The sequence below is a fragment of the Ochlerotatus camptorhynchus genome, unplaced genomic scaffold (genome assembly GCF_037179485.1).
Source record: "Ochlerotatus camptorhynchus isolate MF236.1 unplaced genomic scaffold, CSIRO-AGI_Acam_v1.1 ptg000062l, whole genome shotgun sequence".
Classification (NCBI taxonomy): Eukaryota; Metazoa; Arthropoda; class Insecta; order Diptera; family Culicidae; genus Ochlerotatus; species Ochlerotatus camptorhynchus.
In genome coordinates, this window is record NW_027040552.1 from 6,760,837 (window position 1) to 6,832,925 (window position 72,089).

General features: G+C 40.9%; 1 pseudogene; it reads left to right on the forward strand.

The window, feature by feature from the left end:
• Nucleotides 1–11,090: 11,090 nt before the first annotated feature.
• LOC135717584 (uncharacterized) lies at nucleotides 11,091–46,124 on the forward strand (annotated as a pseudogene).
• Nucleotides 46,125–72,089: the final 25,965 nt, after the last annotated feature.

Genomic DNA, 72,089 nt, shown 5'->3' on the forward strand with positions numbered 1-72,089 from the left:
CCCCAGGCAGTGGCGTAGCGTCACTGGATGACACGGGGGTGGGGGCTTGGTCACTGATAATGACAATAAAATAAATAAACTTGAATAAGTAATCTCTCTAAAAGGGTCTGATCACACCATAGGTGGATAAATTCGGTTTTTTTTTTATTCCATTGGAAGTTAGGCATTTATTGGGAGTGGAATAGCCGAATAATAGGGGAATTTACGTATTCTCGTCAATCTAAGCAGCGTCTGCACTTCTACTAGCATTTTCTCAGCGTCACGCACATATACGATGTGTCTGTTTGTTTACATTCATCTGCTGCTTGCTTCTCTATCCATTCCAATCGACAGAATTTTTCAAAACGTTTTGAAAGCGTTTTTACAAGGCTCCAAACTTCTCAGGTGAGTGTGACTATTGTCGGCAGCCTCTTTTTCTTCGGCAACCTTCCCATTAGAACTGCGTGTTAACCAGCTGTTCTATTATCGGCAACTCGAAATCAACCCCATTTTGTAGTGCGTATGCTTTATTTGAAGAAAAATGTAGCATTAATGGATTGCTCGATCATTCAAATATAATCAGATTGAAGCTGAAAGGCTAAACAATCGTTTGGACACATTCAGGGAAGTGCGTTGATGGGAAAACATAGTGAAATTAACGTTTAAATTTTGGTTGCCGAAAACAGTCAATGGGTGCCGAAGCCAACATTTACCCTATGTGTGTAGTGTTCGCACCGGTAAATGATGTTCTGTGTATGATATGGTTAAATCCATGTAATGATTCGTCAACTGTTAAAAGAAGTACTTAGATACTACGATCGTTCGGTTTTGTATTGTTTTTATACCAGTAACATACAATCAAATGGACAGGATTACTGGATATATTGGATTCATATGGTGAGACCTTTCCATTATTATTATTTTATATGGGTCAGCCTAAGGGTTTTAAAGGATCTGTAGACTGGACAAGGGTTCGTGGATTTGCCAGTCCCTTGTCACGTGTTGATAGATGTTCATCTTGTCATTTGTCTTCCACAGGTCTTCAATGAAGTTGATTCACCCTGCGGCAACAAACCATCAGGCAGAACTTTACAACCGGTGAAGTATCTGCTGTCCTAGGTAATCCTTGCACTGGTGGCGGGTTCTATTGACATCACATCAATATTTGATTTTTTTTTCTGATTTGAGATTTTTCTGAATTTTAACCTGAACATGTTTGCCAGATGCACAAGCCATTTCAAATTTAAGTATTTTTTTTTCAATTTTTCCCTGATTATGTTTACCAGGGGTGCAAAACAATTTATATATATAACATTTTTATTCAATTTTTTGCAGGCCATTTAAAATTTTGTATTTTTTTTTCAGATTTTCATAGATTTTACTTTTTTTTTTAATTTTTCTCTGTACATGCATATTAGGGGCACAAGCCATTTTAAATATAATATTTTCATTTGTTTCCAGAACGTGTTTATTATTTATTGAATTTCAACCATACTTTTGTTTGTTTCAAACTAAACTCATTATTCTCAGTGAGAGTATCTGAGTCTCTCTTTTTTTTCAATTCAAATCTTCAATAAAGAAATCAAATCCAATCATACAGATGCAAATCCTTACGGTTTTCGGTCTCACCCGCAATTCCCCTTCCATAACATTTTTATAGGGAACCACAGGAGATTATTAAATTTAATGAATTAACCGTTTGACTTGTATGTATGAATCTATGTCCTAAATAAATGTGAGACACACGGACAACGCAAGAGCACAGAGCTTTCTCCGGTTCAATGCAGTCTGCTTCATTTATACAATATTTTAGATTTTCCAAAATTCTTAGCCACGCATATTTGCTGATCTCTTCTTCCGTAGCAAGCAGCATTCCAAATAAATCAGAAGAGATAGCCGAAGTGGCCACTTGCCAAACCTCATTTTTAATTAAAAACATCAATTTTCCGGTCTCACTGCAAACAAGGATTCTATAGTGAAGGATTCTCAACCATACCACTTACATTCAAAGGTAGAATACACACAACAAGTCATAGCTAAAGTAGACACGCAAAAAAGATGGGGGAAGGACGACGGGAATCCTCTCATCTATGTCTGTATTATCCTTCGGGAGTCACAAACCGAAACCGAGACGTCGAGGTTTTTTGTTTGTTTTGATTTTCAGTAGGAAATTGCGCTACTCACGATATCGACATTAATGGTATCATCAGGAGTTTCATCCATCGGCGGAGTACATTTCTATTTTTCGGAAATATTTTCCGAGTGTCTACGTGTATGCTGACGTTTTCTCATTGTCGAATTGCCGTACTTTCCGTTCGGCTGGTATAATGGGAGCTCTTATCATAACCATCATCATCATCGTCAACGAATGTGACTGTGTCGTCCCTTTCTATTAAAAATAAAAAATGAGACGCTACTCAACATTTTCTATACACAAACCGATGGAAAATGTTTACCCAACGCAGAGTAAATTGTGTGGGAGGGTAACCGTAGAAAAATGTCGGTGAAAGGGCCACCAGACCGACCGACCGACAACCAGCATTTCTGCACAAGGAATAAATTCACTTTCTATTATGTGATAACTTGGGAATGGGAGCAGCCCGACCGGGATAACGTTATTGCAAAATAAACACATATACTTTCATGTGTCGAGCCGGAAAATACTGTGTGGTAAGGTGGTTTTTATAGGATGGAATCGCTACTGTGTGCCCAATTATTTGCTTTCATATTTTAGTTGAGGTTTATTTTGCTATTTATCTATTGCTGTGGTGACTAGAATGCTGGAATTGGGTTCATATTCCACAACTCTGCAAGCTAAATTTACTTCAATGGGTTGTAAAGGAATTCATCACAACCATAGAATTTCAATGGCCTTTAGTTTAAGTTGCAATTAGTGAATTAGTGTAAATTGAAACAAAAGCAATACAAGCATTGGAACAGCAGACGAAATACATTTTCTTGTGAATTTGTATCATCGAAACCCCTCGTTAGTGCTGAGTTACAACTGTTCTTTATGATTTCCTAAATTGCCTTTCCATTCTAAAATGTATGCTTTCACATTACTTCAAACCGGAACCATGAAAAAAGAGCAATCACACATCCCCCATTTATCACCCATCAAAGACTGTACCACATATGTCGAATCAGCTCTTTAAAAAAAATGACTGATATGTGATGCGTGACATATCCACACGCGTCACCAGTCGACCTCGGAGAATTGCAAATTTTACTAAAACCGAAAGAAAAGCTAAAACGTTTCCGCTTGTTGTTTACATGTTGTGACAGTTCAGGGAATCCACCGTTGTTGAAACGAAATCGCATCCACACGGCCATAACACTCGTCCTAGGAGACAATCGGATAGCTTCAGCTTTGAGTCGCTTCCTGTTGTCCCTTCTCCGATTTATGGTTGAACGGTTGATTGACTCGGAATATAGATGGATGATGGACAGAGGGGGAGGAAACCGTTTCGCACGCTTCATTGAGCCGTTGATTGATTATTATCAGGCAATGATCTGGGAAAGGGATGCTGACACATTGGATAAGGAGAGATCTGGTGTTGGATCAGTCTAAGATGGGCAATTAGTAGCCATATCAATTGTCTTTATTTTTTGCATTTTTATTTATGAATTGTGCCATAATATTCACACTAGAGGAACAGAGCGATCAATACCACACAAAAAGTAAACTCTGGGAGCCCTGATCCAAACTAAGTGACTTGATGGAATATCTATATGTTAACCATAAGTGAACCCTACACGATTGCTTTTATTGACAATAATCGTATTGACAATACATTATATATTGACGTCAATACATCAATATTGACAATATTTCTGTATTCATACCATCAATATTATTACGTGTGGGATTCGCTACACAGCAAAAAATTACATCAAAGTGGATGCACTTCAATCGTGTCAAAAATATGGTGTAATACCTATTACTAACCAAAAAGGACAAAATTATCATTAATACAATGCATGAACTGAAATTACGCTGCTTTTACTGCATTTGTTTATTTTTGTGGCCATAAAAAATACATGAGATTTTCGACATGATTGAAATGTATCCTCTTGGATGCAATATACAAATTTATTTTTTGCTGTGTATAAACCAATCTTCTTCTTCCTTGCACGCATCAGAATCATAAGGAATGCGAGAACGTAGTCGGGCTAACCGGTGGAAACTAACGATTTTAAATTCACTACTTGACAAGCCTATTGGTCCCAAGCAAATCGATTAATGTGCCCCATTCTAGTTGTTAGTCTAGTACTACACTATGTTTGTTTTGTATCGCTATGAAAGTTTGACAGATAAAATGGGGGGTTCGTGGATTTTCCTATGTTTCGAGGGGTACATCGATTAGCTTACTTTACCTTACCAATCAGGCTAAGGCCTTGTTGTCCTCTGCTGTCCGAAGAAGTCGTCTCCACTCTACTCGATCCATGGCCACAGTTCGCCAGCCTCGTAGTCTGCGAAGGGTCCGCAGGTCACCTTCTACTTGGTCGATCCACCTTGCCCGCTGCGCGCCTCTTCTTCTTGTTCCTGTTGGGTCGCTTTCTAGAACCATTTTCACTGGGTCGTCGTGCGGCATTCTTACGACGTGCCCAGCCCACCGTAGTCGCCCAATTTTTGCAATGTGGACGATGGATGGTTCTCCCAGCAGCTGGTGCAATTCGTGGTTCATTCGCCTCCTCCACGTTCCGTCATCCATCTGCACTCCACCGTAGATGGTACGCAACACCTTCCGTTCGAAAACACCAAGGGCGCGTTGGTCCTCCACGAGCATAGTCCAGGTCTCGTGGCCGTAAAGGACCACCGGTCTAATCAGCGTCTTGTAGACAGTCAACTTCGTGCGGCGGCGAATTTTATTCGACCGGAGCGTCCTCCGGAGTCCAAAGTAGGCACGATTCCCTGCCATAATGCGTCTTTGAATTTCTCTGCTGGTATCATTTTCGGCGGTCACCAGTGAGCCCAAATACACGAACTCATCGACCACCTCGATTTCGTCACCGTCAATCTGAACTCGGGGTGGGAGGCTAACATTGTCTTCCCTAGAACCTCTTGCTTTCATATATTTTGTCTTTGATGCGTTGATGGCAAGTCCAATCCGTCTAGCTTCAGCCTTCAGTCTGATGTACGTTTCCGCCATCATCTCAAAGTTCCGTGCCATAATGTCAATGTCATCGGCGAAACCAAGGAGCTGGATGGACTTCCTGAATATCGTGCCACTCGTGTCTATCCCAGCTCTTCTGATCACACCTTCTAACGCGATGTTGAACAGCAGACACGAAAGTCCATCACCCTGCCGTAACCCCCTTCGAGATTCAAAGGGACTCGAGAGTGTCCCCGATACTCGAACAACGCACGTCACTCGATCCATCGTCGCCTTGACCAATCGCGTCAGTTTATCCGGAAATCCGTACTCGTGCATAATCTGCCATAGCTGATCTCGATCGATTGTGTCGTATGCGGATTTGAAATCGATGAACAAATGATGTGTGGGCACGTTGTATTCGCGGCATTTCTGCAGAACCTGCCGAATCGCGAAAATTTGGTCCGTGGTAGCGCGGGCACCCATGAATCCCGCCTGGTATTGCCCCACGAACTCTCTTGCATATGGTGACAGACGGCGGCATAGAATTTGGGAGAGTACCTTGTAGGCGGCGCTCAGCAGTGTGATCGCGCGGTAGTTGCAGCAATCCAACTTGTCGCCCTTTTTGTAGATTGGGCATACGACACCTTCCATCCACTCCTCCGGTAATATCTCCTCCTCCCAAATCTTGGCAATTACCCAGTGCAGCGCTCTAGCCAGTGCTTCACCACCGTATTTCAATAGCTCACTTGGTAGTTGATCTACACCAGTTGCTTTGTTGTTCTTCAGCCGACCGATCTCCTCCTCAACTTCTTGAAGATCAGGGGCCGGTAGCCTGTCGTCTTCTGCGCGTGCTCCAAGGTCTGTTGCCGTGCCACCTTCGTTTTCTGCTGCTTCACCGTTGAGGTGCTCGTCATAGTACTGCTTCCACCTCTCAATCACCTCACACTCGTTCGTGAGAAGGTTACCGTCCAAGTCCTTGCACATATCGGCTTGCGGCACGTAGCCTTTGCGCGAACTATTTAGCTTCTCGTAGAACTTCCGTGTGTCGTTTACGCGGTACAGATTTTCCATCGCCTCGCGATCTCGATCTTCCTGCTGACGCTTCTTCCTTCGGAAAACCGAGTTTTGTCTGTTCCGCGCTTGTCTGTATCGCTCCACATTCAATCTCGTGCGGTGTTGCAGCATTCTCGCCCGTGCTGCATTCTTCTCCTCTACTAACAGTTTGCATTCGCCGTCAAACCAGTCATTTCTTCGGTCCGGTATTGCAGTACCTAGTGCCGCTGCAGCAGTACTACCTATGGCTGAACGGATGTCCCTCCAGCCATCTTCAAGAGAAGCTGCGCCAAGCTGCTCTTCCGTGGGTAGTGCAACTTCCAGCTGCTGCGCGTAGTCCTGGGCAGCTCCGGTGTCCCGTAGTTGCTCAATGTTGGGTCGTGGCGTTCGGCTTCGACGTGTGTTATGCACCGTCGAGAGTTTTGAGCGCATGCATACTGCAACTAGGTAGTGGTCCGAATCTATGTTCGCACTGCGGTACGTGCGGACGTTGATAATGTCGGAGAAGAATTTCCCGTCGATTAGAACGTGATCGATTTGGTTTTCTGTGTGTTGGTCAGGTGATCTCCAGGTGGCTTTGTGGATATCCTTGCGGGGGAAAAAGGTACTTCGAACTACCATACCCCGGGAGGCTGCAAAGTTCACGCATCGTTGGCCGTTGTCGTTCGATACGGCATGCAGGCTGTTTGGCCCGATTGCCGGTCTATACATTGCCTCCCGTCCTACCTGAGCGTTCATGTCGCCGATGACGATTTTGACGTCCCGTTGCGAACAGCCGTCGTACACCTGCTCCAGCTGCGCATAGAACGCTTCTTTCTCGTCGTCGGGTCTCCCTTCGTGTGGGCAGTGCACGTTGATGATGCTGTAGTTGAAGAAACGGCCCTTAATCCTCAACTTGCACATCCTCGCGTTGATCGGCTGCCAACCAATCACGCGTTGGCGCATCTTACCCAGCACTACAAAGCCGGTTCCCAGCTCGTTGGTGGTGCCACAGCTCTGGTAGAAAGTAGCCGCTCGATGCCCGCTTTTCCATACCTTTTGTCCCGTCCAGCAAAGTTCCTGCAGTGCTACGACTTCGAAGTTGCGTGGTTGAAGTTCGTCATAGATTAACCTATCGCAACCCGGGAAGGCGAGCGATTTGCAGTTCCATGTTCCGAGTTTCCAATCGTAGTCCTTATTTCGTCGCGTAGGTCTGTGCCGATTGTTCCGATCCGTATTTCTTTCTTCGGTATTTGCAACTTTGTTTTTTTCCAGGGCGGCTTGTTGGGCCTGCCCCAACCCCCTGTCTCGCCGGGGGACCATCGTGCACAGCTCTGTTTAGAGTCCCACGCTGGCACTAGGACGGTGATCAGCCGCTCCTAACATGGAGAACAGACGCCGTTTTGAGCCGCACCTCCATGGTGAGCAGACGCTCAGGTTTGGTGAAGCATTTCCTCTATCACCGTACTGTGGTTACCGCGCCAGTGTTCGCGTCGCACCTCTTCACTTTGCTATTGCCGGACTGGCAACATTGCCCAGGCTACGCCAACCAGCTGTGTCCATGTTTCAGCTGGTAGTCTTTTGTTATCATATGACTCGAGGAGGCGTGAAGTAGGAACTTGTGAGGACCAGGGCTAGGTATTCCGCTCCTTCCAGGTTGTCAACTCACCATTTTGTAGCCCATCGATTAGCTTAAGACCGAAGATATTACCAGAGCTGAGCCAAAAAGTTGAGCATGTTTCTTCGGGACCTACTAGCAACAATCAATACGAAACTAACGATTTTAAATTGGCTCACCACTTTAGTAGCCTATTGGTCCCAAGCAAACGATTAACGTACCCTATTCTAGTTGAAATTCTATTACTACACTATGTTTGTTTTGATTCGCTATGAAAGTTTGACAGATAACATCAGGGGTGTGTAGATTCATGCAGAACATGCAGGGGTGAGTGAAATAGCTTGGGACTGCTTGGGACCGTTGTTCTGGTACTGAGTGAGCCAAAAATAATAATGATTTTCTTCGGGACCCAGTGGTCTTAGAGTTACCTCTATGCTACTAGTCTTAGAGTTACCTCTATGGTGGAATCCTTATACAGGGTGTTCAATAAGTTCGTAGACACTTTACACAGTAGACACATGACCGGGAATCGAACCCAGCCGCCTCTATCATGACCTTGCTTTGTATTTGTAGGTAATTGTAGGTAATTTTCAGAAATTTCTCTTCATCCCAAAATAAGCTCTGACTAAAGTCATGTACTCTCAACTAAAAATCCTGCAAAGCTCACACTACCCCATAGAGACTCAAAATGTCAATAAATCTTGCCGAAGATCATTCATCGCTATCCTCAACAACACAAACGTCGTACACACGTCGTTAAAACTGATTGCCCTCTCGTATCACTTGATTCCACAGATCCTGTGCAGTTTTTGGTTTCTTACGGTGGTGTGTATGACGATAACGATAATATCAACCGTGTGTTCCCCGTTAGTGGAGGGGGAGGGCAAACATACGTTTTTGATGACGCTAACGGCTTTCACCGGCAGACGTCAACGACGGCAGCAAAACCACAATATCGCAGCTTATCATCCCCGGCATCGGAGCTCGCATCGCCCATATGAGAAGTGGGAGAGGAAAATCTGCGGAAAAAGACATTCAAAATAATGTTGTTGCTTTCCGTCTCGTAAAGTATGCCGTCAAGTGGAGTAAGTAAATCCCCCTTTCCATGTGGGTGCGCCTAAATGTAGGCATCGGGGTAGTTAATATGACAGCCTCGTTGAGGGAGATAAGCTAGAAATCTTACAGTGAAGTGGTTTCACTTAAATCATCTCCTTGTGGCAAGCACTGGAGATCGTTATTGTCAGTTCCATTCCGCTAGTTTTTGCATACGTGAAGTACGTTGTCACACGTGGGGCGGTTTTGACAGCTTGAGTGCGCCCTCCATTGCGCCTAATGGTTTACTTCGAGATCCCTTTTGCGCATTTTTCCTAGGTTCAAGTGGGTGATTGAATTTTACGATTATTATCGCTCGAGTGTGCACCTGGCAGCAGGCTGGGGTTCTGACTCTATTCCTTCCCGGTTAATTGAGTTGGGTTCATTTCGAGCAGCTCCGAAGATCAAAAGCTCGGACCTCGCAAATAAATGATGAGTACCGTCTCAATCACAATAATAAACAAAAATCACGCTCCACGAGAGCTGTTCAGCGACAGACATCAAAGCGATTAGATGGAAAAAACCCTGCCGAAAAAAATTCCAATAATCGTCCGACTTTGGCAAGCCTTCAAAGAGCTGCTTGGTTTGCTGCTCCTCAAACACACAAACAACAACGACCAGCAGCAGCAGCAGCAGAAGCGTGACATGGTTTGGTTATTTTCCTGTCCTGGAGATTGGTCGTTTTGTTATTCGATGCCACCGAGCGAGAGGAATTTTTGATCTTTTGCTACTGGATTCCTCTTCTTTTTTTAAGGTTCGTTGATGGTTGTACTTTAAACATATGTACACGTGACGACCTCTTTCTTGTTCACAGGGACTGGAAACCAAATTGGCAGTGAATTCAACAGAGCGTTAACACGTGTGTGTGCACTTGCAGCCCAATAATCCACGTGTTATGTTTTGGCGGCTGCGGAACGGAACAGGGGCAAATGGTATTTTGAATGGCAATTTGCAATTCAACGTTGGATTTTTGTATCTTCTGGAGTTCTTTTCTCATGCTAAATTTACATTCATTTGATTTTAAATCTGATTTTAAAATCGATGACCGATAGCCTGGGATGCAATTGCAATTATTAGTTTTTTGTTATTTATGTTTAAAGCACTATTTTGAATTGTTTACCTATCTGGATTTATTTTTAGCGTGAACATTTTTCTTCGGAAAAAATGTAAGTGGCACCTAAAGAATTCACATCTTGCACCTTAAATGATCATAATTACCAGCTTGGTCAGGAGCAATAAACTATTGAAAACGAGTGACCAACCCCGGTTCATGAGTTGATGAGTCGATAGGTAGGGTCCAGGTGTAAAAGCTACCTCCTTGGCGTCGGTAGCATTGGTGCTCAGCACGAAAAACAAGATCGACGGAAATCAAATCAAGGAAAAAAAAGAGGACACTAACACTTTTTAGGTGGTCTTATTTTCCCTCTGGTAGTTCCGTCAAGCTTCATGGCGGGCATTAAGATCGCCATCAACGATGAATCGGGAGCTAGTGCAAGTGATGGCGGTCAGTTCATTCTTGAATTTTCTTGCTAATCGATTGTTGGCGGCACACTGCCGAGGGCAGTAAATAGCGATGAACCGGAAATTTCCAGTTGGCTAATCCACCTCCACACTAAGAGCCTCGATAATAGAAGTGCGGATGTGAGGCAGGGTGTAGAACTTAATTCCTTGCCGCAACACCACCCCTCTCCCTGGAGCTGGTGCGATCAAGCCGGATAATGTTGCGGTTAGGCAACCAGAAGCTGTCGCCGGACTTTATGTGGGTCTAGGTTAGAAGGTCCACGTCGATGCTGTGCTTGTTCAGGAAGTCATCGAGCACAATCTTGTTTGCTTTTACAAAGTAAGCATTCCAGGTGACGATAGTTAGCGAGAAACCGTACTGGATGATGAACTTACAGAGAACTTGGATCTGCTCGGGCATATTGCGACACTTACGAAGAGCACCGGTCATGATGACGAAAATTTCCATCAGTTCATCTGCTGAGAACAGATCGGTGTTGTTGTTTTGAACTGTAGGTTGTCTCCATAATCCAGGGGGGTTGGGAGTTGAGTGAAGATGATTGTCCAGGAGAATCACCGGAAGCTTCATGATGGGGGAGTGGGTTGCACCCGCGAATTCGCTTTCCTTTACTGATGATCACGAAGAGGCGGAAAATCCTCCGTCCTGAAGGCCGGGGTTTTGTCCTTCTTGTGTCCTGGTTGATTGTTGGTTGCCACCTGCTTTCGGATGCGTTTAAAGTCCTCGCATTTGGAGCACTGTCGGAACCGTGATGAGCACCACCACGATGGCCGCTACGGTATGGCTCTCAACATACGATGATGATGGTGATGGCCCACCTCTTACCCCTCCAAAGGTTTGAGCTGGACGATTTATCTTTAAGATAATTAAATATGACAATTTAATCAGGTTTGCAGACAAAATCGAACTGGTTACAGTTACAGATATAAATTCCCTCTAGAGTTTATAGTTGCTTCACAGCGATAAAAATGTGGAAAAGCTCAGCCGTCCATCTCTTAGTTCGCCTTTTTGTCCACCTAAAATATTTTTAAGTATTACAAGCAATCAAGAGTTAATGAACAATATTTATTTATTTATTTATTTGTCGTCAATCAGTGTAGACCGTTTTACAATTGTTGTCTTAAGTGCTATTTTTACAATTTTGTCTTTGTTTATATTTTTTATAATATGTCTTAAGAAAAAGTTAAAACATTACTTCTAGTTGACGTTATGAGACGAATTAAAATATTGCTTCAATTTAGTTTTTGCCATTGTAAAGTCAATGTTATCGCAGTGGTTACTATATGTATCCATCATTTGGTTCAAGGGTCCAAATTTGGCATAATTCGTACGATGACGATTTGTAGCAAATATATTCCTGTTTCGTAAATGCCTAGATGGTGTATATAAATTTAAGGATGACAATAGTTCTATTGAATCAATTCGATGTGATACGATATCGTTTACGAAAGAAATCATAGCAAATTCACGACGTTCTTTTAATGTTTGGATATTTATGAGCATACACCGAGCTGTGTAAGATGGCAGAGGAAATACAGTCCAACCTAACCTGCGGAGTGCATACAATAGAAACTGCTTTTGAACGGACTCTATTCTTTCTTCGTGTGTGATTGAAAAAGGTGACCAAACTATGCTGCAATATTCTAATATCGACCTTACATAAGCAATGTACAATGTTTTTATCGTATACGGATCGTGAAAGTTATAGCAGAAACGTTTTATGAAACCAAGCATGTTGTTAGCTCTGTTAATAATTGTGTTATAATGATCGGTGAAAGTAAGTTTTGAGTCTAAAATAACACCTAGATCCCTGACTCTATCACACTTTTCTACGATCTGGTTTCCTAAAGTGACTGTTATATCGGGTAGCTTTTGTTTTCTACTAATGGTAATGGAGTTACATTTTTTTATATTTAATTGTAGCAGGCTTTTTTGACACCAAGTATGGAATATTTGAATTTCTTCTTTGAATGTGATGATGTCTTTGGCATCTTTTATTTCTAAAAAAAAGTTTGATGTCGTCAGCATATATTAAAACTTTCAATTTCTTAATAATGAAAGATATGTCATTGACGAAGAGAATAAATAAAAGTGGTCCTAAATGGGAGCCTTGAGGAACTCCTGAAGTGACATCAACGGGATTTGATATCTTTCCTTTGTATTTTACTATTTGATGACGGTCAGTTAAATATGATTCAAGCCACTTGAGGAGTGCGTAATGAATTCCCATTTTTTGAAGTTTAAAAAGAAGCATGGGTATGTCAATTCGATCAAACGCTTTGCTGAAATCTGTATACAACACTTCTACATGGTTTCCGTTATCCATTGCATTCAAGGAATAGTTAATTAATTCGAGCAAATTCGTAGTTGTTGAACGGCCTTTAAAGAAGCCATGTTGCATAGTAGTTATTCTGTTTTTAATTTGAAGAAAGAGTTTTTCATTAACAATCGCCTCGAAAAGTTTCGGAATGCAAGAGATAATAGCTATACCACGATAATTACGTATGTCGGATTTTTTACCCGATTTAAAGATAGGCACTAAAAACGAGTTTTTCCATATTTTAGGGAAGTTTCCGGATTCCAGTGACATATTGAAAATCCAAAATAATGGAGCAGTAAGTTCAATTGCTAAAGTTTTCATAAAAACTGGCGGAACACCGTCAGGGCCAGGACCTTTAGATGCATCTAAATTGTTTAAACCCTTTAAGATATCATGAACCTTGATTTGACTTACGCTGATGTCACTTGAAAATTCTGGATATGATTCAAAATATTCACGGTCACGGTCCTCTTCTGAAAACGTAGTATATATTTCTTGGAAGAAATTTGCAAACAAATTGCATATATCATCCGAGTTCTCACCTATCCTATCGTCCAAATGCATCTTTGAGGGAAAATTATCAGATTTTAATTTGGTTTTCACATAATTGAAGAAGTTTCTAGGACAAGATTTTATTTCAAGTTCAGTTTTTAAATTATACTCCTCAAATGCCATATTCACGGCCAAATTTAACTGATCGCAAATGTCTAAATAGTATGCCAAAGTTTCTTCACTATTATATTTTTTATAAAATTTGTGCGCTTTTTGCTTTCGATTTTTTAAATTTTTCAGTTCCCTGTTGTACCAAACTGGATGTTTTGCATGACTCTGACGTCTTCTTCTTTTAGTTGGCACTTCTTCAAGAATTATTTCAAGCAACACATTGTAGAATACGTCAACTGCACATTCAACATTTCCTGCAGTTCTTAATATTGCTTGCCAATCGACAATGTTCAATCTATTTCTAATGTTATCATAATTTGCTGAATTGTAATCAAAGATTTCATCAAATTCGCAGTCGTAGGTTCTTTCATTTATGTGAACGAATAGAGAATACTCTATTGCTGTGTGAAACATTTCATTTCTCCATATGGGACTTAACGATTCAGTCACACAGAAATCTTCATAAGTATTTGTTAATAAAAGGTCTAAATAACAATTTTGTTGATTTTTCACATAGTTAATTTGATAGAGTCCTAAATTTGCAATTTTGTCAAAAATGAAATGGAGTGTTTCATTTTCCCCAACGACTGGAAGTAAGATGCTTTCATTGTCCATATCAGAAATAAAGTCAACATTGCGTTGGTTAAAGTCCCCATATATATGAACTTTTACTTCAGGGGGTAAACTAGACAAAATTTCTTCCGCTTTTCCAAAAAACTTATCATACGTGTCCTTATGAGCATTGTTTGAAAGAAAGTATACCGAAACAAAGACATGTGTTTCGTCTGCTACCTGCGCTTTTACCCATACATGTTCGAATTCTTTAAATTTAATAGCCATAATAATTTCTGAATTCAATTGGGTCGAAATCGCTATTAATACTCCACCTCCCGATTTTTTTCCAGACCATTGAAAATTGCGGTCGTCTCTATAAACGTTATAATTGTTACCAAAAACTTCTTCACTTCTCACACTATCATCCCAACTTGTTTCATTAGCCATTATGACAGAGTAAGTAGAACTTAATATATTTTTGTTAATTTCATTCATTTTACCGGCGCTTCTCATGCGGTTAACATTTTGGCAATATACCAAAATTTCTGTACTGGTCTGAAGATTAGGCGAAGAAGTTGATGGTAACCTGTCATTCATAAAACTATTATCAAAATTATTTACCCCTGATCCATGTTCCGAATTTGTTTCGTTCTGCAAAGTGTTGTGATCTTCGTTATTTTCTTCCTCTATGGAGTGTGTCAGTTTTGTAGAAAAAACGAGTGCCTCTCCTTGATGTAGAGAAGTCGTCAAGTCCTGGATAATGTCGGGGTCTGCCGGATCATTGTCTTCCTCCAAGGGGTGCGTCAATTTCGTACAAAACACGAATTCCTGCATACACACGCCTCGCATGATGCAGTTGCAGCCATCCCGTTATGCAAGTGCGCTGGAACGGTACGTGGGTATACATCGCACGCCGGGTAAGGGTTTAAGATTTCCCCTCGTTGGAATTGCATCGTGGGTCGATAGTTAGCCTGCGGCGGTCTGGAAAACCGATATTTCGCTGCCGCAAGAAGCTCTCGATCAGGTGGCAGTAGGTTGTTTCTATTCTGACTAACACTGCTGCGGAAACTGTTAAGGTTAGTGTTGTTGTTTCGATGATTGTTAGATATGTTATTGTTGTTGTTGTTGCCAAAATTGTTGTTGTTGTTGTTGTGGTTGTTGTTGTTGTTGTTGTTGTTGTTGTTTTTTTTTTTTTTTTGTTAATTACTTTATTTGTACAGGCTCATTCGAATAAACTTTACAGAGCCAAGTTATCATTTTCTTTATACATTATAAATGTCTTAAATCTAAAATTAAAGGATTGGAACCGATTACTCGCGGTCTTCTCGAGGTTAGTGGATGACAATTGTTTGGATCGGGAGAGGGAAAAGGAGATTTGGAATATGATTTATGATTCAAAAATTTCACTATTTCTAAAACAAATACTTAATCCTATCGACGTGATATCAACTCTGTAATTATACAATTATTACAGAAACAAATCTACAAAAAAAAAAAAAAAAAAAATACACACACACATACAAAACACAAACTAAACACAAGGTTAATCAAATTTACAATCTATGGTTAATATTCTTCAAGAAAACATATATGAGTTGCATAAACTCCAGATCGCGTCTAGCCAAAATATCCCGAACTGGAACATTAGGTTGTCTACCTCGAGCCCGAAGGGAATCATACAACTCGGATCTGACTCCACGGTGCTCAGCACATGACCAAATAATGTGATCTGCGTCCTGGTAACCTTGTCCACATTCACAGAGATTACTGTCGCCCAGCTCAACACGGAACAAGTGAGCGTTTAACGAGTAGTGATTGGACATGAGGCGAGACATCATACGAATGAAGTCTCGACCCACATCCAACCCCTTGAACCAAGGACACTTCGACACCTTAGGGATGATTGAATATAACCATCGTCCCAAACTCCCTTCACTCCATTTATTTTGCCAGCTGGCGAGGGACTGTTGACGATAAATGAAGAAAAAGTCGTCGTAGGCGATTTGTCGATCGTAAATATCGCCTTCCATAGCGCCCACCTTTGCAAGCGAGTCCGCCTTCTCATTGCCCGGAATCGAGCAATGAGATGGGACCCATGCAAAGGTGATGACAAAAGATCTTAAAGATAAAGCACTTAGAAGCTCTCGTATTTTCATGAGAAAATACGAGGAGTGCTTTACCGGCCTCATGGAGCGAATAGCCTCGACAGAACTGAGACTATCCGTAAAAATAAAATAATGATCTGGTGCAAGTGAGGCGATCGTTTCTAGCGTACAATGTATTGCCGCCAGCTCAGCAACATATACGGAACAAGGAGCTTGAAGCATTCGAGAGGCGCTATGAAATTCGTTATATGAACCAAAACCAGCGGACGCCTCTATTAGTGATCCATCTGTGAAGAACGATCTTGCGGAATCAACTTGGCCAAACTTTGCAGCGAAAATTGACGGAGCAATCATGGAACGATGATGCTCTGGGATTCCGCGAATCTCTTGCGTCATTGATAAATCAAAATGAACAGAACTGTCGAAGTCGGAGAAGCAAACACGATAGGGATTATGCTGCGAAGGGCTGACATCCTGTGTTATGTACACGTAGTACAATGACATAAAACGAGTTTGAGGGTTTAGCTCAAGAAGCTTCTCAAAGTTTGCAATCACCAGTGGGTTCATAATTTCACAACGGGTGAGGAGCCTGAGGGATAATTCCGAAAACCGATCAGAGAGTGGCAACATGCCCGCTAACACTTCGAGACTCATCGTATGAGTCGAGTGCATGCATCCTAACGCGATACGAAGACAGCGATACTGGATCCGTTCCAGTTTGATGATGTGCGTTTTAGCCGCCGACTGGAAGCAAAAACTACCGTACTCTAAAACCGATAAAATCGTTGTCCGGTACAACGTTAGAAGATCTTGCGGATGGGCTCCCCACCACGTTCCGGTAATTGTTCGGAGAAAATTGATCCTTTGTTGGCATTTCCGCTTCAGATACTCAATGTGGGATCTCCAGGTGCATTTTGAATCGAACCAGACCCCAAGATATTTGAAGGACATAGAATGAGTGATCGGTTTACCCAAAAGTTGAAGCTTTGGTTGTGCTGGGCTATGCTTCCTAGAAAAAACGACCAACTCAGTTTTCTCCGTGGAGAATTCGATACCTAGCTGGATAGCCCAAGTAGACAAATTGTCTAAGGTATCCTGTAAGGGTCCTTGCAGGTCGGCCTCTCTGGGTCCTGTCATAGACACTACTCCGTCATCTGCAAGTTGTCTCAACGTGCAGTTGTCCCTTAGACAATTGTCAATTTCTCTGACGTAGAAATTATACAAAAGGGGGCTTAAACATGAGCCCTGGGGGAGACCCATGTAACTAAATCGAGAAGCTGTAGAGTTTCCATGAGAAAAGCTCATATGTTTCTCTGACAGCAAATTGTACAAAAAGTTATTAATTAATGGAGAAAGGCCACAAGCGTGGAGTTTGTCTGAAAGGACTTCAACCGATACTGAATCAAAAGCCCCCTTGATATCCAAGAAGACAGAAGCCATTTGCTCTTTATTAGCAAAAGCCAACTGAATTTCAGTGGAAAGCAACGCGAGACAGTCGTTCGTTCCCTTGCCCCTACGGAAACCAAATTGAGTATCTGAGAGTAGGTGGTTCAACTCAACCCATTTGTCCAGGCGAAAAAGGATCATTTTCTCCAACAATTTTCGAATACACGATAGCATCGCAATGGGACGATACGAGTTGTGATCTGACGCGGGTTTTCCAGGCTTTTTAATGGCTATAACTCTCACCCGCCTCCAATCATCCGGAACAATATTAAGCTCCAGGAACTGACCAAACAAGTTCAACATGCGGCTCTTAGCGACGTCTGGGAGGTTCTTCAACAAGTTGAACTTGATTCTATCAGCCCCCGGAGCCGAATTGCCACACGAAAGGAGCGCGAGTGAGAGCTCCAGCATTGAAAAAGGCTGGCTGATCTCGTCTACCGAATTCGTCGTTTCGCGAGGAATCATCTGTGCCGGCACAGAATCAGGACATACTTTTCGCGCGAACTTGAGAATCCAACTATCGGAGTACTCCTCGCTCTCGTTGTTTGAAGACCGGTTACGCATCCTTCGCGCCGCATTCCAAAGCGTATTCATCGACGTTTCGCGCGATAATCCGTCCACGAATTGCCGCCAGTATCCGCGTTTCTTGGCTTTGATGAGGCTCTTGAGTTCGCGTTCAAGAGCCGAGTACGCTTCGAAATGTACGGGTGTTCCACGTTTCCGGAAAAGCTTAAACGCGTCGGACTTTTTACGATAAACCTCAGTGCATTGCTGGTCCCACCAAGGGGAAGGAGGTTTCCTACGGAAAGACGTTCCTGGAACCGGCCGAGTTTGAGCTTGAAGCGCGCTGTCCAAGATCAGATTGGAGAGGAAGTTATATTCCTCCAACGGTGGAAGCCCTTCTACCGACGTTAGGGCATCTTCTATCACATTCTTGAACTTTGTCCAATCGATATTACGGGTAAGATCGTACGCGACGTTAACGGGTTCCGACGGATTGAACCCACTGGTAACTGAAACTTTGATCGGCAAGTGATCACTACCGTGGGGATCTTGGATCACATTCCACGTGCAATCCAACGATAATGAGTTAGAGCAAAGTGTGAGGTCTAATCTACTTCCATTCGAGGATGGGCCAGCCAAACGTGTTACTTCTCCATTATTAAGAATTGTCATATTAAAGCTGTCGCAGAGGTCATATATCAAAGTAGAACGGTTGTCATCATACAGTTCCCCCCAGCCTGTACCGTGGGAATTCAAATCTCCCATAATCAACCGTGGAGCAGGAAGTACCGAACAGATATCTGAAAGTTGTTTGCGATTAACAACGGCTCTAGGAGGAATATAAACAGAAGCAATACAAAGGCTCTTACCTTTAATAATAGCCTGACATGCAACAACTTCAATACCTGGAAATTGTGGAAGATTCACTCTATAGAAGGAATGGCACTTTTTGATCCCCAAAAGTACCCCTCCTCCACGCGAATCCTCACGATCCAGTCGAATAATGTTAAAATCATAAAAAGGAAGATCGATATCTGAAGAGAGCCAAGTTTCACAAACAGCAAATGCATCACAATCATTATTGTGAATTAAAAACTTAAAAGAATCTAATTTAGGAATGAGACTTCGACAATTCCACTGTAGAACAGTGATCAAATCCCCGACCTCGTTTGGAAAATTATCCATCGAAGGAAATGATTGCTGCAATGAGGGGCCACTTCAATGTCAATTGCTTCAAGAGGGTCTTCACAGAAGGAAGCATTGCCAGAACAATGCTTTTGAGAGGATCAGAAATATTGAGGTACTTGAGAATATCGTCCACAATTTTATCAAATGAGAACAACCCGGATGAAGAAGGGGCTTCTGTTCTTAAAAATGGGCCATCAGGGGTTTTTGATGTCCCCGGGAGAGATGGAAAGTTCTGGTTATAGTCAGTTCGGCGGAAACCAGAAGGAGTTGAAACTTCCTTTTTTCCATCACTCCTTGATTTGGGCAAGCTGATTTGGGGTTCCTTATCTGCAACTTTCCGCGAACGGATGCGTTTTCGTTTCCGTGCAGAACCTTCCGGAAAACTGAAAGAAACTCCCTCCTCAGCCAAGTCAGAGTCAGACTCGTCATCAGACAAAACAGCAAAGGGATTTTTGTCGTTGGTTGATGGTGTGGCTGTTTTTAGCATTGCTGCAAAAGACTGCCTGGAACGCTCCTTAAGAGAGCGTTCTAGTTTCTCCCCGCGTTGTTTGTACGCCGGGCACGATGAGAGACCATGAGGAGTTCCCTTACAGTACACGCATTTTGGTGCAGTGACTGTGCAGGCACCATCCTCGTGCTTCTCCCCGCATTTGGAACAGCGTGCCTTGCTGCCACAGTGAGAGGCCGTATGTCCCAACTGTTTGCAATTTTGGCAGTTCATGACCCGAGGAACAAACAAACGCACAGGTAGCCGAAGTTTTCCCAACTCGATGTAGTGAGGAAGGGCTGAACCAGAAAAGGTCACCCGAAACGAGTCTGTGGGGGTAAAGCTCTTTTTACCCTCGCTGAAAGATACTGAGTTCAGCTTCTGGACTTCCAGTATCTCAACCGTGGGAAGCAAGGGGTTTTTGAAACGGCCAACCGCTTGCTTCGCCAAGATCTCGGGGGTCAGACTCGCTTCGGTGACCACACCTTCGATCTCCACATTACGAGCTGGGATGTACACTCTATACTCGAGTGTAAAGAGCTGGGAGGCAGCAATCTCGTTAGCTTGTTTCAGGTTAGAGACGACAACGCGAAGTTTATTGTACCTCACCTTCGAGATTTCGGTCACGGCCGAGAACCGCTTCGTCAGATCATTAGTAATTTGCATTACATTCAAAGGTTTCTTTTTGGGCTGAAAGTAAACAACCCATGGGCCAGTCGAGTCTTCTGGGTAGGCTCGCGATCGGGGGCTTATCTGTCCCTGTCCATTACCAGACTGAGATGACGAACCAGGGATGGCATCATCTGATTTCTGGGATGACAGACGTTTTCGACCCTTCTTGCTATCGCGTGGCAAAGATGTGTCATCTTCCGACAAAACGTCCATTTCGTCTTCCGACAAAATGTCCATTTTGCCGTACTAGTGGGAGCGAAAAACGCTCTACCACTGCAACGATAATCAAAATTACTCGGACACAATACACGAGAAAAAAAAATACAAACACAGAAACACAAACTTAAAATTTAACTGATGGGAGAAAGAAAGAAACAAGAAACAAAAACTTATCTGATAATCCTATACTACTATCACCGAGCGTTTACACAGCAGCAGCGGAGCGACGCGCAGCTTTGATGATCTTCGATCCGCGTGTGCGGGCGGTCTTCGTTGGTGTGTGCTTGTATGAAGCTCGGCACTCAGCTGAAGATGGATGAGCGGTTTGAATGTGGAGGCAGATGCTGACACTCGATGACGATGATCCGTGTGCACAGGTATGCGTGACCACGCACCGATGGTGCGCAAAATGGTTGGCGAATTGGCAATCGCAAAAACAATTTTCCTTCCGATGATGCCGAAAACACACTTTCTTCTCAGAAAAAAACTCACTTTTTGATAAATTTATCGGGAATTATGCCAGGAATCACTAAGCGAGAAAAAACTGATTATTTACGTCAGATAATAGCGAGAAAACTTCCAAATTAACGGAGCGCGAAACAAGTCGACCGTACTTCTTGCTAGGACGCAGTGAGATGTTGTTGTTGTTATTGTTGTTGTTTTTGTTGTTGTTGTTGTTGTTGTTGTTGTTTTTGTTGTTGTTGTGGTTGTTGTTGTGGTTGTTGTTATTGTTGTTTTTGTTGTTGTTGTTGAGCAAGTTTTGTTTCCTTCGCCTTCTAGCCTTTCCAGCTATTTTTTGCTGTATCAAACGGCGTGATTTTCGGTCATCGTACTCGGTCCAGTCTGCCTTCCATACCTTCCTGGTACCAAGTAGACGCCACCCTGAGTCATCGTTGTTGTTATTTAATTCCACCTCCAAGCTGGGGCACGAGTCAGATGGCGATTGCAAAGGTGCAGCGCTCCGTGTTGAGGCTATATTTGCTGACAGTGACTTCAGCTCGTCAAGAATATCGAGTTCCAGCACAGAGTTAGAGCTCATGGTACAACTTGCCGCAATGTCGAGCGACAGCTGGTTCAGTTGATTTATTTCATTACTGATATTTCGGAGCTCGGTTGATATATCTGACGTTACGTTATATAACCACGTTTTGTTATAAACAATGCATCCCGAGCAAAAGAAAATAACTGATGAATAACATACTCAGGTATGCTATACAGAATAACTGAATACCTTAATAAAGTATTGACGAGTCTGACATAAGAGGAAAATACCAAAAATAATGACTTAAAAATGTTCTTCGAATTCCAATATAATGACTTGTTTTGTTATTATAATAACTGACGAATAATCAATGCCATTTATCGTTAGAATGACATATTTTGGTATCCTTAAGGTCTTCAACACATAACCAATAACTCCATAAGGTGTTTTGTAAAATACCACGTTTTGTTATTTTTTTTTAGTAAAAAGCCCACAAAAATACCAAATTAAGCATTTCTTTTGTATCTGTTTTAAACCATAATAAACTATTCATCTATGAATTTTAACAAAAGTTTATTTGTAAAAACTTAACATTCTTAAATTCATTTTTGTTAAAAATCATCGTATGATAAAACGAAACATAACACATTTACATGAAATTTAAAAGAAAATCACTGAAACGAATTAATAATACCGGATCCTCCGGTCTTCAACGATCGACAGATTTGAGTGCTGGATTGTTAGCCAGGGTCCGATTAATGTGAGTAATTGCCTTCTTTGGCAGATCGTTCGCGATGCCGCGTGGGTCTTGTAAAAGCTGCCGTCGTTCGCGCAGACGATCTGTAAACAATTAAGCTTTATTACAACTTCCTAAAGGTATATTTTGTTTACATACCTACGATGTACTGCACTTTCTATGGATCCAACTTTGAGGGAAGATCGTCTACAACTGTCGACGTTGACGATGCGGATGACGGTTCTGATGAGGATGATGAAGCTGGTCCTACTGAGGATGCTGCTGCTTTTGACAACGATGCTACTGATGACGCTGAAGTTTCTTCCACACTTGCGTCAGTGCGTTTCTTCTTTCCGCTCGGATTGTTTGATCTGCGGCCCGTTACTGTGGCGTGACCAACTCCATCAGGCCACAGCCTCATCACAAGCTCCTTGACAAATAAATAATCACTTTTGTTAGCAGCTTGTGATGTTCGCAGCAGCCACTCAGAAGATGGATAACCATCAACTGCTGTGAAAACCAACAAACGATTGTTGTCCTGAACCATTTTATGTTAGAGCTTGAAATTAAGGGATGACAGCTGCGTATTATCAGCTTTAAGCTTCGCATTATCCTCCTTTAACTGCGAATTTTGTTCTTGTAGTTTTTCGATCTGAGCGTTACATTCTTTGTGGAGATTTGAATCATCGTTGATGTTAGTAGCAGTTTGACTTGGTTGAGAGTGAGCAATGTCTGCATGACGAACCGTATCGATATTCACCTGTAGTGGATCAACTGATTCAACATCAGTGGTAACTTGTGTTGCAGTCTCCTCAAAAATGTCACCGAGTTCAGGATGCTCAAATACTGCCTCAAATACCGAAGTGCTCAAAGTCCATAGGCTAACAATAATAGGTTATGTGTAAATCTTTGTGGATTTGAACAAAACACTTGAAAAACCTACCTCATCTGAAACTTTCATCGGTTTTTCCTTGCCTTTGACTGACGCACCGGAAGTACCGGAAGTACCAGGCAGCGGTTCGATTGTTTGCTGTAAATATTTTTAAGTTACTTTTCATTGCAAGCAATTTAAGGTTATGGAAAGTGCGTGTTGGGATTCGTTTTAAAATCGTCTTTACCTCGATTATCTTCCGCTATTTTTTGGTCGAAGGACCAGACTGTGGATCGATTGTTTGCTGAAATAAGATTGAAAAAATAGATTAAAATTAAGCAAAAAAATCTCCATTTATGACAAATTTAATGAAAACGATGCATTATGGCAGAACAGAATATTTGAGGTTACGTGCGGATGTAATGATTGTCTCAAAAATTTCCTTTGGGATATTTTGTTATAAATACTTACATTTTCCAGGACACACATGTTTGCAGCATTGCATTGGCTGCTTTTTGCACTTGTTTTTTTGTTGGCAGTTTTCCTAGTTTTTGCCATTTTTTTGAAGATTTTCAACACCGCGTAAAAGAAACAAGGATGAGATCAAACGCGTAAATAAGTGAAGTGAAAGCGAAGATAGTGGTTCATCAGCACAAATGAGGTTGTCACATTGAAATGAATGCACTGAAGAAAATTTTCACGATAAGAAAAAAGTACTCGCGAGCGGGTTAACCTAACCTAATTTGATAGATTGAGGGTGCTTTGTTTACCGAACAGTGAAGGTGAAGAGAGGGTGCGGGGAGAGAACGGGGTGGTACGTCCTTGCCCCGCGCCCTCTTTCCACCTTTACTTTTTGGTAAACAAACCACCCTTATCTGTCAAATTAAGTGCACCCACTCGTGCACTTCCTAATATACGAGTACCATACATGGACCATACCAAACATAGTGCAACCATTACACATAAAGTTGGGGTGGTAACCAGAATGGGTTGTTAAGCACTTCTTATGGTTATTGCAAAAAATGAAAAAAATATATCTGCACGTTAGTTATAAACTACCCACATTTAAGGCGATTGAGTAAAACCTTCTCAAATCCGCCAGGGACCGTGCATAAATTACGTAGCATTTTAAGGGGGCTTTTTAATTGGCGACAACTTGTGACAAGCCGTGCAAAAAGCTATGCTACCGCGTGAAAACCACACTAATTCGGAAAACCGTGTAAAAACATGAAGCCCAAAACCTCGTAAAAATCTCGCATAAAAAGAACTCCATGGTATTCTCTGAAAAACATTTTCAAATACTTTCTGATATTGAATAAGAAACATGTTTCGATTTATTTGGAGTAATTGAAGTATGTTTGTCAATAATTGATTGCAACTTATCATAGAAATCGTTATCATAATAATACTTACAGCAAAAAAAAAAAAAATAAATAAAAACAATACCAATCTCAGGTATGCATTCACAGCATGTTAAATTCGATTTTGTTTTAAATGTACCTACACTCAAAAATATTACAAAACGAGTATAGATTAAATTTTATGCATTTTATGGTTTTTCAAAGTTTATACATTGGTTCGATTAAAATTTTCGTCAAAATTATACTAAGTCCAAATAACGGAGTGGAATTCGATCAGTATTTACTAAAATGACAGGAATAAGAACATCTGGATTCACTTCGGAGCTTCGTGCTAGTGAAGGGCTTTGTCCCAGCGGATTTCTACTGCGCCTGTAATCTGCAGGGCAGCATCGAAATTGTAAGTATTTTTTTTTTAAATATTATTAATAAAAAATAAACTTATGAGAAAAGCTTCCTGAGACAATTTTTATTTTCATTTGAAAACAATAATATTTACCATAAATAAAATAAAGAAGCGAAAAATACATTCTCTTGAATAAACCGTATCTATGCATTGTGAGTATATTTCGATTTTATACTATGGCACGCATAAACCATTTTTATACTAAGTTTGCATTCTCTCCTTTTATACCGACCTTTGCGTCGGTACGGAGAGTTGCTATTTAGCGTAACTTTTATGCTATTTAGATTTAAATATTTTTTGAGTGTATATCGTGAACGTAGACCGCCTATTTAAGAAAAAACTACATTCCATTCAACTGTCATCATCGATATGTGGTGTATATATAGGTTTGACAGAAAGAAACTAGTCGATTATTTCATTCTTACAGTTTTCTCATGCATAACTCGACGTGACGTCCTGTCGTATCATGCATAACAACACCGTGAGAGCGGCATAGTCGATCAGTTTCCTTCTGCCTTACCTATATATACCGCACATCGTGTCAACACTGCATGTTGTTTGTATGAGTTGTTATTTTTAAAAAGGCAGTCAGTTTTTATAAAAATATTCAACGTTTTTGGAAAAAAGTGAATTATGAAACCACGGAGAAGGCGGAATTATTATCTTTCACCGTCTAATGATGGACGGAAGTACGAAAAAATGTAATTGAATATATGATCACTGTACATGCTTGCAAAACTTGCATAACTGTGTTATTAAAGGTTAAAATTAACGTTCATCATCGGACCCATGACACATCAAATGACGTGGATACCATCGCGAACGCCATGTCAAGTTACAGTGCTGATTATCAAAGAAAATTGAACAATTCCTGTGTGGGAAGCAGATGAAGATCCGCATGGACATATCACAACACCTGTGGCTCATAATCCACCAAGCCAATTCGCAGAAGATTGTGACAGACCTACCAGAAGACCTTTCCGTTCAACATGCTCAAGGTCGAGAGAGTGTACAAGTTACAGTACCTGCGCTCGTTCCACAAGAAACATTGTCAAGTCAGCAAAATATTCTACACGAAGAGCAAAGGCAACTCAATGCGGATCAAAACCGATCGACCAGTTGGAATGATTTTTTCAAGGTTTAAATTTACCATACTAAGAAAAAAGTATTTACTACTACTTTCACTACTTTCATATATTCTCTGAAAATCATACCAAACAATTTCAAATCCATTCTGGTTGAGATTCTATTTATGTTACTGAATTATTATATTTGACATCGCCTTACACAGAAAGCTTTGGAAGATTTGTTGCGGATGATGAATATAATTAACGGCGCCGGTGGTGTAGTGGTAAGCGTGATTACCTCACACCCCAGCAGGCCTGGGTTCAATCCCAGTCGGCGCCGCCGGGATGTTCTGAGGCATAACATCTCTGATCACGCCTTCCTTCGGATGGGAAGTAAAGCCGTTGGTTCCCGGTTCATGAGTTGATGGGTCGATAGGTAGGGTCCAGGTGTGGGAGCTGCCTTCCTGGCACGTCGGTAACATTGGTGCGCAGCACGGAAAACAAGATCGACGAAAAAAAAACAAACCAAAGGAAAAAAAAAATGATGAATTTAATTACAGGCACTAAAACTTTCCCAGAATCATTTCAAACTTTTTCAAGTTTATTCGATGCGTATTCGTCTACACCAGTCAGAAGCTATTTCTGCATAAATTGTCAATGTGACTATGGCGCTAATCAGCCGGAATCAGCTGTGACATGTCCTATCTGTGAATCTCCTGAAAATGATTTTTTTTTCTTATTACTTCAATTGAACCTCAATTAAGGGAAACATTTGAAAAATATCAACTTGAAATCGAACAATATACAAAGGTCATCGATCGTGATGGAATCGCTGATGTGAACCGTGGAATGATTGCGCGTCGTTTATTGCAGAATGAACCAGGAAAATACCTTACGTTAAGTATTAATACCGATGGAGCCGCACCATTCCGATCTACTACCAGGAAACCTCTCTATCCCATTTTCGTTACGTTGAACAATTTGCCTCCAGCAATTCGGTTCCAAAAGAGCAATCTAATGGTGGCAGGTTTGTGGTTGTCCAAAAGAGAGCCTAACCCAAATTTATTATTCAAATATCTTTGCATTGAGCTGCGAAAACTGCAAGAACGAACGCTAATTGGAGCCGAGCGATACAAAGTTGTTCTTTTACAAAACTGTTTAGATTTAGAAGCTCGTTGTAAAGTGCAGTGCAGCAAGCAATTTAATGGAGAGCATGGTTGCACTTTGTGTCTTCACCAGGAGAAACTAGAAGCACCCGCAATTGACGATGTTACCCTCATAAGGCCTCGAAAATGAGTGAAAACATGATCACTCGAAAACAAATGGATGAATTTAATAGCCCAGGACAGGAATCATATGGAATCATGGGGAAATCCGTGTTTACGTACATTGAGAATGTTGACATCATAGCAGGATATCCAGTTGATTACATGCACGCCGTGGATTTGGGGGTAATTGAACAGATAATAGCATTGTACACCGAGACTGAAAATCACAAGCAAGATTATTACATTGGGCGACAAATCCAAGTGGTTAACGAACGAATGCAAAGTTTCCGACCTCCTAGCAGTTTTCCAAGAAACTCGAGACCATTGGATGAACAAAAACGGTATAAAGCGAATGAATGGGAGGTTTTTTTGCTGCATTATGTTTATCCGTCACTTTATGAAATATTGAAACAACCGTTTCTGGATCACCTAATGGAGCTCTCATCTGTAGTTTCCCTATTGCTAGATCCCAATCTAGCTCAATCAACAATTGATGCAGGTGAGAAACGTATTGATGAATTTGTTGGACAATTTGAAGCACATTTTGGAAGAGATAACATGACATATAACATTCATTTTTCAAAAAACTGATGCTTTCTGTTGGTTCTACTGGATCAACGATCGACCACCGCAAATTTCCGGAAAAATCAACTGACAACGAAACACGACGATTGACTAACGGAGTAATCCATGATGGACTAAGGACCCCGCGACGCATGTTAGATAGCATTTTGAAGGCCTCTTCTCAGCCCTACACAGTCCCGTCTCTTGCTGCCAGCGATCATCTTAGTCGTCGCGGTCCTGTTGTCGAGTCTGCAGTTGAGGTCCTCCAGACTGCTCTTCCAGGCAAGTACGTTCAATATCATATGCTTTCACTACCTGATCGACATTCCGTTTCCAGCGTGTGTCTCGTCGAGGACACTATTGGCTACAATACACCGACACTTAGTCCTCCACGACTTTTCTAGGCTTCCTCTTCACATCATTCTCCAACGCAACCAAGATCACCGCCATCGAACCCGGGACGCCTGACACAAAACAGTACGGAAGTCCCTGACCCGCCTAGCTCAGTCGCGCCTCCAGCCATCATCGAAAACCTGTCGCAGTTCTCTCGTTCCTGCCATCCAAGTCGTCCCGGCCCTGAGTCTAGCGCTGGCGATGGGGTCTTCCAAGCTGCCTATCATGACAAGTATCCTATTAGTAACGGCAATCCCCGCTCTGACGAATCTTCAATCCCTAGGACTGCGCCTCTAGCAAGTAATGCTGCACCTGCTTCTTCGAATGTTGGTGGGATCAACAGCTCTCTCGCCGAGTACCAATTGTCCTTCAGCGACGGTTCCTATGCTGTTTACGCACTTTCCGAAACTTGGCTCAATGGACATACCTCAACGAATCAGTTGTTTGGCGAATCATATTCCGTTTATCGACAAGACCGGTCGCCTTCGAATAGCAACAAAACCACTGGAGGTGGTGTTTTGCTGGCTGTTCGCTCGAGTTTTAAATCCCGTACGCTCGACCCTCCTGATGGCTCGGCGGTTGAGCAAATATGGATCGCAATTGCCACTGTCGATGCAACACTCTACCTATGCGTTGTGTATATTCCCCCTGATCGAGTAAATGATGAATCTTTGATCGAAAAGTATATTGATTCGCTTAACTGGGTGGTTTCGCAGTTAGGACCAAGAGACAACGTTATCATCCTAGGCGATTTCAACTTGAGCTCGATCTTTTGGCATCGTAGTCCACATGGTTTCCTATACCCGATTACATCACGATCCTAGCAAGAGTATTCAACCTATCTTTGGCTACTGGTGTATTCCCAAACTGCTGGAAGCAGTCGTATGTTTTCCCAGTTTTCAAGAAAGGCTGCAAGCGGATTGTTTCGAACTATCGGGGCATAGCTGCGTTGAGCGCCACTTCTAAGCTGTTTGAGGTGATCGTTCTGCATAAGCTGGTTCAGAACTACGCACACTACATTTCGGTTGATCAGCTCGGATTTATGCCTAACCGTTCGACGACAACTAATTTGACTTGTTTCACTTCGTTCGTGATCCGCCAAATAGAAAATGGTCAATAAGTAGTCGCTATTTACACAGACTTATCCGCGGCGTTTGATAAAATGAATCATCAAATCGCAGTTGCTAAATTCGACAAGCTGGGAATGAACAGTAACTTGCTTTCCTGGCTTCGATCCTACCTAACCGGTCGAAGTATGTCCGTCAAAATTGGAGACCACGTTTCGCCCTCCTTTCCGGTTTGGTCCGGTGTTCCCCAAGGAAGTCACTTGAGGCCGTTTCTATTCTTGCTGTATATGAACGATGTCAATTTCATCTTGAAATGCCTAAAAATCTCGTATGCCGATGACCTGAAGCTTTACTACACGATTAAGTAACCACAAGACGCGTCTTTTCTGCAACAACAACTGGAAGCCTTCGCTGAATGGTGTCATATTAATCGAATGTCGCTGAACGTGTCCAAATGTTCGGTTATTTAATTTGACCGCAAGCAATCACTCTTCCATTTTAGCTATGCTTTGGGAGGCGTGAATCTACAACGTGATTCGACAATCAAGGACCTGGGGATTCTGGTTGATACAAAATTAACCTTCAAGGATCACGTCGCGTGCGTTGTGTCTAAAGCCTCATCGCAACTAGGATTTTTATTTCGCTTTGCAAAAAAGTTCAAGGACGTTTACTGCCTAAAAGCTTTATACTGCTCAATTGTGCGCCCTATCTTGGAGTATTCGTCTATCGTCTGGTCTCCTTATTACCAGAATGAAACTCAACGCATCGAAGCTGTTCAGCGAAAATTCGTCCGGTTCGCTCTACGTCATCTTAGGTGGAGAGATCCATTCAACCTACCCAGTTATGAAAGCCGTTGTCTACTTATAAATCTGTTACTTAAGAACTTGTTACTATGTTTTGAGATACTATGTTTTCAAGAAAAACTTTTTCAAAGTGTTACGTCTGTTTGTCTGTGCTATTACACTAGCAACCCTGCAATCTGATGCTATCATATTTTCCGCGCGAGGCTCAAACCTTTGTAGACTACTTTTTTTTTAATCTACTTGTATTAAATCATATATTGAAAATCCATCATCACCATCGTGGCGAACAGAAATAGTTTTTGCAGTGCTACAATAATTATTTAAAAGTTGTTATAACAGCGTTAACTTCGTCAAGATACATAATTTGTCATTTCATAAAAAAAAAATCACTGGATAACCTCTCTTAAATTCTGCTATTGTTGTTGCACGTTTAATGTGTCTAGGCATCGAGTTGAAAACATTTATTCCCTTATAATATAATGAATTTTGTGAAGCACAAGTCAAGAGATATCTATGATAATCACTTCTTCTTTCAATTCGATCACACAGACACAAATATCGAGGCAGCAAACCGTTCACTACTTTAAAAATGAACACCATCGTCAAATATATTATTCTTTGCTTCACTGACAACCATTGACAACATTAAAAAACATATATCTTATAGTCAGTTACTCCTGCTGGCGAAAAACAGAAGAAAACTTTCGACGAAGCACATCACGGGAGAGATGAAAGTCGAAAACAGATGCAACTCTGTTGAATGTTCTCTGCAGTCCGCAAATCGCACCGTATGCTCCATAATTTGTGCGACGTAGAGGCAGTCTTAGCATAAGTTTATTACGAAGCGGTCGGGGTTGAACATTCAGGTCAATTTGCCTCAGGATGGCCTCACAATCTGTCCTTCTTGCAGGATATCGGCCATGGCTAGGGCTCTGCTTGTGTCTCTTCTAGTCCGTAGAAGTTCTAGGTCGATAAGTTGACAACGGTTTTCGTAACTGGGTAATCGAAACGGATCATTCCAAGGCAATCTACGCAACGCAAAACGAAGAAAGCGACGTTGAACAGATTCAATTCTCTCGGCACCGTTGTTGTAGTTTGGGTTCCAAACCGCTGAACAGTACTCAAGCGTCGATCGAACAAGCGAACAATAGAGAGATTTTAGACAGTAGATATCAGTGAAGTTTTTAGTTATCCTAAAATTAAACCCAAAAGTTCTTGACGCCTTATCAACAACATATGCAATGTGTTGCTTGAACGAAAGCTGCGAATCCAAGATCACACCCAAGTCTTTCACCTGATTCACGCGTTCGATTGTCGAGCCAAGCAGGTCATAACTAAATATTATCGGTTGTTGTTTTCGTGAGAACGTGATAGCGGAGCATTTGGCTGGGTTCACTACCATTCTGTTTAACCTGCACCAACTAGCGAATACATTCAGCTGACGTTGAAGAAAGTGACAGTCAGCAATGGAGCAGATTCGTAGGAAGATTTTGAGGTCATCTGCATATGATAACCGAGGAGCTTCGATGATCAGATGCACGTCGTTGAAGTACAGTATATTAACGGTCCCGTGTGGCTTCCCTGAGGTATATCTGATGTGGCGAAGAAGCTAGCTGATGTGCAATCTCCTATGGCAACCTTTAGTTGCCGACCGGTAAGATATGATCGCAACCAACTCAGAAAATTACCGCATACACCGAGCCTGCCGAGTTTAGCAATAGCAATAATATGGTTCAACTTGTCGAATGCTGCGGATATGTCTGAATAAATAACGTTTGTTTGAACCCGATCCGACATGCTTTCGGTTATATACGATGTGAGACCCAGTAGATTGGTGGTTGTAGAGCGGCCGACAGTAAACCCATGTTGATCAGCACTCAAATACTGCTTGCAATGGGACAGCAACGGTTTCATAATCACTAGCTCGAATAGCTTCGAAACGGCACTTAACGATGTAATTCCTCGATACTTTTTGTCAACGGGAAACATGTGCGCAAAATTTCCAGCAAGATGGAAATATGCCACTGGAGAGACATTCGGAACAGGCGATGAAGCGGAATTGACAAGCTAGCAATTTGTCTCTTCAAAAATACAGATGGAACTCCATCAGGTCCAGGATTGAAGGATGACTTGAGCAGAGTCGCGGCCTTAGAAATCATCTCAGCATTAACATCAATTGCACCCAGCCTTTGATCACTTACTGGAACGTTCCTGGCAGCCAGGTTAATATGGTCGTCTGTTAGTATCTCAATAGTGAATACACCGGCAAACTTTTCGGAAAAAAGGTGGCATATATCCTGAACGGTGGCAGCAACTTCTCCGTTGAATTCCATAGACGATGGGAGGCCGGATTCCCTGCGTTGCTCGTTCACGTAGTTCCAAAAGGATTTCGGGTGTAGCTTAAGTTTGCGCTGGATGCCTCGTTGGAAACTTGAAAAGCATTCACGACTGACTCACTGGTACATGTGATTCAGCCTCACATAATGTAGGTTCAGAGGAAGCGTGCGATACTTCGTAAATCTTCTCAATGCTGCTCTCTTGATTGACTTTAACCTACACACCAACAAATTATGAATTTTAATGGTGATGTAAATATCCATGCATGCTAAAATTGAAGCATGTAAACTTCCTTTTCACGTAAACTAGCAACTTGCAAGAAATATTGCGTACAAAGATGGATGGTTGCATACAATATTTAGAATATTTCATTGAATGACGCATAAATTTACCCGATCTATAATGTGAATTTGTATGATATGTGACGCTCCATTTATGTGCATCAAAGTGACAGAATTTTACACTACTTTTTCGAACTGTGTACGTAGCTCACTCGTCTGCCAGGGAGGGTGAGACACTTTGTGGTGAGTTCTTTTCGGGACGTGTCTGTCCATGACATATGCCAAGACGTGTGAAAAGGATTGCGCTGCAGCCTCAACGTCATCTGGATCAAGGATTTTCTCCCATACCATGTTAGACAATACATCTATGATGCTACGGCGGTCAGCTTTACGGAAGTCATAAGAAACCGTAGCAGGATAATCGTCGAAATCACGCACGAGCTTGTCCTCATCAGAGACAATTAGAGGAGGGTGATGTGGAACTAGCTTAGTTAGTGCCCAAGGAGTCGAAGAAATTAATGGAGCCCAGTCCTTTGTGCTCACGAAGCAGAGGTCAAACTACGATCATTTTCGTTAACTACATGGTTAATTTGAGAAAGCGTCGCTGCGCTGTAGTTGTCGAGAAGGCTAATAGCTCCTTCGTGAAATGTAGAGCTATCAGAATCTGGGTACAGGAATCCGATGAGTTCATTGTCCCAGACTCGATCAGGTGGAATGTACAGAGCGCATAGAAATAGTGTGCGATCACTCAGATTGATGGCTGTTCAAACCTGCTCCACATAGTTCCATGAATCGTTCTCGATGGCCTTTGCCTCCAACCCGCTACGCACAGCTACAAGGTCACCTCCACCAGTAGATTTTCGGCTGTTGTTAGGATTTCGATTGCAACGAAAGACCTCGTAGTCAGGACAGAAGACTTGACTGGAAAGCGTTCGATAGCCACGTTTCGCATAGGACAATTACATCGTAGCATAGCAACAATCCGATACAGCTAGGCGGTACTCTTCAACATCAGAATTCATTCCACCGGCGTTTTGGTAGAAGATCACGATTTCATGACATTGTCAATGTGAGAGTTGAACTTAAGTTTGTCATGAATCATCACGCATAGATATTTAATCTTACGAACGCGATCAATAGTCTCATCATCTATTGCAACAGAGACCATAAATTTAGTTTTACTTGTTAGTCATTAATATACATAATAAATAACAGGGGCCCTAATACACTTCCCAGGGGCACTCCAAGGTTATTCCCCACGGGACTGGAAACATTATCATTAAAAACAGTCCGTTGAGTTCTGTCAGACAAATAGTTTTCAAACCATTTATATGCAGTACTCGTAATTCCAAAGCGCTTGATTGATCTTAACAATAAGGGCATGGCAATTGTTTCAAAAGTGCGTTTTAGATCCAAAAAACAGCAACAATCGTATCTTTACACTCCAAGCTATTTTTCCACTTCGCTAAAACCAAATTCAACACGGTTTCGTAAGAATGACCTTCCCGATATCCCGATTGTTCTGGTATCAACAAACTATTACTATTTAAATACTCCAACAGCTGGCCTTTAACAACAAGTTCTAAAATTTTCTCTAATGTGTGCAACATGTTGATGGGACGAAACTCTTCGGCTTTAATCGTTCCAGCAACTTTTTGAATAAGAACCACTAAGGATTCCTTCCAAATTTGTGACACATGTCCAGTTTCCAATGATTCATTAATAAGGTCCAGCAAGATGTGGCCAATGACATGAAAGCAATCTTGAATAACTCTAGCATTAACATTATCTACTCCAGCCGATTTTCCTAATGAAAAACAAATAACTCTAAGTTCATCTAATGTAATTGGGAGAAAAACTTCAAATCTACAACTACTTTTAACTGGCTGTTTTATTTCGCCAAGGTTCATAGACCAATTCAATGGATTGATTAATCAATGAAACACTTTCAAAAAAATAATCATTAAACTTAGATGCAATTACTTGTTCTGACTATTCCAATGTACCATTAAAAGTTATGGACCGCAGTTGGCAATTACTAGGTTTTAATAAAGATTTAAGATTTTGTCCATAACTCTTTGCTGTTGTTTTGATGCTGATCAATCTTCCTTTGTACATATTCACAACGAGTTTTCTTTATCGATTGTAAATACTTATTACGCGCGATGTTGTACCTACTCCAATGATTGTCATTATTTGATCTACCAAACTTTTTGTACCATATGTCCCTTTTCTGTTTAAGACGCAAAAGATCCAAATTGTATCCAAACGATGATGTAATAGATCGAGCGGATAGGATAGCGGATAACGCTATAAAGATTGCAATCAATTTGAAGATATATTGGTATGTGTTTTAACATTTTAAAAATTGTGTCCATAGAGTGTGAATTTGGTATTTCACAGGGCTGTTATGGTTTTGGAAATTAAATGTTTTTTTTTTCATTATTCTTATTGTGTTTTAATTTAAACAAAGACTAAGAAGCCTGTAGTCAACACTCCACAAATCGAAATCCACTGATTCAGTTGCATGTTATAGAATCATAGTAACAATTAATTTCATGGCTACTGCGATGGTGTTTTTCTATGGGATTGTGTCACTATAAATTTGATAATTAAAACTATGGTCCCTTTAATGCCGAGTTGTAGAGAGTACACTTTCGATCACTTTGTTTGTTCACTGGAGACAAACCAGCCCAGGGCTGAAAGTCCCCTTAATAAAAAAATATATAACTACAAGGGACAGCCCTATGGGGTTGTACGCAATGGTGACGTAGGACTACGTGGTCTTCTATAATAAATGTTATAAATGTTAGCTGCAGCAGGTACTTGTGTTTTGTGTAGGATTAGGAATTTGATCGGGGTTCTCTCTGTTTATACTCTTTAGTATGACGCGCTTGACATAGATATGGCCCACAGCTACTCACGAAGATCTATTGATTTCGATCAATAGCGGTGTGCCTTCTTCCTCCTTCTATGCATGCTCATGTGGGCTGCAGCTCTCTGCTTGCAGGCAGCCTTTTGTTGTGTACTGGAGAACACCACCACTCACTACGTGCTGATTGAATAAACACCGTTTGGTGAAACCGAATGGAATTCAACTTTGAATGTGTTAGGGAAATCGTTTTTCGCAGGAAATCGGTGATAATTTTAATTATCATAGTAACAGTTGCACAATCCTGCAATTTTCAATAGTGACATTCTGAAAAAAAAAATATGATAATATCTTAAATTTAACAGATGCATTGAAATATTTCTGATCGATTGGTGATAAAATTATTGAAATTGGTCCATTCGCAGTTGAGTTATTAACGTTCAAAATCTTTCATAATTTCGTTACATCTTCCATTCTCGGTTTTTACAAAGTGTACCCCCATATAGAAATCACAGACGTAGTCCTACGTCAAAAAAACAAGCAAACTACATACATTTATTGGGGGAAATGGTTCTAATGTTGGCCTATGGATGAAAAGATTGGGCCCATCGCTAAACATATGCTATTTATCAATTTTATCTAGATGAACACATCATTGGGACGGTACAAATGGATATTTTTGGTGGCTATTGAAAATTTAGTCGATTGCTGAATTTGTGTTAGCATTCCGCACTGACGAATCTATTTTATTTTCTCTCACCTAACTCCGTGCAACATCGCATAATTGTTTATAAGTGGAATTCGGCTATCTTGACTCTAGCCTAATTTAAAAAAAAAAATCTCAATAAATCATAGCACGAAAACGGCTCTTCTAATCGAAATGCTATCTGGTACAAAGTTGTAAAAAACAGCATTATCTTTACAGAAAAAAATATTAACTTATAAAAATATCGTCAAAAATGACACAAAAAAGGTCATAAAACTTCAATAACAATAGAACAACATTTTAAAGATTTTTAAACGTATGTTTAATCAAAATCTTATAAAAAGTGCTTACTTTTGTGTTCGGTTGATCACACTTTAAAATTGACCAACATCGTAGAACATTATTTTCAGCATGTATTTTTTTTTTGATTATTTTCAGCATGTATTTTTTTTAAAATTGGAATAGACAATTCAGCTTCTCTCATATATGTTTACTTTAAGGATATTAACCTAAGATTGTAAGTTTGATTAACCTTGTGTTTAGTTTGTATTTTGTACGTGTGGGGTTTTTTTCAATGTTTGTTTTCAAGATGAATAGAAATAATTTCATGCTTTAGTATTAATTAAATAGTTGTATGGTAAACCACATGTCAAACCTCCTTCTTCCCTTTTCCCACCCAAAAAATTGTAAATCTCCACTTACCTCGAGACAGCCGCGAGTACTCGGTCCAGTTCCCTTAACTTTAATTATAAGACAGTAATAATGTATAACGCAAAAAATAACTCGGCTCTGTAAAGTTTATTCGATTGAGCCTGTACAAATAAAGTAATTACAAAAAAAAATCAGCTTCCTACAACTGTGTCTAAGGCGTCATTTCGACAAAATGAACCGTTTATGTGCTATGATTTATTAAAAAATATTGAATACGCCATTTTGAAAAATTAGATGAGAATCAAAATGGGTGTCTCTAGCGAACAATTATGCAAAGCTTCATGGAATTTTGAGAGGTATAATCTGAAATTCATTTATTTTTTCGCTATTTGGCGTGGATTTGCTTAAAATTGGCCATTTGAATCGTTCACCTACATATGTAAATTTTAATATCCCTTTTTCCATCTAACCAATCAAGCAATAATCGAGGCATTTAAAAGATCAAAGCAATTCTTTGAAGCAAAATCCCTTATCAACTTTTCGTATATGGAAAGGACATGAAACCTCTTGAACTACAACAATAACAACCATTGATTGTTCAAACGTTATGGCATCCAAACTCCAAACAAACCACAAAAGTGATCAATATAACCTCAGTCTTCGATGTTCACAAAATGCAGATAGGGGGAAACCCGCCTCGGGAGGGAAAAGGTACATCAATCTTTTTGTTTAGCTAAGCTAATTTCCTCTCCAGATTAGATATCCCTCCGTCGAGAGAAAAGAGTACGCAAAGTGGAGACTTTCACTTATCCGTCCCTGTGTAATCTAATATAGAATCGGTTCCATTCCATTTCAACAATGCGTCACCAGAATCGAAGTCGAAATTGATGCGATTTCTCCACATCCTGCGCGTCGCAAAAAAGGGCAACCAAACCGAAAACGTAGGCAAAGAGTTTTCCACTTAATTACAAACGAATGAATATAAACGATGAGAACAATTGCACCCCGTCTGGGCAGTTGTCAATCGATTTTACCCGAGACGGGAAAAGTGAAATGAGTCAGATCCTTTTTTCCCGTCTCCTAGCAATATGCGGTATAGCTCGGCTGGAATTATTCATCAATTTCACTTTTCTCTCTCAGCGTTGGACAGTGCTGTTGGTTGGCTCGGATGGTGACCATGATTAATGACCGCACACAGGCGGCCACGATGGGACTTGCATCGGTTCAAAGTGCAGCCAGCCATGAAAATACAAATTAATCCTCATTTCATCCTCCCAGGCTACGGGACTGAGATTCAAGTGCCACAGGTTGCTTTGATTTCCACGTTTCTACAGGGAGGGAAAATCTAATAAAATCCTAATCTAGTGTCCTTTCAACCATTTCGGAGGAGTGTCCTTAAGCACCTTTTTGAAATTTTTATTGTAATTGTAATTTTTTAATTCAAACTGCTCGACCATTTCGGATGGAAGCAAGTGCTCGTAAAAATCCACTTAAAGTGAGTTTTTTTTTTGTTTCACTCAGTAATGACGAGCAGAATGCTGTTCCTGTAGAAAGGAAAAGGAAAAATAATTATCAACAATGATACTGTCATTTTTTATTTACACTTCTGGAGCACACAATGCTGCCCTTCAGATGAAACGCGATGGTGGCACAAAGGAAGGATTACTGTGAATGAAATTAAAATAAGGGAAAAAAGAACTTAAAACAGCACAGCATGACAGGGTTGGAGAGGAAAAAGAAATTAACTCTTTTTTGATTGCGCTTTCCTAAAATTAATCTGATCTTGGTGGAGAAAAAAAAAATCTCGGCGAGGTGGAAAATCTGCATTTGATGACTGTGCATTACGGGCACGGTTTCATCCGATGAAAGTTTGGGATTTCACGGAAAATGAAAATTACTTTTTATTGGTGAACATCAAATGCAGGTGGCAGCAGAGAAAATAAACGAAGATTTAGAGGAAATTCAATGTAGGGTATATGTCCCTAACCTCGGTCGAATATGATGGCTTCTATTACACTTTATGCCATATCTTATGTAATAATTGAGCTGCAGTCGATATTTCACTGTGAACAACCTGCGAGACACCGGTATGCTATGATGGTTCTGAAGAGTCTCCAACAGACGGGTTCCAAGCACGGCGGTGTTTAGTTAAAGTCGAGGAATGGATAGGGTTTTGAGTGGAGCGACCTTTGTTTTGGATCCGATGAACGCCACTTGTATTTCTCCATCAATTTCTGCGCGAAAGTAAGCGGCACATGAGAACGCTGCTTCGCTGGCATCGTAGAACATATGAATCTCCAGGCCATCAACATTTTCCGGAAATAACATCTCGGAATACGAAGCAGATTCAGCGTCGGAAAAAGGGTCGTCCAGGTTCGCCAGCGTTCGTACAGGTCGTTGGAAATAGTAACGTCCCAATATGTACCTCTGGCCCAAATATCCTGAATCAGGGTCATCACCACTTTAACTACTTCGCGCTTCGTAGGGATATGTCTGTCTTCCAAGATTGGCTGAAGATCATCTCTAATGACGAAGGAATAGGGAAAACATCGTCTTCTGGCAACCATTGCATCCCAAGCACTGATTCGACATATCCTCTTCTCTCCAGTAGCAAATTCTTGCTTTCGTCTGCTGCAACCTCGCCGATCCCACGCAGAACATCCACTTTATTGGATAGGAAGTGTCGTAGCGTGAATCCTCGCATCGAATGCACCATCTTCACCTAATTCACCACATCTATCGCTTCTTGGACTGTTCGAAAGCTATCTACATAGATAATCGTCGACGTACTTCTTCTTTCCTTTATTTAACGTCGGTCTCTGTTCCGCAATCTAGTGCCAATCACCGACGGACATCGATTGCCATCCATTGACGGCAATCGAATGTGCAGGAAGGCAGCTTCCACACCTGCGCAGGATATCGCACCCATTCAACACGCATGGGCCAGGACCAACGGCTTTACTTCCCTTCCGAAGGAAGACGTGAGCAGAGATTTTTATGCCTCAGAAAAATCCCACCGACCTCGACTGGGATTGAACCCAGACCCATTGGGGTGTTAGAAAGCAGTCACGCTTACCACTACACCACCGGCGCCGGCTAATCGTCGACGTAGTGCTTATTGATTATGGCTTCAGCAGCACGGGGAAATTTGTTGGAGAATTCTTGGGCATTCAGATTCTTCACATATTGGGCCTGTAGTATATAGCTAAATAGTATTGAGTATTCTACATTTGCAGTGTGCTTTTTAGTAACTATCATAACATATTGTACACTCCTGGTGAGAACCGATCGAAAACATAAATACGAAATTCTGAGAGGCTATTCGCATTCAAAAGCTGGTACCGACATGTAGGCGGCGCTTTCGTCCTTGTGATGATACTTCTGCTTTCATCTGTCAAATTCTTTGATTAAATGTATATATTAAAATTTAATTTAAAAAATTCCAGTAAAATACTCTAAATCCGTCAATTTTATCACTTTAAGAAGGGAAAAAACGAAGAACTGGGCTTAGTTCCGATGCTTGAACAGTCAACGTTAAAATGAATCCAGTGCAAAATCCAGGGCAAAAGTGCATCGTTCCAACCTGTGAAAATCGACAGCGAGCTTCAGGTTGTTGTGTTGATTTTTTTGCTGTCCCATCGACCGGGAATAAAATTTTCAAACGATGGACAAAATTTGTCAAATTATCCGGAAAGCGAATAGAAAAAATTTGTGCTCAGCATTTCTCCGAAAGTGATTTTGTTGAAAGTAAGTTTTAACCTTCTTTATTGTCATAGTGCACAGTAATAATTCAATTCTGTGATTAGATACCCGTATAAAATTAAAAAAGGATGCAATCCCCACATTAAAGATCCCAAAGAAGAGCCCCAAGTTGCATACTGGACAAGTATGTAGTGTCGTCGGATGCAAGACAAAAAAACGGAAAGGTTATCGGCATAACTTCCCGTCCGAAAAGAAATTGCTGCGGAAGTGGAAAATAGCCTTTGAAGCTGAAGAAAAGCCAGTACAGGTGAATTTTTGGTGTGTAAGAAACATTTCCGTAAGACGGATTTTGTCAAAAGTAAGTTAATATTGTTTTCTTTAATCTTTTTTGCATTGTCCTGTCATACTTCTTTTAGTCACTTCCAGATACCTCAAGGCCAGCGCTGTTCCGTCTAAAAAATTCAACGGTTAATTCGTGTACCACGACGAGTTCTGCTGAAGATTAAAATTCCGGATCATCTTGCGGATCACAACTATAGTTTCTATGCTGATAAACCAAGGAGTAACCGGATATGCTTTGTTAATGGATGCCGTTCTCGTACTGAAGGAAACATAAAGTTACACAGCTTTACAGCACATAGTGACACCAGATTTAAAGAATGGATCCGTATTTTGAAGAGCTCTAAACTACTTACGGCTAATTCAAAAGTGTGTAGCCGCCATTTCAAGAAAACTGATTATATTCCAGGTATGTTTTTTGGTCTTCTAGGTTTTTAACTTCCAACTAAAGGAATTCCTCAGGTGGGTGGGGCTGTCCACCCACTGCAATTTCTTGGCTTTTTTTTGTTCAATTGAGCTGATTTTTGGTATGTTGTTGTGGTAAACCATAAACATGTCACCTACACAAAATCAGCTCAATTGCTATGAGGATAGCCAAAAAATGGTGGTGGGTGGATGGCACAACTCACCGCGCTATTCGGAGGATTCTTGTTTCACTATTAATTTATTCAACATTGTCTTTGAAATATACTGCTTGATACTGTAGTTTTGTGGTAGGGATAATACATCAACTATGTCCCACTCTAAAGGAAGAGGAGAGAGTTGTAATATTATTTGTCGAGCAATGCATTGAGGAAAAGTTTGATACCTTTTGGTACTTTTTTTTACCACTGCCACTAAATTGTTCACCTTTATAATAGTGGAACTGTAGACAATCATTTTATTTGAATTCTTTGTTGTTTGGTCAATAGTGCTAACTGTTGTTATATTGTTTTAGGAGGATCACGTTTGAAACGGAACGCAAATCCTTCGCTCAAAATTCTCGATGCTCAGATAAATCCTACTGAAGAAATCAACGGAGACTCATCGGGTTCTGATGAAAATTGCTTCAAACATACTGGCATGCCAACCATTGACAATCCTGAACAAAATGTGTCTGAAGAACTTCACCATACCACGAACCAGCCATTTGTCCAAGCAAAGGACGTCGAACGTTCAATTCCCGATAAAGGAACTTCACCGGATGATCATACCGTGTACCAACGATCCGTTCAGCATAGGAAAAATGACGTCGAACGTGCAGTGCCTAATCATAAAATGTCACCAGATGTCGAGCGTAATCATTCATCGATCGTACCGGCCACAAGTAATACCATGGACACCTTGTATCATCATAATTCTACGATAATTTCAAACATCAGTGAAACAAGTAGCAGAGTTAAGTCTGGAAGCTTCATATTATCAGATTTGTTAGTATCAGACAAAGAGGTTAACATTTGGACTGGGATTCCAACTTTAATCGTATTAGAGGAAATTTGCCTGGCATGCAAAAATTTGGAGTTGGTGTTGTATGCAAAGAACTTCAAAATGCACACAACCGATCGTGTGATCCTGACGCTTACTAAACTGAAGCAGAATCTCAATTTCGAAACACTAGGTACGTTGTTTGGAATATCTGGAGTGACAGTTTCCAGTTACTTTGGTTATACCATTCAAATACTGCGTCGAGTCTTATCGCCGTTCCTGTATTGGCCAACCAAAGAGGAGATTTCCAAAAATATCCCTTTATGCTTCCGTGAGCAGTTTCCAAATGTAACGATTGTACTCGACTGTACCGAAATTCCAGTAGCCACACCAAAATGCCTCAACTGCCGAATTTCATGTTACTCAAACTACAAAGGGCGACGTACAGTCAAATTTTTAATCGGAGTTACTCCCGCAGATTTGATATCATTCATAAGTAATGGATACACTGGAAAATCTTCGGATAAGTTTATATTTAACCGAGAAGAACTCATCAATCGTTTAGAGGCACACCGGGACGAAATTATGGTAGATAAAGGAGTCTCAATTCAAAATGAGTGTCTCTCCCACCATATTAAACTTCATATTCCTCCTTTTATGAGAAATGAACGATTGACAGCTTCCGAAGCTAGCAGGAATGAAGCCATAGCCAGAGCCAGGATACACGTCGAGAGAGTCATACAAAGGGTGAAAATCTTTAAAATTTTATGCGATTGCATCAGTCCGTCTACTCTTGGTCATATTGATGACATTACAACTATGAATTGCGCAATTGTTAACCTTACTCCACCCATTCTAGCTTATGATAAGTTTTAATTTGTTGTTTTTTTTTCTGATTGATTCATTGTAGTTTTTGCTTTTGTCTACATTCCTGAAAAAAATGAATAAAATTAGCAAATAAAGAAAATGCAACTAATATTTTTGTTTTAATTTAATTGCTTCCTCCATTACTAAAAAAAACTCTTCAAACGATTATCCAATTCAACAAAGAAAAACAGCACATACAATATTTTATCCCTCTGATTGTATTTCTCTCTAGTACTTTAATCTACATAACAAACAGTTCTGAGTATTATGTGATTAGTTTTGGTAACATTTTATCAAAATACAATGGTTTCAATCTACTGACGATTTCTTCAACGAAATCTGCATTGTAAGACACTTCAATTGTGGCAAAATCATTATCTTTTGAAGAATAAATAATAAAATCGTAAACCATGCAGTTCAATATCCACATGTTTATCTGGACCTGGCAATAGTATGAATGATTATGATTCAGTTCTAATTTGTTGGTAGTGTAATTGAATTTCGTAAATCTCTTTACATTCTGAGATTCAAGAACTTCTGCAAGACTTGGTTCACTGCCAACAGGACATTTTATCTCCAAGAGTATTCCTGCAAGTGGTTCAATCCCATCTGGTGACCCAGCAATCCAACTTTCAGCTGGATGGATGATTAGCCCACATTTTTTAATTAATGGATTCCGTTTTTCTCTGTAGCATTCAAAAGCTAGCCGTTCAGCATTTTTTCCATACTTAACCGCTCGAACTTGCAGTGGTTTTGAATGCCAGTAGCCGTGAATTTTCTTATCCCAATCTGGCTTCTTGTTGTTCAGATATGTGAACAGTTTGTAGCAGGAGCTAGCAGTTATCCTCGTAGATCTATGCATAATCCAATCATTTGTTTCTTGTTCTTTAGTTGAAAGAGCTATGTCTACAGACTGATGTTTATCCACTGATATGTGGTTTTTGTAGTACTGTTGGTGCTGCTCGTGCTTGAAATGGCATGGTGTCGTATCAGAAGACAAACAGTATAAAATGTCTTCCTTCGAGCAAAACACATCTGAAATGTCTGCGGTAATTGCTGATTGCAATGCTCTGTTAGGGTATGACTTCGGTTCATTCAGGTGCCGTCCGTGGATGTGCTTGTATGCAGCTGAATTTTTGGAAACTATAAGATATTAATTATGTTAAATGCAATTCTATAAAATGAACTTAAAATAGCAACTCACTCAACTGCAAGGTGACGATCACGATCGAATGATTGTGCGATTATTCTGTCTTCCTCGGCTTTGTTTTCATTCAGAAACTGTTTAGGAGTTGGAACACAGTGCAAGATAAATACTCAAGCCGCTTGTATCTAAATAAGACGTTAAATTAATGTACGGATTTTATTTAGGGCATATCATAATCTCATACTTACTTTTCAATATATAGAAGGCAAGCTATAATGTGCTTGCATTTGGCCGTACCAGCTTTACATGAACATCGTAGCACCCATTCCGATATCGAGGCACACAAGATCAGTTCAAGTTTGTGTGGAACCAGGCCCGGATGGGAGCTTTGGGTTACGTATCCGGTGATATGAACACTACTCGCATCATATTTCCGGTACCCCAGGCAAATTACGTGGTTGGCGTTAAAAACGGCGAAGCCTTCTCTGATTGGCCGCACCGATTCTCCCACGTAGTCCAAGATATCAACTATGGTAATATCCACATCATGATCTTCAGCAACTGGAACACATAACACATTCACGTTAAAGATGTTTTGCAATCGTTTTAGATTTTATAAGCTTGCGTATTGCTACGTTCAGTACGCATAGGTTTGAGGTTAAAATGAAATGCAAATTTGAAAACTGGATCTCAATTTTTGATCAGATCTTTCTCTAAAATGAATATAAAATGCGTTTGATAGAGCAATTGATATGTTTTTTACCATTTCCGCCTAGTTCCATTTTAGAAAACCGCGACATTCAAAATGAATAACTAGCACTTTAAAATAGTTCCGTATCACCTGCATTCAATAAAAACAAAACATCATCACGTTTTTAGTTACTGAACCGGAACGTAGGTGTCACCACAATACATTTTGTTTTGCTTTTGATCTCCTTTTGCTTCAGTTTCAGTTCAGACTTCACAAGTGGTGTTTTTCGTTCGCTCCCTTACATCGATCACTTCAGTTTGGCGACGAACAAAACTAAAAATTGGTTGAAATAGTTTTCGTGCGTGGAAAGTTTTTTTTTCACAAGTCCCGTACACGCAGTAAACGGTCCGTGTCACTGCAGGAGGCATCATACCAGCAAGTAGTGAGGAGAAAGAAACGGGTATTCCACGCCACGAAGCAGAAACCATTTTCCGGCTGGAAGTGGAAGCCATCGTTCCGGCTGCTGGTCTTTTGTCGGAGATTTGCTGGTGGTTTGGTGTTACATTCCTGGTGGCAGTAGGCCTTTAGCCCAACGCACTAGTGACGGTTTTTCTAGTGGCGATTTTGGTGTATTTGCGTTGCAGTTCAGCAGTTAGATGAGATTCAGTTCGGTGCCGTGAGGTGAGGGGTTCACTGATCTCGCAGGTGACACACACACACATTCCAGGTGACGATTGTCGGGTTGACAAAGGTCAAATCCCGCGACGATAAGTTGGCTTTTAATATACCTTGAGCATAAAACATGAGCTCTTCCAGCATGGCTTGTGCTATGGACCCATACCGTAGGGGTACCAGTTTTAATGACTGGTACACGCGGTTGAAGTACTTCTTCAAGGTAAATAAGATAAAAGATGAGGACAAAATGGCATACTTCGTCACAATCAGCGGTCCAGTAATGTTTGAGGAGATCAAACTGCTGTACCCGGTGAAGGTTGTCCAGCCGGATCAGCAGCTTTGGTTGAGAAAGTTCGTATTCTTCTACAGAAAGGCCACGCAGATGGGGAAATCGTTGAGCCAATTCGTGGTACCTCAGCGTTTGAGACGGCAGGAGTAAACTGCTCACGGTTCTGGCATGACCTAGCTTGTATTTGGTTGAACTGTCTTTCCCGGAAATATTGACTTGCACCACCTTTGATTTTGGTTCGATCCTCTTGACGTTGCCAGTCCACTGAAGAGTAAGTGCTTCCGTAGGTCTAGAGATACCTAACTCGTTGGAAACAGAGTCTTCCAACAGTGTAAATGAAGAACCTTCGTCGATAAAGGCCAGCACCATCCGTGGACCATGCTTTACAAAGAGAACTACTGGCACCATACGGAAAAGAGGCCAGACAAATTCACCGAGCGACATGTGACTTGCAGAAACGATCACATTTCCAGGAGGAGAAGATGAGTGGAGGAGTGTGGGATGTTTTTTGTGACATCCTTCGATTTCGCAGCCTCGCCACGATCTACATGGCCACTTACCATGGCTGTTGAGACACGTGCTGCAGAGTCCCATTTGGTCGACTAATTTCCACCGCTCGTCAGAGTTAGCAGTCTTGAACTGTGGACAACCCGCCACTCGATGACCCTCATGGCCACATGACACACAAGGTTTGGTCGGTTGTTTTGAAATTGTAGTGGAATTACTTACCGGTAGTGGAAATGTTTCGCTTGTGGACAGGAGGGGCACCAAAAAAATGCATGAGGAAAGAGGAAGAACAAATCGACACGAGAAACAGAAGAAGGTGCTGGGCAAAAAAACAACACATTTGCTGCCGTTCTCGCAGGAACGAGTACAACGAGGCAAGCAGACAATAGAACTCGAAATAGAGATGCTAGAATAAGAAGAAAAAGAAGCAGAAGAAGACAAGGATGCAGTTGTAGCTCCAACTACGACCCTGGACTTACAAGTGGATAACATAGGGCAGCAGAATAATCAGCAGAAACAGACGGTCCTACACTACCAGCAACGACACAAACAAACAGTTGGAAATTGGACAGAGCACGTGAAAATACACACCAAACTGATCAAAGAACAACAAAAACTACAGAAGCACGCCAGTGGAAATTCACCACCGAGAAAAACTTTACGCCCCAACTCTCCACGCTCTTGAGTCACCTCACACCGAAGGTGGGTATCCCGCTTGAAGTTTCTCGATTTAACTCATGGACAAAGCTTCAGCGAACCGTGGCCTTTGTTTTGCGCTACGTGGACAACTGTTGCCGTAAGAAACACCAAGAATGTTTGCGGCTAGATGTCCTCACCGAAGAGGAGCTAAAACGGGCCGAAGAACTTCTGTGGAAGATCGCTCAGAAGGAAACATTTGCGGAAGAATTATCCATCCTCGCCGAGTCACAGGGTCCACCCGAGAAACGACATCGTATTGTGCACAAATCCAGCCCAACTTACAAGACATGGCCGTTTATGGATGATCATGGGATCCTGAGGATGTGTGGCAGAATCGGTGCCGCTCCTTATGTCCCAACCGAGGCTAAGTTTTCAACGATTTTGCCAAGAAACCACCCAATAACATTGCTAATCGTAGATTGGTTCCATCTCCGCTTCAACTATGCCAATCGAGAGACCATCGTCAACGAGATCCGCCAACGATTCGAGATTTCTAAGCTTAGATCGCTGGTGGTTTCAAAAAATTGCCTCTGGTGTCGTGCTCCAAGACCTCCAGCAATGGTCCCACTATCAGAGTTGCGACCTATCACAATCACGATCGCCAAACAGCTGATGGTAGTGACGCTTTGTACATTCCTATCAATGTGCTCGTCAAAGCTCTCTCCATGACCATCCATCAAGTTCCTTTGGTTTGTTTTTTCCGTCGATCTTGTTTTCCGTGCTGAGCACCAATGCTACCGACGTGCCAGGAAGGTAGCTCCCACACCTGGACCCTACCTATCGACCCATCAACTCATGAACCGGGGACCAACGGCTTTACTTCCCATCCGAAGGAAGGCGTGATCAGAGATGTTATGCCTCAGAACATCCCGGCGGCGCCGACTGGGATTGAACCCAGGCCTGCTGGGGTGAGAGGTAATCACGCTTACCACTACACCACCGGCGCCGTTAGTCATCCATCAAGTTGACGAAAGAAGTAAAAAGCAACTGGTGAATGTCGTCTTCTGTTGTGATCCATCACCGATCTGGTCATTCCCGACAATCACGACACTCGTCTGTGCTCGTTTTGAAGCAGTATCTGCTTTGCTTGCTTATTTGAGTGTGTTTGTGAGTGAGCCCAACAGCTTCCGTTTCATGTTGCCTGCTTTGTTGGTAACTCACACAGTCGCGCCTGCCGAGACGAACTTGGAATGCGTAGGCATTGTTTTCATTTTCTTCTGTTGTTTCGCTTTTTCTCATGATCGTACTGCAGAAGTCTTCGCTGTTTTCGTTGTGCTTTTCATCATCAGCAGCGAGTGTAGCGTTTTGCTTGTGAGCAGCGACCATTACTGGTGATTGTTGTTTGCCATGGCTCTAACTCTCACTGCGTGACAAAATGATCTGTCAGTCGATTGATGCGAAGACGAGTGTCACGTGAGTGTCATGATATTTTCCATCATTGCCCACTACAAAAGATACGCCTCACTTCCTTCGTTCGACCCTTTTCATTCGTCGGACTTGACTACTTTGGGCCAGTCTACGTTAATGTCGGTCGAAGTCTCGCTAAATGGTGGATTGCCCTGTTCACTTGCCAGACGGTAAGAGTAGTGCACATGGAGGTGGTGCAATCTCTGAGCATGGAATCCTGCATCATGGCAGTGCGTCGCTTCGTGTCTCGCCAGGGTCCGCCCAGAGAATTCTATTCTGACAATGGAACGTGGATGCCGTGAAAACTGGCGCAGTTCATCAAAGAATACTTGCCCGTAATCACTCGCAGGTGCAAATGGTTTGAGGAAGAGAAGGATCTTGAAGTCGGTGACTTAGTGTTGGTGGTCAGTGGATCCTCAAGGAACCAATGACTGAGAGGACGCATCGATCAGGTGTTCCCTGGCAAGGACGGGAGAGTACGTCAAGCGCTCGTACGCACTGCAATGGGATTTCTTCGATGACCAGCTGTGAAACTAGCTGTTTTGGACGTCATGGATAGTGGTAAATCTGGTTCAACGGCTCCTGGAACTCCAGAAGATCACCAAGGTTTACGGGCGGGGGAATGAAACGACGGACCCCCCGTCGCAGCGGTGCCGTGCGCACAGAACGCTGAATGAACCATCGCACTTCACTTCACATATCTCGATGACAGCGCACGTCCACGTTTTTAATCGCTGTAGAGTATGTTGTTTTGAGCTTAGATATTATTATTATCTGAATATTGATTAGGCACGACTGAAAATTGTTTAACCTCAGCATGTTAACATGAAAACATTCCAGGTACGTGGATGTAATGTCGGTCTAGTGTACTCAAATAGGGTCTATAAATGGATGCAATGGATCTAATGAGTCAGTCTCATTTGCCGTAAAGTTTGTGTTGACGGGAGGATTGACGGCACGCTATTCATAAATAACCCAAATTTGAATAGGATCTCCCAAGTAACCAACAAGCCCGTTAATCGCCCTTTTTGCTATATAAGGCTGCTACACGACTGATATAAAGTTCGGAAACCCTATATTTACCTTATATAGCAAAAAGGGCGATTATCGGGTAGTTAGCGGGCTTGGTGGTTACTTGGGTACTCAAACCTGTCATTAGTAGGGCTACCCTAAATTGAGCAAACAAAGTTGGACATGACAAGATAACAAATAAGCATTCGGATTCAGGTCGATGTTTTCCATTCGTCATTTTGTCCGTCCCAACTTTGTTTAATCAATTTGGAGCTGCTGACTTTTCACGGATATGAGTAGATCCTAATAAAATTTGGCTTGTTTAGAAAAAGCGTGTGTACCGTGTCGATCCCTTCTTTCAAGCAAAGATTAACATTTTGTCTACAGGATTTTTCAGTGAAGTGAAAGGATAAGAAACGATCCACTATGTTTCACGAAATTGGACATTTACTTGCTAAAGCAGAAAATCAGATAATTGGAATCTGAATTAATTATTCTGATTTCAGTATCAGAATCAGTAAGTAAAGTTTATACCTATATATTGATAAAATTAAAACCTAAATAAATTTGCAGTTTTGAAGTAGTATGTAACAGCTAGCAAAATTTTAGCAACACATACAAAACATAATTTACAATGTGGCAAAACGAAGTTAATTTTAGAGCTTCAAGTTAGAGATATGAAAAAGCATATGTTTCCCACTCTTTTTTAGAGTCCCCATCACCATTAAAATGAGCTTTCTAACCTGAGCAGTGATAGGACCTGAGTAATTATACTGATTGGACACTACCCAATCGGTTTTCAACATTCGAGACAGATAATGATGTCCCATTGTTCAAATTCAGAGCCAACTCATGCCATGTGCGGTCGGTCCCTCGTCCAACTTCTATGTGTCAGCTTAATCAGACTCTCTATTGTTTCAGAACAGTCTTTTGTTCTGTGGATTTTTCATTTTTCCATTTTATTCTCATCGTTTTCCATTCGAACGAAAATAAAAACATCCCTCTCCAAATCTCACTTCACCTCCCGCTTCAAGTGTTTCACATTTGAATAATAATCCAATAAATTTCCCTCCACAATTATTAGCTTTTCCATCATTATCAATTCCCGCGTGTTCGCTTCACTTTCCGTTTTATTCCCATCACAAGCTAGACTCTTCCTGCCATTTTCCGACGACGTCACCGTCCTCACTCCGGAATACCTTTATTAGCAGAACCATAATCGCAATCATGGTAATCATCAAACATTGTGCTGAAGTTGCAGAGCGGCAGCTACTTTTCATATTTTCTTATAGGTACTTGAACAAGAGCGTCGGTTACAGTCACCGTGCAGAGTTTTCCAAGGAATTTACGATCTCACCCTCCGCTGACTTAGGGGAAAGGTATTTTACGTAGCATATTATAATAATAATAATTTTTCCTCCGTGCTATGAATTCATCTCACTGACTCCGACTTGTCGGATGGCTTTCGACGTACAACAGAAGTAAGTAAGTAATCTTTTATGCGTGTGGTAAATATTTGTCAGACAAGAGGATATAGCTCTTATCATCTCCCACATATTTTTTTATCGGGAAAAGACATGCAAAAATTGGCAAACACATTTTGCCAATTATCATATCCGTGGCTGTCGGTAAATGCTAATATTTGTGTTAACAATGATTTCATCTGTTTGGTCTTTGAGATCCAGGTACTTGGGAAGGCATGATTTACATACTGCAAGGTGGATCGCATAATGAGAAGCGATTTCAGCACATCTGCTGAGCATTTTTCTGAATATTCTTCTATTTCGGGGTAACTACAACCCAATTGAAAATTAAATCCTGTTCTCAATTTAATGTTATTTGAGCACTTCCAGTGGATGATTTTGTAGTTCTGTGTCAGTTTTTGCATTTTTTTTTAATGTCTAATCCAGTACTGCTCAGCTGAAGGCATATGGTAGACCATTTTCAAAGATATCTAATTAACAAGATATCCCACTAATCAAATCCTCGAATAAGGCAATGGAAAAACCACCCTTATGTGATCTCAGTGCCATCTGGTGAGTGCACATTGAAACTATTGGTAGTCCCATGCCAACTTCATTCACAGGGCTCATTAACTGATAGGTGCTAGCGCGGATGATGATGATGATGATCAGCCGAAGGAAAAGGACCATATCATCCTTGACGTCCACATCATTATATTGCGATACGAAGATTCTCATTTGTTTGTGATTGCTCCGGTTTTTTAATCATTACGCAACAGAAACAGTTGAGAAAAACAATCACACATCCAAGCTCGCATCATAATGGGCTTTTAATGTATTTTGCTTTCGAGTGAAAGAGTTTCTAATATCATCACCGGTATCAGTAAGATGCAAATCTCTAATAGTAATTGATGATTTGCGAAGCTGTTGCATGATAATATTTCTATAAACCTAGAAGTTATCATTGGAAAAAACATTCTCTCTCCCTAAAGAATTATTCCAACACCCAGCCACTGGAAATGCAACGTATCAGAATCAATGCTAAACAATCTTTATAAAATGTGCCATCTTCCTTGGCCAACGCAGCACGCATTCTGTCCAAAAATTACGTTGGATAAAGGTTACTTTCCTTTTTTATAATAGTACGTTCAGACTACAGAGTTATAACATGTTATAGCGCTATCTTGATGGTGGTTTCTGTGTTGCAATTATTTGACAACCGTTATAACATGTTATAACTCTCCAGTCTGGACAGCGTTTAACAAGGTAGAAAGGTAACGCAAACGGAAGCTGCCGAAGCTGAATGATGACGATGAGTGAGGACACCCCCTCATGTTTTGTTTTGCGTCCACTCAATGGTATGAGTTCGTAAATGCATAGATGTTGGTGTGCGTGTTTTCTTCCAACGCTGCAGTTCAACGTTGTCTCGTCGCAAACTGTTCGGCGCTGTTATCTGTCTCTTTAAAATCCAAAGAGTGAAGGGGGTCTGCCATTTTACTAGTTTCTACGTAAAGGGCGGGCATCACTCAGTGTCGTACTGAGGGGGTGGCGACATCGGCCAAGGGGTCGAATTCAAAGAGTTTTTTTTTCTGACTTACATAATTAATTTCACCAAGATCATACATTTTAGGACCTTGAATCAATATTTAAGTTCATGAAGCATGACACATTTTTTGCTATAATACTGCAATAGATTTTCAGATCGCTAAAATTAAGTTTATATTTTGAAGCTCGAGATCTCGAAACGTTTCCAAAGTCTGATTAAGATTTAAAAAGTTTTCCGAGCTACCAAATCATGAAAATTATCCGAAGGCTGCATGATCCTCGTGAACTTTTGTTTCGTTCTGATAGGACGAAAAAAGAAGTTCTGAGTATCATGCAACGTGCTTCTAAGTCTTCCGGTTTCGTCAGTACAATAAGTGCCCTTCAATCACCTTTTATCAAAACAGCTGGTCGAACTCCAGGATCGACCCCATCGACAGGTTCTGCGTCACAGCCGAGAAGCCCAAGTAACCAACAAGCCCTTCAATCGCCCTTTTTGGTATATAAGGCTGCTATACGACTGATATAAAGTTCAGAAAATCTATATTTACCTTATATCGCAAATTATCTGGTAGTTACCGGGCTTGGTGGTTACTTGGGAGGTCATGATAAAGTTGCTCCGAGAAAACCCAGAAATCCTGGTCATCCCATCGGACAAGGGCAACAAAACTGTACTCATCACATCGGATGACTACTGACAGAAAATGCTAGCACTGGTAGGAGATCAACAGACATACGACCGCATCCCACGTGACCTCACCAGCCGATATTAGAATCAAAACAAACTCCCTGGTCAAACGGCTCAGAGACCTCAATCTCTTTGATGACCGAACAGCACGATACATGAAGACGTACTCTGCGGTGTGTCCAAGAATCTCTAGTCAGCCGAAAGCGCACAAGGTAGGTTTACCGCTTCGGCCGGTTGTTCCTAACATGACCGCGCCGTCGTACAACCTCGCCAAATCCTGCTAAAATCCAGGGTCAGTCCGTAGGACTCGTTCTTGTTCTGCGATTTCATCAATGGGGTACAGCTACCAGCAAACCATGTGCTGGTCTCACTACATGTCACATCGCCGTTTACATCGATCCTGAAAAGTTTGGCCATCGCCAACTACCCTGTCAACAAACCTTGCAGAAGCGGAGAAAAATCGGATCATCGACCAACTCAACCATTATTCGGCAAATTTCCGTCATCGGCTCATCAACAGGATGAATGAACGACGGCAAACGAAGAACGATGATGAGAAACAGCTAGAATGTAGGGTAGGATGGTGCAAAACGCACCGTTTAAGCAAAATCGTCAATGGCTGGCGAATGGAAGCTAAAATCAAGAAGAAAGTAATGGCGTTTGGTTCATTACCATGTTTTCTACAAAGATCGAGTGATTTAGAACTACAAAAGGATGATTTTCCATGACTTTCAAGGTATTTTTTAAATTGCTTCCAAAATGATAGCGGGGCAAAACGCCTGATTCATGATGCAATATGCACCACAACATTGGGGCAAGACGCACGACAACAATGGCCAAAACGCACCACAACATTGGGGTAAAATGCACCCCATGGTAAACAAACCATAACTCCTGCAAGTAGATAATGCAAAGGGAAGCGGTATTTCAAATGATTATTTCTTTATGTTACATCAGAAAAAAGGTCTCAAAATCTCAATAGAATGTTAAACTGTGATTAATCAAGTAAAATATCTAAAAATTATACGAAACGAAAATTTGTTGATTTTTTTTTGTGATATATGATGTTAAAAGCTTAATTTACAGTCGATGATTTTAACAACTGTGTCCTGTTTTGCACAAAATGCATTTTTTTTAAGGAATCAGTAGGTCAATACATGATTTTATGATCAAGAATTATTTGTGAAACCTCCAGTTGAAAACAATCACAAACCGTTATCCGGAAAATGCATCTGAGGAAAAGTTATCGCTGTTTTTCTAAAAGTGGGCATTTTACCCCAGGGGTGCATTATGGGCTGTTCTCCCTTACCTACCGATTGCTAGCATACATTCCGTGCTTAAAGGCTGACTAAAATTAAATTGGTACGCACAAAAAGACCTGTAATTCGTTATTTAATAAGTTTAAAAAGTCGATTAATGGTTGCTTTACAGTACCTTGATTAACACTTCAAAGTTACAGCATTAGATGGTTACATTCCTCCAGTTCGAACGAAACCTCGAACCTTCCTCTTGAAGGAGCCCATAAGCGCCCGCACAGTGGAAACGGACACGAAATCAGTGCATTTCTTCCATTTTACCCGCATTTGCTGGGTATCCTTGACTGCCCCGCTGCTTTGTTGAAGTCACTGACTTGAAATTGCCCTGTATTTTTCGATTGGTCGAAATTCCGGGCAATTCGGAGCTTGGGGACAAAATCGATCTTGTTGGCAGCATACCACTCCAGAATCACTTGGAGTAGTGGTGGCTGGCCAAATCGGGACAAAAGATGACTTTGCCCCTATGCTTGCGGAGGAATGGCAATACACACTTTTTCAGGCATTCTTCGATGAAAATTGGGATGTCATCGTCGAGGATGTGACGAATGGTTCCGTTTTCAGGCCACAACTGCAAATCGCTTGCCAAATCATGGCCTTTTTCGCGAACTTGTCAGCAAACATGAACTTGAATCTTTCCGGCACATCCCCACGTCCAGTCGCGATGTAAAACTTTTGTCCGGGAAGCTGCTTAAAATCGAGTTTGACGTATGTTTTGTCATCGATCAAAGTGTAGCCCTTGTGTTTCGTCAAAACACGGTCGTACAAGAGCCTTGCACGCTTTTTGGCCACGGAATTCGGCTTCATGTGCCGGTTCGGATGTTTACTGGCTTTGTTCGACTTGTATCCTTCCCTGGCAAGGGTGGCTGTAACGCACTTCAACACCTTGCTGCGCAGCTGACGATCCCTGGTTCCAGTTTTTTCGTAGGTCCGCTGATTTCTTTCCACACTCATGGTTTCATTGTAGGTTTTGAGCATTAGACAAACTATTGTTCCTTGTAGGTTTTGAGCACTTGACAAATTGTTTTTTGCGGCATCTTCAGCACTTTAGCCAGCTTGGAACCGGACCACTCCGGATTTTCCAGGTGTTTGCGCACAATAGTTTTTTCTTCTTTCGAGTTCGATTTGACGTTATTTCCGAATGCGATCGACTACTTTGATCAAACTTGCACCAGTTGTTCTATGTAGAAGTGTAAACAAACCACTGTCAAAGATTTTCGATTCCCAACACTAGAGGCGTGCTAGCGGTGCGCGAGGGGTGTATCAATTTACTGTCAGTTAGCCTTTACCCCACAAGATCGAAAAGTTGCTGCAAAAGGACAACACCAACGTGAAAACGGTCAATTACAACATACAAACAGTCAAATGCATGTTCAGCATGGTTAAAGATTCTGCCCAAGCAACACATCTTCATTTAATTATGTTGAGTAAACTTCTATACAACCAAAACCAGTCATACAAAGGTTTTATAAACTGTTATAGTACTTGCGTGTTGCTTGGGTGTTCCAAAAGGCCATCGTACAAACGTCGTCTTCAACAAACCATGCAAAAACTGTACCGTATGCGTGATAATGTTTGCAACAATGAGCAATGTCAAAATTAAAAAAAAAAATCCAAAAATTTCGTTTTCGAGTTTTTTTTTATTTAATCAAAAGGGGGATGTTTCTCAGAGTCTTAAACTATGTGAATCATTGATCGAGTTTCCACTTGCTGCAACTACGGCTTCCACACGCTTCCGGAATGCACGGCAGGTTCTAATAATGTAGTCTGGATCCATTTCTCTCCAGGTACGGGTCAATGTTTGTCTGAGGCTTGCTGTACTCAGGTGGCGTTTACCGCAGGCCTTGGCCTTCATGACGCTCCATATTGAGTAATCCAGCGGATTAAAATCGGGGCTGGATGGCAGCCACATATCCTTCGCCTAGAACGGAAGATGTTCCTGCAACCACTTCTGAGTGCGGTTCGAGGTGTGGCACGGAGTCTCATCTTGTTGAAATACAACATTTGGCTTCGGACCGTACTGTTCTTTGATCCACGGAAGAACATATGTACTTACTTAAAATCCCGGTGTAGACCTCCGTGTTGACCTTGTCACCTTCTGGAATGAACACCGGGTCCATTTTTTTTTGCCATCGGAAGCCACCAATTCAAACACCATAACGCTAGCAGGATGCTTGGTGAGATACACGTTCATGTGCTCGCCGGCCACGTCTTTTACCGGAAGAGAACTAATATACCGGTCGGTTCTGGAATTTGATACGGGATCTACGGTAAACATGCTCTCGTCGGTGAACAGAATTACCGGATTTTTTCGCTTAAGGAAGTTCATGATTTTCTTGTATCGTTCACCTCGTAGCTCCCGGATGCGGTTGGTAATAAAGTGAGTTTTTTTTTCCGTGCCGTAAAGTCACTGATCCCTGTGGTGTATAGTTAATCTACTGATTGGTTTAAATTAAATTTGAATTCACATCTCTAAAATTTCACCAAGTTCATGTACATGATGAGTTTAAATTTTTATTCTTGTCAATGATCACAAAATTTAACCCTTGTATCGTTTTTGTCAATGTCCTAGAGCTCTTGTTTTGGAGATAATTCTGAGTAGAATTCCAATGCAACCTTGAATAGGATTTGTGGTGTATAGTGTATAGTTGGTGTGAAATAATAATGATTTAAAAAAAGACAATTAAGTCATTTATGAAACGCGTAATTTGAGTAAAACCAAATTAGCGTGAATGTGAATAAAATCTTACTATCATTGCACTATGGGCAAAAAAGGGTCCAAAATTACCCTTAATTCAATATCTCAACAGCACGCTGAATTCCGGCCATGAAAAACAACTTTTCCGAAGAGAAATCGTCCGGGGAATCGATTGCACGTGATCCCATAAACCGGAGAGCCTTGTAGGTATGTGTTTTGGACCATTTAACCACATTTTCCCCTACTTTTTGGAGGAAATGTTTTTTCATAGCTCTATTTTTCGTAAAACATAAGCACTTTATACATGGTTTTAGAATACTATGCCTATAAACAACAGTTCATGAGATATTAAGGGAATACGGGGTACACTTTATAGGGGAGTAAGGGGTAAAAGTGAACTCTCGTTAAATTTATTTTAATTCATAAATATGTTGAACGATGCGATTGTTTGAATGACCCCAAAGGTTGCCTGCAATAAAAAGATTTTTTTTCAAAATTTTAAGGTTAATTGGGGTTAACTAAGTTTTGATTTGCTGCTATCTGTTTTAAAACAGTTTTCACTTTTTTTGCCTGTATACAGCAAAACGATATAGGCGAATTCAATAGAAACTAAGCGATTGTTTCGGCTTCTGGCGGTGAATAGGGGAACCATAAAAAGAGTGATGAGGGTGGAAATTTTCACCGTGAAGCATAGGAAGAGGAAAATATTTTCACCTTTCCTTATTAATTTATCCACCGCAGGTGCTTGAAATCATCATCATCGTGGAATATTTTGTTTTCTGTATCGGGGTTGCAGTGATCCGGCTGGTGCTTCCATATATTTTTTGATAAGAAAAAATAAGATTTATGAAATTGTCTCAGCGGTTATGATCTTCCGGATTTTTAATTTGTGGTTATTTCAGCAGTAAATCAGTTCAGATCTGTAGATAATCGTAAAATAAGACCACTCCCAATGGAAATTTGCAAGTTGTGCAATAAAATGTACATTATTTTGAGTTTTGAAAATCGTCATTATGATGTAAACAAATGGATTGGATGACATTTCCTCTCAAAATCGGCTAGCGCACTCTACATTGATTGTGCATGAAAAGAGCCTATAGTGGTTCTCAGAATTTGGTAAAAATTGGTAGTTTTGTTCCTTATCGCAACATATTAGACCCGTATTTTTTATTTTGTCATTTAAGTGACTATTTATATATTAAAGCGGCAAAAAAAAATTTCTTTTTGATTTTTTTCAAAAATTTATAACTTTTGAACTGTTTGGCCGATGACGGAATTCAAAATACCAAATGAAAGTTAATTAAAAGTATTTTTCAGAAAAAATATTATGATATTAGAAAAAATGGATTTTGTATTAAAAAACATTGATTGTATTTTCACTTTTACCCCTTACTCCCCTATAAAGTATACCCCATATTCCCCTAATATCTCATGAACTGTTGTTTAAAGACATAGTATTCTAAAACCATGCATAAAGTGCTTATGTTTTACGAAAAATAGAGCTGTGAAAAACCATTTCCTCCAAAAAGTAGGGAAAAATGGGGTAAAATGGTCCAAAACACATACCTACAAGGCTCTCCGGTCTAAAGGACTACGTGCAATCGATTCATCGGACGATTTCCCTTCGGAAAAGTTGTTTTTCATGGCCAGAATTTAGCGTGCTGTTGAGATATTGAATTTTGGGTAATTTTGGACCCATTTTTGCCCATAGTGCATTGCTTTGTGAGGGCAAATCCCGAGACAGCTAGCAGTGCTGTGTAAAATAGGGAACATTCTTTTGGTATAAATATGGGCTAACTAAACTCGCAGAAGGCAAAAGATTTAAATCAGCGCAGCTCTCCAGCCTCTGCTCATCATCTTTTCATTCTCTGCTTGAACGTCAAGCAGTACAGTTCGGTCTTTGCTCGCTCTGTCGAGTTGTTCGAAAGTTCCTAGTTTGTTCCAAACATTTGCAGTTTAATCGGTACGCTACACTACCGAAAAAAAATCTCTGATGACCTTGGTACTTCCGTTGAAATCTTGAAATTGCCCTTAACTCCTCTAAGATTCCCTAAAGTTCCCTCAATGTCCCTAACGATCATGAGTCATATTTGAAGTTCCCACAATTTTTCTGGGATTCTAGGAACGTCTTAACAATCTCCATGAAGTTTTTGAAACTTCTTTGATTTTTTTTTTGTTATTTCTCAGAAATGAATGAAACTGTCCCAAGCATCTCTGATCGTCCCTGAAGCTAATTGAATTGTTTTAAAATTTCTTGATACTCCGTTCAGTTCTAGTAATTCTCCTTAAGTTTTGAAATCTTCACCTAAAAATTTTTTGCTTGAACTTTTCTGAAAATCCATGAAGTTACCTTAACTTTCGAAATATCTCATAATTCCTTGGAACTCAATGAAACTTCCTGCAATTTTCCATAAATTAATGGAACTGCTTTGAAATTCTCTGATCATCCTTGAAGTGCTTGGAACATCCTTGAATTTAATGCTTGAACAAAATAAAACTTCCTTAAAATCAGAAATCTATCTTTCCAGAGGTTCCTGCTATGTTTTCTTGAAACTACCATGAAAATCGTGGAATTCCCTTCAAATCTGCTCCTTATTTCGTGATGTTCATGTTTCTTCCCAAATTGTTAATTAAACTCTCGGAACTTCATATGTTTCCTGAGTGTCCCGGATCTTATGTAAAGTTCCTTGAAGTTTATTGAACTGTCTTTATATTGACTTGTCGATTTCGGAGCATCCTAAAGTTCTCTGAATTCTCCTGAAGTTCTTGGCACTGCCCTGAAATAAATGGAACACTTGCAAACATCCTTTAAACATTCCAGATGATCTCTGGAGTTCTTTGAAGTTCCCAAATGTTCAAATAAGTTTTCTTAAGTTTTTAGGAGGTCTCTGAACTACATAGAAATTCTCGGAACTATTTTAGGCTTCTCGAAATTTTCCTGAATTTCATGGAACTATTTTGTATGTATCGGAACTTACGCTTATTTACCGAACTTACGCTTGCGCTTAAAACTTCCCAGAAAGTCTGAACCAGGCTTCCAAATAGTACAGCCTTCTCGCGACAGTTGGATGCGACCGTAACACATTGACCACGGGGAGGCGGAGTGCTGATCGCGGTCAAAAGGCATATAGTCTGTGAACCTACTTCGCCGATAAATTGTGAGCAACTCGAACAAGTTTCAGTTCGTGTGAAATCTGGACGCCGCTCACTCTACATCATTGCCATTTATCTTCCTCCCAATTCGTCCCTCGACCTGTATTACGCTCATGTGAACGCAGTGCAGCTAATTTCGGAAAACTCGTCAACAGCTGATGTGATTCTGATACTAGGAGACTACAATCTTCCAAGTTTACGGTGGAAATCAGACGATGACGTGAACGGCTTTATCCCGTCAAACGTTTCCTCAGAAATAGAACGTTGCCTCACAGAAAATATGTTTGCCTCTGGTTTGCGTCAGGTCAACGATGTTGTGAATACTAATGGCAGACTCCTCGATCTTGTGTTTGTCAATCTACCGGAGTACTTTGACCTCATTGTACCCTCAACTCCACTTTTACCAATTGACGACCATCACGCACCATTTATCTTGCTTCTTGACAAAAGCTGTAATGTCACAACGGACGATGGGGATGCGAGATTCAACTTTAATTTTCAGTCGTGTGATTTTGGTCGTTTGGATAACGTGCTCTCAAACATCGAATGGGATGCTCTACTGCGACGGGAATCATTGGACGAGTCTGTATCAGCTTTCTATGATAAACTTTACGAAGTTCTTAGTGACCAAGTACCTCAAAAGAGACAGCGAGCTTCTTCAGTCTACAACAAGCCATGGTGGACCTCTGAACTACGTCATCTACGAAACGTCCTCAGGAAAGCACGCAGCCGTTTCTTTCTGATGAAGTCCGATAGTGAGTGGAATAACCTTCAGGAAGTGGAAACAACGTACAAGGCACTTCTTTTTTCCACGTATGAAAGTTACATGGCTAAGATTCAATCAGATGTCAAGCAAAATCCGTGATGTTTCTGGAATTTTGTCAGAAGCCAAAAATCGGCTACTCGCATTCCAACTAACGTTAAATACGACGAAACCATCGCTAGCTCTAAGTCGGAAGCAGCAAGCCTATTAGCCAAGTTCTTCGAGAGCGTATTTAGCAAATCATCGCCTGTTCCTCGCTTCAACCGCTTTGCCCATATTGCTTCACCAGACATAAATCTACCCGACGTTCAGTTTTCCGTTGTCGAAGTGGTGAAAGCCATTGAAGAACTCGACATTGATAAAGGACCTATACCACCCTTGCTGCTGAAGAATTGCTACACCGCACTTGCATCTCCCATAACATCTCTATTCAACCGTTCGCTGCATGACAGGATGTTCCCAGTGGCTTGGAAATCAGCTTCTATCATTCCAATCTACAAATCCGGCAACTGTAATCGAGTCACGAACTATCGAGGTGTTTCTGTTTTTTGTTGCTTGAGCAAAATTTTCGAAAAACTGGTGCATAACGTTCTGTATAACGCCGTATCTTCATTAATCTCCGGCAGCCAACATGGTTTCATGAAACAACGCGCCACGACTACAAATCTGATGTGTTACGTCAACACCTTGTCTCGCGAAGTTGAACATCGACAACAAGTTGATTCGATTTATATAGATTTCGCCAAGGCCTTCGACACAGTACCACATATCTTGGTCATAGACAAAATGGTACACATGGGGTTTCCGGAATGGATAACGCAGTGGTTGTTTTCGTACCTGTCGGACAGAACCGGTTGTGTTGTAGTGAATGCGGCACAATCCCAGCCGTTCAACATCACGTCCGGTGTACCCCAAGGAAGCGTTCTTGGGCCGCTGATCTTCAATATCTTTGTAAATGACTTGTGTATGCTGCTCTCTTCTTTTAACCTTTCTTTTGCCGACGACTTGAAGATTTATCGTGTCATCACTTCTTCAGAAGACTGCATGGCGTTGCAAGAGGACATAAACGTTATGCTCGTTTGGTGTAGCGATAATGGAATGCGCGTGAACAGGGACAAATGCAAAGTTATTTCGTTTACGCGACGCACCAGGCCCATTGTCCATCAATTTAAAATGGAATCCGTCATACTGGAGCGAGTTCTATCGATTTGTGATTTGGGCGTTACTATTGACTCAAAATTGAAGTTTAACGAACATGTAGCTATTATAAGCGCCAAAGCATTTTCTGAACTCGGATTTATTCGTCGACATGCTTCAGATTTTACTGATGTGTACGCCATCAAAACGTTATATTGTTCGTTAGTGCGAAGTATCCTGGAGTATGCTGCTCCTGTATGGACACCATTCTACGCGACGCAGATCTTAGCAATTGAGCGTGTGCAGAGGAAATTCATATGATTCGCTCTACGCCAGCTTTCCTGGAATGACCCAGTAAATCTTCCTTCTTACCCCTGTCATCGAGGCGAATTAAAATGCAGTGTATGTTCGTGTTTGATGTCATTACAGGAGTTATTGACTGTCCTGCACTTCTTGAGCAGATACCGATCAACATTCCTCCACGTCGCTTCCGAAGTTCACCTCTACTGGCAATTCCGTACCACAGGATGAACTATGGGCATCACAATCCACTTGATTCGTGTCTCCGGGCTTTTAATGAAGTTGACGACAAATTCGATTTTAACATGTCCAAAACTGTATTTTCACATAGGATTAGGAATTAAGTCTAGAAAATAGTATTAAGTAGTTCAGTCTGTGCGACTTAGTCGAAGGCGGTGATCGTAAATAAATTTTACCTTGGAAAGAGAAGTAGTTCTTATTCTTTTTTTCAGGATACAATATACCTGAATTGAATTGACCGCGCGTTTTTAATAAAAATCGGATGAAAATTTTGCAATTGTAGTGTAGTAACAGCCTCACGACATACGAACAAAATTTCAAAGACAGCAGCAACGAATCGGCAGCTTGATGGACTGCTTGTTGCATGTACGAGGAACGTTACAAATGACCATCCGAGGCTGTCATAGCCGAACGAACAAAATACATGAATAAGAACGAGCTGTCCTGTACTGCACAAGACGGCAACGTTGCATGTCGTATGACAGCCTCACTGTCGTTTATAGCTCAATCTCAAGGCTGTCGTAGGAAAAAGAAAGCGACAGCCGTTGGAATACTGTCATGAGGTGGTACTATTGGCATGCCTGGTCTGAACTTTCCTGCAGTTCTTGGAACTTCCCTGAAGTTATTAGAACTGTTAAAATTTAGCGGCCTTTTAGCTTTCTTTCTGATTAATTGTGGTTTTATAACGGCAATAAGCAATCTTTCTAGTTTAAATACAGCATTTAATAGTGCAAAACATTCTAGGTCAGTAGTTCAAGTTTATGCTGTTTTTAAAAACCTTTTAAAGTCTAACGATAAAGTCAGAGAGTGTATGGTTTTAAAGATGAATTTGATGCAGCGCTTTATCCCTTTATAAAACTGTTCAGTTAATCAATCAAGATATTCCTTTTTTTATTGGTTTTAAGACAAAATACTCTTTCAAGGTGTTCTATCGTCATCAAAGCAATAATAAAACCGTTTGTTTTCAAACAGGATCAAAAAGCATATATTGTTCCTTTTTGGTGTCAATAATATGTATCACAAAGCTGGGCTGCCTTCCGATCCAAAGAAGCGATTTCATTCGGCGAACGGATTAACTGTTCCAAAAAATCCAAGCAAGTGCACATAAACTTCTTCGCATCATCCGGGAGAACGGACACTTTTCGGGGATGATTGAACTTCCACCTGTTGCCAATTATGTAGACACACTTCCTGAGTAGCTGCTTCCAATGGATGAACATCGTCCTTGTCAAGTATGTCATGCAATTCGTTAACCCAACACTGGAGTAGAACCTCGGTGCAATGATCGCACAACAAAACTGTCGAAAGGGTTAACAAATTTTGACGTTTTACATCTTCCAGGCAACTTTGCCACCATTAATGCCTTCATTAAACTAAACGGAATATGATGAAGCAAAATTTTACACTAAGATTATTTTACCGAAATCTGTGAAATTTTACCGAATTCTCAACAGCTGTTCTGTAGCTGTTTGGTAAACAGTTCGGTGATTTTTCACAGATTTTCTATGATTTTTCACAGATATTCATTGAAAAATTACAGGACATCTGTGAAAAATCACCGAACTGTTTACCAAACGTTCAGCTGTTGAGATCTCGGTAAAATTTCACAGATTTCGGTAAAATAATCTAAGTGTGTATGCAAGTTAGCTTTATAAAAGCGGCATTAAAACGTTTTGCATTTGTTTGCGATTTCATGAAAGCAAAACAGTTTTTCCACAAATGGCCAATGACGATTTGTTTTACATGTTTAGTTTAAAAGCTTAATGTTAAATGCATGAATTTAGTTCATGATTTCAACTCGGATGATTCATGATTTCGGGAATCTTAGTTGCGTCAGCATGTGTTATTAATGCCGTGGATACACTTGTATGGCAAACTATGAACATGAGCATTATTTGTATGATAATTATGTGCGCTATACAAAAACTATACAAGTGTGACCATGGATGTGCTCATAGTTTATTATACAAATAATGCTCATATTCATAGCTGCGCATAGTTCGTCATACAAGTATATCTGCGGCATAACTAACATTTTCTTCGACTTAACCACGCTCGCAACACCAAACACGACTCCCAAAAATCCACATGACACATCGACTTGATTTTCCAAGAACATATCTAATCGGAAAAAGACCATCTCACTCAATTGGTTTTTATTCCAAAGTCACTCATTTCGCAATAGTTTATTTTTATTGCTGTCATAATTACTCGTCCCGACAGTGTTTGCTCCCATTTTTCGCGTTGTTGCCAGACAAGTGGTTGCGTAACCGCTTTTCTATGTGTGTCATTAATGTATTGACTTCTGGTAAAACCGGGCAACTCATTTCCCCTATAAATGCCTATTTTTCCCTGGCGGCAAGTACCATTCAGTAAATCAAAAAGCCTGAACTTCGTCCTTGAAAGGATTTGTGTGTTTGTTGTCGCGAGAAGGAAATAGATTCCGAAAGCCGAAAGCTATTCACTAGCAAGGAAAATCTGTGTTTTTATTACTAATAAATTCACTTTTATTTTAATGTTATTGCTACAAGTTTTGCTCTGAAGTATTGGATTCTATAAGGATAGAAGAAAGGGGTACGAATGACGGGAAATTGCTTAGATACTGAACGACGGAGGCGTCCGAAATCTTGTCGCAACTTCCGGAGTTATGCAATAATATGCGCTATTAAGCAAGGCTTAATCGCTTTTTAGGGTTGCTGCGTGCGGCTAAGTCAGATTACGACTTCCGGTTTGGGTCGGATTTGATGGAAACGATGGGCAACTCCTTTCGATGGGGTTCAAGACGTATACCATAAATCACCTCGTACCACTTTTCCCGTTTCTATAGGCCGTTGGGAATGTCGCGTACAGTCTGTCATCAAGTCCTAATCCTTTTGACAGGAGGCCAAATGATGTGTCTACTCCACGCGGTGTCACCGGATAATGGTTACAGCAAGGCAACATGAGATTGGTATTCAATTTTCGCCCCTGGATGGCAACAGAAACAGCAGCAGCATCCCGCCAGAAGCGTAGGCAAATATAGCGTCATTTTTCAGAGCTCTTTATCATGTGAGTAGGTTCCTGCCTACATGGTATTATTTTTCGCTGCTTTCCGACAGGAAAGAAATTGAAAGTTTAAAATTTCAATCAGCAACTCGTTTTACTCGTTGACTTGCTGCTTTGGAAGGATTTTCTTGAGAATAAATAGATTTGAAGGGAGCAGAAAACAGCGCAGCAGGAGATTCTTCAGGTAGTCTTACATTGAATTATGTTTGAGAATCTTACGATGTTACTAGTATTAAGAATTGATTTTTGTCTCCTTTGAGGGAAGGTTTTCAAGAACACTTGAGCCTAATATTATTTCTTCTAGTAGGGTACATATTTTTCTGATGGTACGAATTTTTTTCACTTGCTTCGCGCTAAAATGAGTACCTGGACGTACTGTTCAACTTCGGTTGATTCCGCTTGGTTTCTAGCGCTGCAACCTAAGCTGTATCTCCGTACTTAGTATCGACAAAAAATACACTAGTCAGAAGACGCCTCTTGCTACTGCTTGGTCTAGGCATGATTTCTGCGACCTTCTCGCAGGCATAGTCAACGAGGCTGTTGAAATTTAGCCAGTCATCAATAGTAGTAGTAAAATTACGTTTATCTCTGTTGATTATAATTGTAAATTGATTTAACATTTCCATTGATTAGCCTACCTGGCTCTTGATCTTTGTTTAATTGGATATTCTAATTCAATGCTTGCGTTTTTCAATTATCTTACAGATTACCCCTTAGAGGGTGTGTTTTGTTTGAATTGGAAAAATGTGATAACCTACCTAACTAAGAGTATGCCCCGTTACGTTGGTAGATCACCTTTTCGTGGTACGTTACGGGATGTAAGATCTACCACCGATTTCTATTCCTGACTACTTCAAACTAGGGGAACAGGATTTTTCAGTAACCAAAGAAACACATCTTAGTCCTTGTTACTTTTTATGCCTTGTTGATATTGACAAGACTCGGCTTTGTCCACCGAGGATGATCTTCACACTTAGAAATAATTACTTTTACACGAGACGTAATACATATTGGACGTAAATCATAGAACGCAAACAAACATTTCATGTAAAATTAAGTGTTCTCAAACCGAAACATCAGCTAGTCGACAAAGAGAACGTTTGATTGAATTGATTTTCACGTTTCTTTCAACAGATTCTTATGTCAAAAGGCCTGCTTACATGTGTCGGTCTCAGGGAACCGACATTTACATGACTTTTTAGTAGTGTGTTGAAACAAGGAAAAAATGAGTTAGTTAGTCTATGTCATCTATGTGATTCCTAATCTTCTAGTCGTTGTTCTCTAGTTTGAAGTGGTTAAGACTAGGTTTCTAATGCATGGTCATTATCGGTGCCGTTCCTTAATTTTGTTGCTAAGGAATCCAATTTTGCCTGACAAAGGGGTGAGTAACTAGATAAGTTCAAATATAAGAAGGTTTAATATTAAGATAGTTTAATAATGTGTAAATAGTAGGATAAATTTTAGCACACCGTTCGTCACGTCTAGTAATTTTTCACTCAGTCCATCTTTTCTCCTTTACGTCTATTGTTCCCTTGCTGTTTGTTTTGGTTGTTTCTTCACTAGCTTCATATTCGTCCGGATCGCTGTTGACGTGGGATGTTCAGCACCGTTACTATCGGGGCGCATCGGGTCCGACGGGCTATTCGACGTAGCGTAACCAACACTCCCCCCCGGAATGCGCTCTTGGTCATATTGATGCGCATTACTTGCGACACCTACGTCGAGCACGGCGATCTTCACGGCTGGGCGCTCGTATATACCACCGGAAGTCTGTACAGTAGCGCTTCGCACCTGTCCGTCCGATCCCTGCTTGATCCCGATAACTCGACCTTTAGGCCAAGTGTTCCGGGGGAGTTTCGTGTCTACGATTACAACGATGTCGTTGATTCTGATGGGCTTCACCTCCGTAAACCATTTCATCCTACGAGTGATGGAAGGAAGATAGTCTCGGAGCCACTGTTTCCAGAATTGATTGGCCAAGGTTTGAGAAAGTTCCTAGCAATTCTTGAGTACTTCTGAGCGGTAAAAAGGTAAATGAATCATTAAACAATGACGATGTTCCTTAATAAGTAAAAATAATCTCCTTGAAATAGATCGGGTTGCTCCTTAAATGATTGATCAAAATACTTTAAAAATCTTAAAATGCTCAGTAAATATTTAAAGTACGCTCCCTAAAATAGAGAAAACTGTACATTAAGCATTTGGAAATGCTCCTTAGTATGCACCGCTTTGCACCATTTTGAAGTGTAATTGTACCATATAAATATCATCGGAAAAGCTTCTGTAGAAAGGTTAATAAGTACCATGAAATCAGCTAAAATGTTCAGTAAATCATTGTGTGCATTTGTGCATTTTTACTGAACATTTCAGCTGATTTATCATGGTATAGGTATTGCAGTTCTTCGAAAGCGACCAGATAAGCAGAGCCATGCCAGGAATAAACGATTACGTTTCAGTGATGAAGGAAGGTAAGAAGATTCATATTCAAAAGCGACTTTTAGTTTGTACATTGCGAGAAGCTTTTATTAAATTTCAAGAAGTTAGTAAAAATAACATTGGATTTAGTTCATTTGCAGCACTAAAACCAAAACATTGCAAATTACTTGGTAGTTCAGGTTCTTCTCAGGCCGGAAGATCTTGTGTGGACCATATTGTTACGCTCCGCATCATCCTGGAGCAGGTCAATGAATTCCAAGAGTCCCTTTATTTGGTATTCATTGACTACGAAAAAGATTTCGACCGTCTCAATCACGAGAATCTGTGGGGCGCCCTGAGACGCAAGGGAGTTCCGGATAAAATCGTCAACCTCATCGAAGCGCAGTATGAGGCTTTCGCGTGCAGAGTTCTGCATAACGGAGCCTTGTCCGACCCTATCCGGGTAGTCGCTGGTGTGAGATAAGGATGTATACTATGACCGCTACTGTTCCTCATCGTAATCGACGAGATCATGGTAGTTGCAATTGACCGTGTACCGAACCGTGGGCTGCTTTGGCAGCCTATCACCATGGAGCATCTCAACGACTTCGATTTGGCTGATGATGTTGCTCTACTAGCACAACGGCGCTCTGATATGCAGAGTAAGCTCAATGACCTAGCCGAACGCTCCTCTGCCGCGGGTCTCACCATCAACGTCAACAAGACCAAATCGTTGGATATCAACACGGGCAACCCTTCCAACTTTACGGTAGCGGGGCAAACAGTGGAGAAGGTCGAAAGTTTCCAATATCTTGGCAGCCAAATAGCGTCGGACGGTGGGACCAAGAGCGACGTAGGTGCACGAATCAAGAAGGCTAGGGCTGCCTTTGCGAGTTTACGAAACGTATGGAGATCCAACCAGATAAGTCAACGCACCAAAATCCGAATGTTCAACTCGAACGTGAAATCTGTGTTGTTATACACCAGTGAGACGTGGTGTGTATCAGCGGAGAACACTCAAAAGCTGCAGGTCTTCATCAACCGATGCCTGCGGTTTATAATTCGTGCCTGGTGGCCTCACAACTGGATCTCGAATGCCGAGCTCCATCGTCGATGTCATCAGAAGCCGATAGCAACAGAAATTCGAGAGCGAAAGTGGAGGTGGGTCGGCCACACACTTCGACGGGGCGGAAACGAAATCTGCAAGCAAGCGCTGGATTGGAATCCGGCAGGACATCGCAGCAGAGGCAGACCCAGGGGCTCATGGCGGCGGAGCCTCAATAAGGAAATTAAGCAAGTCGATAGGAATCTGACCTGGGCCCAGGTCAAGGCAAAAGCGAGCAGCCGCTCAGGATGGAAGTCTTTCACGTTGGCCCTTTGCACCGCTGGTGGTGCACAGGACCCTTAAGTAAGTCAGGTTCTCACAAAATTTGTGTTTGTACCATCCATGAAAATATTAATTTAATGCTTCATTGACTTAGAAAATATTCATTCGAAAAAGATTTCATCCATTATTTTGAAGAAATATTATGCAGCTCATCATCCAGAACTAAACCTTGTTATCTCCGCGAATGCGAACGTTGTCCAGGTCTCTCATATTTTGAAAGAAGTTTTTCAGAAACATTTGAGGAACAGGGTATGTCTGAAATATGTTTTGAACAATGGGTTTCAATTGATCGATGTAGTTTAGAGAAACTTGTAAAACCAGTAGATGGATTTGTTCCTTATTTTTGCGAAAAGTTGAAAAAACTGGTATCCCATGATTATATTCAACTCAGCAGCCTAGTTTCTTGAGAAATACAAAAAATACTCTTAAAAATGGAGAAGTTGTCATAATTTGTAATTTTCCCGAAAATTATTCATTTATTCTTCAAGATGCTGCCCAAAGTAGTTACTGGAATAATCAAGTAGATGCGAAAACCACCAATTTGGCAGTTGGAAGCAATAGTTACGCCCAAAAAGGAACGCAATGGTAGCAAGAAAAAGTTGGTTCAACCGGTTCAGTACAGTTGCGACAAATGTCCGGAGGTGTTCCAGGATAGGTTATTGTTGACTGCTCACATACGAGCCCACGCCGGTCTGGCGCCGTTCTACTGCGAGTTTTGCAAGCGGAGTTTGCCACTCTATAGCGCCCATTACACATGTCAATATATTGACAAACGTCGTATTGTCAATTTTCCTTACAATACTATCAATATTTAAACATTTACAACACTAATGACAATACGCTAAAGCGTTCGCTACATGGGTCAATATATTGACAATAAATAAACATACTGACAATATTATTGAAAAGATAATATTGATGACGATGGATTGATGACGAGTATTGCTGAAAAACTGATGTTCATTTCACATTGTCAATATTCTTCCCCTACTCAAGAGAAGGGACAACGTACGTACACGGTTAGAAAAAAGTACCCAAAATTAAGTTCTTTTCACTCATCTCGGCACTATAGTGCAGGAACCCAAAAATAGGTAAAGCTGGTCAAAGTAATTTTCATTTACTTGTGTGCAGTTCGTATGGAATTTTCCACTGGCTCTTTGTGTGATATAAAATCGATTTCAAACTAAATTAAAATGTATCTTTTCAACAGTTACTAATATGGATGTCGATTTTCTACAAAATCACAAGAATAATCGTGTATTTTTGTTACTTTAAAATAAAATAAAAACTTTCAGCGTTTTACATATCGACACGTAACGTAAATTAAATATTATATTCATGTGTTTCATTTCTGAATGTTTGCCAAAACATCAGCATAAAAGTTTCTAATTGGAAAACTTCATATTAGTTCATCAATTTATTTAAAAAAAACACATGTGTCTCATGTTATCCTGTGTATTTTCTGTGTTCTGATTATTTTTTAACAAAAAAATCACGTATTTTAACTTTAGACTCCATTATGGTAATAAAAACCGTATTCAAATAAAAAATCGGTTAAAAACTTCCTTATTTACTCCAAGGTTGCAAAGACTCATTTCAGCTAAAACAATGTTTTTCTAAATTATGAAATAATTAGATGCCATGATCAAATTTTGAATTGGTAGGATACAAGAAGAGGTTGCAAAGAATGTGTTTGACATACTAAACCTGTTTATTTCACTTCATGAGAGTCACAATCAGCGATTTTTCACAAACTCACTCACTCACTCACTCACTCACTCACTCACTCAGCGATCAGCAAATCGCTGATTGTGACTCATAGAAAGCAAAATTTACAGGTTTTATGTTTCCAACGCATACTTTGTAACCTCTTCTTGTAAGTTACAAGTAAAACATGCCATCATACCATCTTTTGGTTTTATTATTCCGAAAAACATTATTTTAGCTGAAATGAGCCTTTGCAACCTTGATTTACTCATGATAGTATGCGGTAACTTACCCAAATACGGTATTTAACAATAACTTCAAATTTTGGGAAGTTAGATCAATTTCAAATGTGTTTTCATGTTGTACTCAACTAGATTAATAACCAACTCACCACTCACTTGAACAGCTTATTTTTGTTTTTTTGATTTGTAACACTGTGGTATTTAACACGATTTGCTCTAAAAATCCTGAAACTAATATAGTCGGCTAGTACAGGGTGCGTGACGAATTTTTGCAGTAAATTTCAAATAGTAATTTCTCATGCTTGTGCATCATGATTTAGATATATTTGGCAGCACTGGATAGCTTATACTGTTAGGTGTAAGATTTAAACAAAAAATGTTGAGTAAACGTAAAGATG